The 72089-nt window shown below is 48.0% G+C and overlaps 1 pseudogene; it reads left to right on the top strand.

Annotated features, from left to right (window-relative positions):
• The first annotated feature begins 18600 nt into the window (after positions 1–18600).
• Positions 18601–44439, top strand: LOC147105430 (uncharacterized; annotated as a pseudogene).
• The last annotated feature ends 27650 nt before the right edge of the window (positions 44440–72089 follow it).

The following is a 72089-nucleotide window of genomic DNA, read 5'->3' as shown; positions in this document are numbered from 1 at the left end:
GCGCTAGTCCCGCCCCTCGGGCTCCCCGATTGGTTGGAGGACCCGCCGCCGGCGCGCTCCTCCAGCCCCGCCCACTGGGTGCCGCAAGCCCCGCCCCTCGGGCTCCCCGATTGGTTGGAGGACACACCGCCGGCGCGCTCCTCCAGCCCCGCCCACTGGGTGCCGCAAGCCCCGCCCCTCGGGCTCCCCGATTGGTTGGAGGACCCGCCGCCGGCGCGCTCCTCCAGCCCCGCCCACTGGGTGCCGCAAGCCACGCCCCTCGGGCTCCCCGATTGGTTGGAGGACCCGCCGCCGGCTCGCTCCTCCAGCCCCGCCCCGCTCGCTCCCTATTGGTCGGAAGCTCCGGTCAATCAGGCCGTAGGCCCGGATCACGTGCCCCAGATGCGATGACGTCACTGAGGCCCGGGTCACGTGTCTCTGAGGAAGTCTGACCCGCTCCGCGAGGCTGAATCCGCTCCGTTCGATTCCCGGGACCCTCGGACTCCCTGGTTTGTGTTTACCGTCAGTTATTTCCCCGTCCCTCTCCGCTCGTCCGTCCAGCTGAAAAAACTCGCTTTCGGCCGGTAATTCCCACTGTTCAACCGTTAACGACCGTCACCCAGAGTGTCGCCCCTGAGCATGCGCACTAGCAGCTGGTCCTGGGACTCTGCCCCTGAGCATGCGCACTAGCAGCTGGTCCTGGGACACTGCCCCTGAGCATGCGCACTAGCAGCTGGTCCTGGGACTCTGCCCCTGAGCATGCGCACTAGCAGCTGGTCCTGAGCATGCCCACTAGCAGCTGGTCCTGGGACTCTGCCCCTGAGCATGCCCACTAGCAGCTGGTCCTGGGACTCCGCTGCCCCTGCGCGTTCTAAACCCCAACAAGCATGCTGACATTGAGGTGCCCAGAGAGGAATCTGTCATTTGCCTTTGATCAATAACCCTCATGGTCTTGAGGACCTCCATCAGGCTGGCCCTCATCCTTCGCTGCTTCAGTGCAAAGAAAAGCCCCAAACTTCTCCAATCTCTGTTACTAACTGCTCTTTGGAACAGAGGAGACTGAGGGAGACTTGATTGAGGTGTATAAAATTATGAGGGGCCTGGATAGAGTGGGTAGGAAGGACCTATTTTCCTTAGCAGCGAGGTCAATAACCAGGGGCCATAGATTTAAAGTAATTGGTAGAAGGATTACAGGGGAGTTGAGGAGAACTTTTTTTACTCAGAGCGTGGTCGGGGTCTGGAACTTTCTGCCTGAAAGGGTGTGATGCGCTATCAATTCTAATGAGAGGCTGAGCAGAGTTCAGAACGACAGGCTTTTATTAACTGCTGAATTGCACTTCAGACAGATCAGGACTATGCCTCTAGTGGACGACCGAATGCCTGGAGCTGCCATGCGGCCGTCCTTATACTCGGTAGCCGAGGGCGGAGTCAGCTGAGGCATAGTCAGACATAACAGTTAAACAAGAGTGAACGACAACAACAACAACAACAACAAGTGAACACAGTGAACTACAGTGGTTTACCACATTCACCCCTCGTTTAAAATTAAGTCCGGCGGGGTGAAGTGTATCAAAAGTTCGAGTAGGCGAGTCTGTCGGGCGGCCTCGTTTGCCGTCGAGATCTTCGTGGCGACGGTTGCGATGTTACAGCTTCCAACGACGTGTCTTGAGCGGGGTCGGGCACCGGTGTATCGTCCCCTTTGGTGTTGGGTGGGCGAGTGGACTCCGGCTGGTCCTGGGGTCGCGGCATGCCGTCTACTGGGGTGGAATGGATAGGGGTGAGAATTTGGTCTACTGAATTTTGGGCCGTGTCGAAGGGGGTCGTGGTGGAGGGCAATGGTGACGGGTCAGTGGACCCCGAGGGTGCCAGATCTCTAATGGAGACTGTATCCTCCCGCCCGTCCGAGTATGCCACGTAGGCGTACTGGGGGTTGGCATGGAGGAGGTGAACCTTCTCTACCAGGGGAGCCGTTTTGTGGGACCTTACATGCTTCCTCAGCAGGACGGGCCCTGGGGACGTCAGCCAGTGTGGTAGTGAGGTACCGGATGTGGACCTCCGGGGAAAAACGAACATTCGCTCATGGGGGGTGGCGTTGGTGGCCGTACACAGCAGTGACCGGATGGAGTGGAGCGCATCAGGTAGGACATCCTGCCAACGGGAGGTCGGAAGGCCCCTAGATTTTAAGGCTAGGAGGGCCGCCTTCCAAACCGTCGCGTTTTCTCTTTCAACCTGTCCGTTCCCCCGGGGGTTGTAGCTGGTGGTCCGGCTTGAGGCAATGCCTCTCATGAGCAGGTACTGACGGAGTTCGTCGCTCATGAAGGACGAGCCCCGGTCGCTATGAATATAGCTGGGAAAACCGAACAGAGCAAAGAGGTTGTGCAGGCATTTAATGACCGTAGCGGTGGTCGTGTCCGGGCAGGGGATGGCGAAAGGGAAACGGGAGTACTCATCAACTATGTTGAGGAAGTACACATTACGGTCAGAGGAGGGGAGGGGCCCTTTAAAGTCGACACTCAGGCGCTCAAAAGGGCGGGTGGCCTTGATCAGGTTTGCTCTGTCAGGCGTATAGAAGCGCGGCTTGCACTCTGCACAGACTGGGCAGCTCCTGGTCATGGTCCTGACCTCCTCGATGGAGTAAGGCAGGTTGCGGCCTTTAATGAAATGGAAGAACCTGGTGACCCCCGGGTGGCAGAGGTCGTTGTGGAGGCCCCATAGTCTATCGATCTGCGCGGTGGCGCATGTGCCTCGCGATAGAGCATCTGAGGGTTCGTTGAGTTTCCCGGGCCGGTACAAGATGTCGTAATTGTAGGTGGAAAGTTCAATTCTCCACCTCAAAATCTTGTCATTTTTGATTTTGCCCCTCTGCTTGTTGTTGAACATGAAAGCGACTGAACGTTGGTCAGTAAGCAGGGTAAATCGTTTTCCAGCCAGGTAGTGCCGCCAGTGGCGCACCGCCTCCACAATGGCCTGGGCCTCCTTTTCCACAGAGGAGTGTCTGAGTTCGGAGCCCTGGAGAGTTCGTGAAAAGAAGGCCACGGGTCTTCCCGCCTGGTTAAGGGTAGCGGCCAGGGCAAAGTCGGATGCATCGCTCTCCACCTGGAAGGGGATGGACTCGTCTACCGAGTGCATGGTGGCCTTGGCAATGTCGTCTTTTATACGGTGAAAGGCTGAGCGGGCCTCCGCCGTCAGGGGGAAGGAAGTGGACTTGATAAGTGGACGGGCTTTGTCCGCATAATGAGGGACCCACTGGGCGTAATAGGAAAAGAAGCCCAGGCACCTTTTGAGGGCCTTGAGACAGTGGGGCAGGGGAAGTTCCATCAATGGGCGCATCCGGTCAGGGTCAGGGCCGATGACTCCGTGTTCCACCACGCAACCAAGGATAGCGAGGCGGGCTGTGCGGAATATGCACTTTTCCTTGTACGTGAGGTTTAGGAGTTGGGCCGTGCGAAGGAACTTATCAAGATTGGCGTCATGGTCCTGCAGGTCATGGCCGCAGATGGTCACGTTGTCCAGGTAGGGAAACGTGGCCTGTAACGCATTCTCGTCGACCATCCGGTCCATCTCCCTCTGGAAGACGGAGACACCGTTGGTGACGCCGAAAGGAACCCTGAGGAAGTGAAAAAGACGGCCGTTTGCCTCGAAAGCTGTGTACTGGCGGTCCTCAGGGCGGATAGGGATTTGGTGGTATGCTGCCTTGAGGTCAATGGTCGAGAAAACGCGATATTGCGCTATCTTATTAACCATGTCGGCTATGCGGGGGAGAGGGTATGCGTCCAACTGGGTGTACTTGTTGATAGTCTGGCTGTAGTCAATGACCAGGCGCTGCTTGTTGCCAGTCTTAACGACTACCACCTGAGCTCGCCAGGGGCTGGTACTATCCTCAATAATCCCCTCTTTCAGGAGCCGCGTCACCTCAGATCTTATGAAGGATCTGTCCCCGGTGCTGTATCACCTGCTCTTTGTGGCGATAGGCTTGCAGTCGCGGGTGAGGTTGGCGAACAGGGGGGGGGTGTGATTTTGAGGGTGGAGAGACTACAGGTGGGGCGCGGCGGGCAATTTAAAAACTGCTGGTTGCAGACAGTGAGCGGCGGAAGAGGTCCACCGTATGTCAAGGTGACGCTCTTAAAGTGACAATGAAAGTCCAACCCCAGCAGAACGGCAGCGCAGAGATGTGGCAGGACGAATAGCTTTACATTTTTATAAACGGAGCCCTTCACCGAGAGGGTCACTACGCAGTAGCCGCCGACGTCTGCTGAGTGAGATTTTGAGGCCATGGAGATCCGATGGCGCGTTGGCCGGACCGAGAGGGAGTAATGCCGTACCGTATCAGGGTGTATGAAGCTCTCCGTGCTCCCGGAATCAAAAAGGCAAGTTGTGGCGCGGCCATTTACCTGGATGTCCATCGTGGACCTGGCTAGCTGATGGGGTCTGGATTGATCCAGCGTAATGGAGGCCGCTGTGGAGTCGGGAGCGTCGCTGTAGAACCCCGGTGAGGCAGCGGTGGGTGAGTCGGGGGCCCGTTGGCAAAATGGCGGCGTCGGAGAAGAAGGACAAAATGGCGGCGCCCATGACGATCCCGATCCCCACGAGGCTGGAGGGAGGCAAGATGGCCGCTCCCACGAATCGCACGCGGCGCTGCTGGAGGTAGGGGTCTTCTGACTTCTGCAGACGCCAGCGTAGTGTCCCTTCTTACCGCAGGCAGAGCAGACCGCGTTTTTCGCCGGGCAGCGCGCCCTGGGGTGTTTGGTTTGGCCACAGAAATAAAATTTCTGGCTCGGGCGGGACATCGCTGCAGCAGTTGAGGCCGGGGCCCGTGGCGGCGCCGCGTCCCAAGATGGCGGCGGCTGCGGCATCCATGAGGTGGCCGCGCGGTCCGGGGAGTAGGCCTCCATGTTCCGGTGGGCTACGTCCAACGAAAGGGTGAGTGAAATCGCCTTCTTCAGGTCGAGCTTGCTACTTTCCAGCAGTCGCTGCCGTGTGTGAGTGGACCTGAGGCCCGCAACGAGGGCGTCACGGATGAGCTCCTCCGTATGTTCCGTGGCTGATACTTGCTTGCATTCGCAGGCTCGGCCGAGTTCCTTCAGCGCCCGTATGTATGCTTCTGTGGGTTCCCCGGGCTGTTGTTTGCGGGATCCCAGGAGATGTCTTGCGTAAACATAGTTGACTGGGCGTGCGTATTGCTCCTTCAAAATGTCGATAGCCCCCTGGTAGCTCGTAGCATCCCGGATAAGGGCAAAAGCTCGGTGGTTTACTTTAGAATTCAGCACCCTGAGCTTGTCGGCATCGGCGGCGACGGTCTCGCCGGATGCAGCCAGAAAGGACTCAAAACAGTTCAGCCAGTGTGAGAACTTAGCAGTCGAGTCCGGTTCTTGCGGGTCGAGTTCCAGGCACTTGATCTTAAGTATCTGCAGCATCGTTATTATTATTATTATTTTTTTTTTTTTTCAGTAGTTAATAAAATTGATGCGCTATCAATTCTAATGAGAGGCTGAGCAGAGTTCAGAACGACAGGCTTTTATTAACTACTGAATTGCACTTCAGACAGATCAGGACTATGCCTCTAGTGGATGACCGAATGCCTGGAGCTGCCATGCGGCCGTCCTTATACTCGGTAGCCGAGGGCGGAGTCAGCTGAGGCATAGTCAGACATAACAGTTAAACAAGAGTGAACGACAACAACAACAACAACAACAAGTGAACACAGTGAACTACAGTGGTTTACCACAGGGTGGTCGAGGCAGAAACCCTCATCTCAGTTAAAAAGTACTTGGATATGCACATGAAGTGCTGTCACCTGCAGGGCTACGGACCAAGAGCTGGAAAGTGAGATTAGGCTGGAGAGCTGTTTTTTGGCCGGCTCAGGCACGATGGGCCGAATGGTCTCCTTCTGTGCCCTAAATTTCTGTGATTCTATGATAACCCCTCCATTGCTCGACAGTCTGGGTCAAAATGGAGTGAAAAAGAAAAACAAAGAACTTAAAGAAAGAAAAGAAAGACGTGCATTTATATAGCACCTTTCACGTCCATCGCACGTCCCAAAGCGCTTTACAGCCAATGAAGTGGAGTCACTGTTGTAATGTAGGAAAAGCGGCAGCCAATTAGCGCACAGCAAGCTCCCACAAACAGCAATTCCAAAATTCTATAGATTATGGAACAGTTCCTGCAGATTGGAGGGTGGCAAATGTAACCCCGCTATTAGCCTAACATCAGTAGTAGGGAAAGTGCTAGACTCGATTATAAAGGATGTGATAACACGACACTTAGAAAATATCAGCGGGATTAGACCGAGTCAACATGGATTGATGAAAGGGAAATCGAGTTTGACAAACCGACTGGAGTTTTTTGAGGATGTAACTGGTAGAATAGATAAGGGAGAACCAGTGGATGTGGTGTATTTGGATTTTCAGAAGGCCTTTGATTAAAGTCCCACATCAGAGGTTAGTGTGCAAAATTAAAGCTCATGGGATTGGGGGTAATATACTGGCATGGATTAAAAATTGGTTAACAGACAGGAAACAGAGAATAGGAATAAATGGGTCTTTTTCTGGGTGGCAGGTGGTGACTAGTGGGGTACCGCAGGGATCAGTGCTTGGGCCCCAGCTATTCACAATATAGATCAATGATTTGGATGAGAGAACCAAATGTAATATTTCCAAGTTTGCTGACGACACGAAACTAGGTGGGATTGTGAGTTGTGAGGAGGATGCAAAGAGGCTTCAAGGCGATTTAGACAAGTTGAGTGAGCGGGCAAATACATGGCAGATGCAGTATAACGTGGATAAATGTGAAGTTATCCACTTCGGTAGAAAAAACAGAAAGGCAGAGTATTATTTAAATGGTGATAGATTGGGAAATGTTGGTGTACAAAGGGACCTGGGTGTCCTTGTGCACCAGTCACTGAAAGCACACATGCAGGTGCAGCAAGCAGTTAGGAAGGCAAATGGTATGCTGGCCTTCATTGCAAGAGGATTTGAGTACAGGAGCAAGGATGTCTTACTGCAGTTATACAGGGCCTTGGTGAGACCACACCTGGAGTACTGTGTGCAGTTTTGGTCTCCTTACCTAAGAAAGGATATACTTGCCATAGAGGGAGTGCAGCGAAGGTTCACCAGACTGATTCCTGGGATGGCAGGGCTGTCGTATGAGGAGAGATTGGGTCGACTAGGCCTGTATTCGCTAGAGTTTAGAAGAATGAGAGGGGATCTCATTGAAACGTATAAAATTCTGACAGGGCTAGTCTGGGTGCAGGGAGGATGTTTTCCCTGGCTGGGGGTTTAGAACGAGGGGTCACAGTCTCAGGATATGGGGTCGGCTATTTAGGACTGAGATGAGGAGAAATTTCTTCACTCAGAGGGTGGTGAACCTGTGGAATTCTCTACCACAGCAGGCTGTGGCGGCCAAGTCACTGAACATATTTAAGAAGGTAGATAGATAGATTTCTAGACACAAAAGGCATCAAGGGGTATGGGGAGAGAGCGGGAATATGGTATTGAGATAGAGGATCAGCCATGATCATATTGAATGGTGGAGCAGGCTCAAAGGGCCGAATGGCCTACTCCTGCTCCTATTTTTCTATGTTTCTATGCAACGTAATAATGACTAGATAATCTGTTTATTTTTAGTGATGTTGCTATTGGCCAGGACACCGGGGATAATTCCCCTAATCTTCTTCGAAATAGTGCCCTGGGATCATTTACGTCCACCCGAGAGAGCAGACGACGCCTCGGTTTAACGTCTGATCTGAAAGACGGCACCTCCGACAGTGCCGCACTCCCTCAGCACTGCACTGGAGTGTCAGCCTGGATTTTTGGGCTCAAGTCTCTGGAGTGGGACTTGAACCCACAACCTCTGACTCAGAGGTGAGGGTGCATTTACTCGCCGCCCTTCACGACCCCAGGATGCCCATAACACTTCAGGGCCAATTCATTGAGTTTGAATTGCTGTCGCTGTTGTAATGTAGGGAAAGGTGCCAGCCAATTTATACTCGGGGACCCTCCGTTATTCCTTCCCCTGGCTTCCCTCAGAATCCTCGGATGGAAACCATCATGTCCCTGGGATTTGTCCCCCCTCCGTTTGAGGAATGTCTTCAGTCCTGTATCTTGTAGCTTTTAAAAGCTCTTTAGAATAATTTGTCCGTGACGACACTGTTGTGGAGTATTTTAAACCAACACTCGACACAAGGTTTTAGATCGATTGTCAAGTTGTCTTTATTGCAATGGTGGGGAAACAGTCTGCTCTGTCTTAGCCAGACCTTTCCAAATTGGTACAGCAAACACTACATTTTTATACATTACAATACACATGTCAAAATTCATTCCTGCCACCCGATTGGACCTTGGCCCGCATGCACCTTCACTGATTGGTTGCCTATGCTGCGTTACATTAAAGCACCACCTTTATTATCGGCCGTTATCCCACAAGCTGTTGTTGCACCCATGACCTTTGTTTATGCCAGATGGGTCTCATCAACATTGTACTTCTGACTCATTGTCCTCCTTTCCTGCCTCTCTCGGCCTCTTTCATTGGTTTACTTCCCTGCCAGAACAGAACTTACATCCTCTTAGGTCTCTTATGGTTTCCACATCCGACTATATTATCAACTTAGAAAAAGCTTACTACTGCAAAAGGCCCATTAGATTACGCCATTCAGTGAAACTGCCAGTGATGTCAGTTTAACTCTTTCCCCACTGCAATCCCCCCTTTTGGTACTTGGCCCTTGCCCAAGTTAAGCCACATGTAGAAGCATCGCTGTGCCTCCTGCTCCATGCGGTGATCAGGCGCTGGTTCGGGAGGCCCTGCATACCCATCATGTTTAGAGCAATCTTGTGTTTTCTGACTCGATTTAGCTCTTTGTTTGGTCCATTTCTTTTTACAAGCGGCGCATGCTGCTATTCCCCATCCTATAGCCATGACTAACTGTACTATCACTAATGTATGAGAAATGATGCGGATCCATGGGTGTATGTTGACATTCACTCCCCAATCCCACAGCTTCTCATACCATGGGACGTCCTGTAGCTCTACCTCAATGTCTCTTTTGTCGAAATCTCGACTCTCAGTGGGACTCTGAAACGATCAGCTCCGGTAGATGTTCTTTTTTAATAAATTTTGACTTGTCGCAAGGAGAGCGTCCCGCTCAGTCAAAGGCTAGCAGAGACTCTCCAGAATTACAGATTAACAACACATTTATACAGTAAAGTAAACAGGTTATGGTTTCTTCATGTGTCTTTCAAGTCAGACAAAGGGACAAAGAGTTCTTCAATCCTTAACTAAGTTTCTACATATTTCTAAAATCTGGCGTAGCGAAAGACTATTGATAATACAATGGGTAGTTATTTATTCTAGACTATTTAATTAAGACCATCAGTATTGAATGGAATGTAGATACTTCATACAGTATGTTTCTTCTGTTATCTGGTGGTCAAGCCTCTGGCCAGGTGGCTTGCGTAAGGTTCCCTTTACTCATGTAAATGGTCTTTGTTTGCAACGCAGATAAGCAACAGTTTACAGTGTTTAGTCAAGGTTAATATGTTTAAGGAAGGAATAGAGGACATTTCTGCAGAGGCTTCTGGGAGGACCGGGACTCCATTTTGTTTGTCAAAAAGGGGCACATGTAACTATATTCAGCTTTAAAAGGTACATTGCCACACTTTCTAACTCCCCAAGATCCCTTTGCAGCACTATGTACTGTTTCACCATCTTACTTAAATCCTCTTTCATTTCTTGCAGATCCTCTTGCAGGCGGGGTATTGGGGCCCTGACTGGATCTTCATAATTAACCAACTCGTCCTTTAGACTATCTGGCACATTTCGTTTTATCTCCTCCCTTGAATGTACATACACCAATCTGGTGTGTCCAATTGTCACAGGGACCTTTGGCGTAAAGCAAAAGTTAGGCATTGTGATTGCACATACAAGGTTACTATATTGGTACTCGGTCTCTGTGGTGGCTATACAATACTCCCCTTCGCCTCTATATCTCGAGCGGGTGTGATGGTGATCAACGTGATAATTCCAACACACATCCCTCTGTCTTATTATAGCCGCACTCATCCTTACGGCCTTCTCCTGCCGGATGTGGGCATATCGTAAGCGTGCCTTTCCCGTGACATCCGTTTAGGGAGACTCCTCTCATAGTACCATTCTTCCTGATGGCATAGGTATCAATTGGATAGTATTGGAGGTATGTCTCACCCCTCACTGTGCCTATGTTTGTTACCTGGTACTGTGGGTATGGAGTCATGTCTAGTCCCACCACTGGTATCAGGAGTACCATGCCTATCATTGCTGTCACTTCTGCTTTACATTTTTGTATCACTGGATATACTCTGGTTATCCCTTTGAGGGTACAAGCACCCCGGGGGCCTGGATTATGGCTCAGGCCATAGAGCTGTGTGCTGTTAATCCAGTCTGGTACCTCGCCTCGCTGTATCTGTGCCAGATTATGTTTTAACTGTCCGGTGATCCATTGGCCATAGGCATGACACAAGCCTCTCCCTACCCCGTCTTTTGCCTGTTCCTCGTCTCTATGGTTTAGTTTGTTGATAATGCTAGCATGGTCTTGATTCCCTCGAGTAATTTCCTTATCGTATGTCCTCCCAACTCTGATCCTTGTCTAACCAAACCAGTTTCCGTCTCTAAAATCTGTTGTATTACCTTTTGTAGTCGTTCCACATGGCTCTGGACTCCTTGTATATCTAGGGCATTAATGAATGATGTCCCCGTGTTTATTCCCGTGAGTATATCGGTTCCTAAGCTCCTCTTAATCCTTTGGTGGAATGCAGCATGTCCCCTGAAACTAGTGGCCCCTGTCGCATCATCAGCTTGGTTAATTACATTCTCCATCATATATGCTTACAATTCTCTAATTTTAGTAAACCTTTCACAATATCCTGGCCATTGTAACATGGTTAAGTTCATTAGTACCGGTACAATTTTGTGTCTCCCGTTACCATACAATTGTTCTCCCTCGGTAAATAATACTAGTCCATTCATGGGTCCAGGTTTCATATCTGGACATTGTAGCATCCTCGGTTCGCTTGTCTCTTCTTTCTGTGTATTGGGAGCCGTGGATGAGACTCCGAATGTGATTGTTCCATTAAAACATGGTGCTTCTTCATCATGTACTTGTCGTGTAATGTGGGATGTCCCTTTGCTTATTTCGTGTCCCAGCAGTAATCCCACCTTCATGGTGAAGTTTCCCTGTAAATTAAGCAGAAGCCTGGTCGTCACCAGAGGTTAGTTTATCTCCGGTGTTTATTCCATTGTTCCTGTGGGATTTAAGATCAGATGGGTTATTGCTTTATCGTTTTAATTGGGTCCAATGTTTCCATCTACCCTTTCCCCTCATATCTATACATGCGCACGTATCGCCGGTCATGATAACCTCATGGTCCGGTCCATCTAGGTGAGAATCCCGATCTCTCTGGCAATATTTTAACAAATACCTGCTCGCCCACCTTGGGTAGGGGCTCCGAGGCCCCCTGCTTTTGTGTATTTTTATCTCTGATGTCTTGTTGTTCTTTAACTTCTTGGTTCAGCTCCTTCAATTGATTATCCAATGTTTGTACGTATTTCCTAATTTTATCTTTTAAGGGTCCTAGTCCCTCGCTACCAGATGCTACTCCTTCCGGCAGACACATTGCTCGTCCAGTCCTGAGTTCAGATGGTGTCAGTCCGGTCACCCCGTGATCCTTTTTCCATATTCCATCTCTACCTCTGGCTGCGCCTCTCTTTGTCCACTGCTCCTGCTCCTCCATTTCAGTCTCCTCTTGGATTCTTTTAATGTTCACTTCCTCTGCTGTTATTCTACCTGCTGCTCTTGCTGCCTGATCAGCTAGCATATTTCCTTTTTGTTGCTCGCTCACTATCTTGCGGTGTGCCTTTATTTTAATCACTGCTACCTCTTCTCCTTTTACCACTTCTACTAGGTCTCTCACTACCTCCTCATGCTGTATTTGTCCTCCTCCGGAGGTTACATATCCTCTCCTATTCCACGCTATCATATAAACATGCACTACCCCAAACGCATACCCACTATCGGTGTATATATTTACTCGTTTTCCCTTTGCCAATTTCAATGCTTCTGTGAGAGCCACTAGTTCTGCTACCTGCGCTGAGGTTCCCCCTTCAAGCCCTCCCTTAGCGACTGTTCCTCCGTTCTCAGATACTACTGCCCAACCGTGTGTGGCTCCCCATTTATATATCGGCGCGATCCGTCTACATAAAAGGTGTTTTGGGGATTTTCAAGGGGCGATTCTGATACGGTTCCTCTGACGACTTCTTTGATTACTAACTGACACTCGTGTGCCTCACCCTCTGTGGGGTTGACTCTGTGTTCCCTTATGATCTGGACTGATCTGTCCTTGGGTATCAATACTGCTTCCCAAGCTGCCCTCCTTCTGTCTGATACAGCCTTCATTTTGCCTGTGTTTAGCAGGTCCACACTGTGTTGCATGTGTAATATCAGCTGTCCTGACATAGTGACAGACTCGCATATCCGCACCGCCCATACGGCGCAGTCGAGGGCCGCCACACATCTCGCCATTCCTTTAGCCACGGGGGTTTGTTGGGTGGAGTAATAGGCAATTGGCCTCATATCTCCCCGTACTCTTGGGTGACTACAGCATTATAGAAGTTCCCGTCTATATATATAATATATATGGAATGGTTTGACTATATTTGGCAATCCTAGTGCAGGTGCGGATGTCAGGGCTGCTTTTAAATTTGCATAAGCCTTGTCATGCTCCGATTCCCATTCTATCTTATCAGTGGTGGGTCTCCCCCTTTAACTAACCGTTAAATCGGCTCTGCTTTCCCTGCAAAGTCTGATATAAAATTCCTGCAGTAGTTAAACAGTCCCAACACTTTCCTTACTCCCCGGACGGTCACTGGCCTTGCCATGTCTTTTATGGCTGCCTTTTGTTCCTGTGGGAGTGCCTTATACCCCTGGCTAATTTCGTGCCCTAGATACTTTACTTTGGACAGTCCAACCTTTGCCTTTTTTTGGGGGGTTCAGTTTAAAGCCAGCTTTCTTAAGTGTCTGGAGGGTTGCTAGTAATGCTCCCATGAATCCTTTGGCATCCTCTGATGCAATCATTATGTCATCGACATATTGGAGTAGGGCGCTCTGGTACTTTGATAGGTCTAACCCGTCTAAGGCTTGACTCAGTACACGGTGGAATATATTTGGACTGTTGTGGAACCCCTGCGGGACCCTGGTCCATGTATACTGTCTATCCCCACACAGGTTCGAATCCTGTTTGTGACGCCAATTGTTGTGGACTCGACACAAGGTTTTAGATCGATAGTCAAGTTGTCTTTATTGCCCCGGTGGGGAGACAGTCTGCTCTGTCTTAGCCAGACCTTTCCAAATTGCCACAGCAAACACTACATTTTTATACATTACAATACACATGGCCATCTCATGCACAATTCATTCCTGCCACCCGATTGGACCATGGCCCGCATGCATCTTCACTGATTGGTTGCCTATGCCGCATTACATTAAAGTACCGCCTTATTATCGGAAAAGTATATGTGAAGCTGTTGCACCTCTGTTGGTTCCATGTCTGGCTATGTTATCTCCACTGCCAATTCAGCAACTTAGAAAAAGCTTATTACTGCAAAGTATGGTCTTTATTACACCATTCAGTGAAACTGCCAGCGATGTCTGTTTAACTCTTTCCCCACTGCAACACTCCTCCTCCTTGATTGCAATGTCTACATCGTCCCTCTCTTTTGAGAAAACAGACGCAAAGTATTCATTAAGAACCATATTCATGTCTTCCGCTTCCACGCACAGGTTACCTTTATAGTCCCTAATAGGCTCCACTTGTTTTCCTTGCCAATATTTTTTCATGCCCTCTCTCTGCTTTTCTTCTTTCAAACAGTGCCATGGGATCTTTGATGTCCACCTGAGAGAGCAGACGGGGCCTCGGTTTAACGTCTACTCCAAAAATCGGCACCTCCAACAGTGCCGCACTCCCTCAGCACTGCACTGGAGTGTCAGCCTAGATTTTTGTGCTCAAGTCTCTGGAGTGGGACTTGAACCCACAACTTTCTGACTCAGAGGCAAGAGTGCTATCAACTGAGCCACTGGCTGACACTAAAGAACAAGCAGTTCTGACGGGTCAGAGCGATCATAATATGATCGAATTCTTCATTAAGATGGAGAATGAAGTAGTTGACTCAGAGACTAGGGTCCTGAATTTAAATAAAGGAAACTACGATGGTATGAGGCGCGAGTTGGGTAGGATTGATTGGGGAATGTCACTCAAAGGGTTGACGGTGGATAGGCAATGGCAAACATTCAAAGATTGCATGGATGAACTATAGAATTTGTTCATCCCTGTTTGGCATAAAAATAAAACAAAGAAGGTGACTCAACTGTGGCTAACAAGGGAAATTAGGGATAGCCCTGACAACATTCCGGCAATAGTACTGAAGACTTGTGCTCCAGAACTAGCTGTGCCCCTAGCCAAGCTGTTCCAGTACAGCTACAACACTGGCATCTACCCGGCAATGTGGAAAATTGCCCAAGTATGTCCTGTCTACAAAAAGCAGGACAAATCCGACCCGGCCAATTACCGTCCCATCAGTCTACTCTCAATCACCAGCAAAGTGATGGAAGGTGTCGTCGACAGTGCTATCAAGCAGCACTTACTCAGCAATAACCTGCTAACTGACGCCCAGTTTGGGTTCCGCCAGGGCCACTCAGCTCCTGACCTCATTACAGCCTTGATCCAAACATGGACAAAAGAGCTGAACTCAAGAGGTGAGGTGAGAGTGACTGCCCTTGACATCAAGGTAGCATTTGATCGAGTGTGGCATCAAGGAGCCCTAGCAAAACTGAAGTCAATGGGAATCAAGGGGAAAACTCTCCATTGGTTGGAATCATACCTAGCACAAAGGAAATTGGCTGTGGTTGTTGGAGGTCATTCATCTCAATCACATGACATCACTGCAGGAGTTCCTCAGGGCAGTGTCCTAGGCCCAACCATCTTCAGCTGTTTCATCAATGACCTTCCCTCCATCATAAGGTCAGAAGTGGGGATGTTCGCTGATGATTGCACACTGTTCAGCACCATTCGAGACTCATCAGATAATGATGCAGTCCGTGTCCATATGCAGCAAGACCTGGACAACATTCAGACTTGGGCTGACAAGTGGCAAGTAACATTCGCACCACACAAGTGCCAGGCAATGACCATCTCCAACAAGCGAGACTCTAACCATCTCCCCTTGACATTCAATGGCATTACCATCGCTGAATCCCCCACTATCAACATCCTGGGGGTTACCATTGATCAGAAACTGAACTGGACCAGCCATATAAATACTGTGGCTACAAGAGCAGGCCAGAGGCTGGGAATTCTGCAGCGAGTGTCTCACCTCCTGACTCCCCAAAGCCTTTCCACCATCTACAAGGCACAAGTCAGGAGTGTGATGGGATACTCTCCACTTGCCTGGATGAGTGCAGCTCCAACAACACTCAAGAAGCTCGACACCATTCAGGACAAAGCAGCCTGCTTGATTGGCACTCCATCCACCACCTTCAACATTCACTCCCTCCACCACTGGCGCACTGTGGCTGCAGTGTGTACCATCTACAAGATGCACTGCAGCAACTCGCCAAAGCTCCTTCAACAGCACCTTCCAAACCCGCGACCTCTACCACTTAGAAGGACAAGGGCAGCAGACGCATGGGAACATCACCACCTACAAGTTCCCCTCCAAGCCACACACCATCCTGACTTGGACCTGTATCACCGTTCCTTCACTGTCACTGGGCCAAAATCCTGGAACTCCCTTCCTAACCGCATTGTGGGTGTACCTACACCGTATGGACTGCAGCGGTTCAAGAAGGCGGCTCACCACCATCTTCTCAAGGGCAATTAGGGATGGGCACTAAATGCAGGCCTAGCCAGCGACGCCCACATCCCATCAATGAATTTTTAAAACGCATAAGATCCAAGGAGAGGACATATAAATTGGCCAGAAAAAGCAGTAAACCGGAGGATTGGGAGCAGTTTAGGATTCAGCAAAGGAGGACAAAGGGATTAATTAAGAGGGGGAAAATAGAGTATGAGAGTAAGCTTTGAGGGAACATAAAAACTGACTGTAAAAGCTTTTATAGATATGTGAAGAGAAAAAGATTGGTGAAGTCAAGCGTAGGTCCCTTGCAGTCAGAATCAGGGGAATTTATAATGGGGAACAAAGAAATGGCTGACCAATTAAATACATATTTTGGTTCTGTCTTCACAAAGGAGGACACAAATAACTTCCCAGAGAGGTCGGGGAACATAGGGTCTAATGAGAGGGAGGAACTGAATGAAATCAGTATTTGTAGGGAAATGGTGTTAGGAAAATTGATGGGATTGAAGGCCGATAAATCCCCAGGGCCTGATAATCTACATACAGGGTACTTAAGGAAGTGGCCCTAGAATTAGTAGATGCATTGCTGGTCATCTTCCAAAATTCAATAGACTCTGGAACAGTATCCATGGATTGAAGGGTAGCTAATGTTACCCCACTATTCAAAAAAGGTGGTAGAGAGAAAACGGGGAATTACAGACCGGTAAGCCTGACATCGGTAGTGGGGAAAATGCTAGAGTCCATTACAAAAGATGTAATAGCAAAGCACTTGGTAAACAGTGACAGGATCGGACAAAGTCAACATGGATTTACAAAAGGTAAAACGTGCTTGACTAATCTGGAATTTTTTGAGGCTGTAACTGGTAAAATAGATAAGGGAAAAACAGTGGATGTGGTGTATTTGGATTTTCAGAAGGCTTTCGATAAGGTCCCGCATAAGAGATTAGCGTGTAAAGTTAAGGCACATGGGATTGGGGGCAAGGTATTGTCTTGGATAGAGAACTGGTTGGCAGACAGAAAGCAAAGAGTTGGAATAAACGGGTCTTTTTCCGAGTGGCAGGCAGTGACTCGTGGGGTTCCGCAGGGATCGGTCCTAGGACCCCAGCTATTCACAATATATATTAATGATCTATATGAGGGAACTAAATGTAATATCTGCAGGTTTGCAGATGACACAAAGCTGGGTGGGCGTGTGTGCTGTGAGGAGGATGCCGAGAAACTCTAGTATGATTTGGACAGGTTGGGTGATTGGACAGAAGCATGGTAGATGCAATATAATGTGGATAAATGCGAGGTTATCCACTTTGGTGTCAAAAACAGGAAGGCAGATTATTATCTGAATGGCAATAGATTGGGAGAAGGGGAAGTGCAACGAGACCTGGGTGTCCTTGTGCACCAGTTGCTGAAGGTAAGCATGCAGGTGCAGCAGGTGGTTAAGGCAAATGGTATGTTGGCCTTTGTAGCGAGAGTGTTCGAGTATAGGAACAAGGATATCTTGCTGCAGTTGTACAGGGCCTTGGTGAGACCACATCTTGAGCATTGTGTGCAGTTTTGGTCACCTTATCTGAGGAAGGATGTTCTTGCCATGGAGGGAGTGCAGCGAAGATTCACCAACCTGATACTTGGGATGGCAGGAATGACGTATGAGGAGAGATTGGGTCGATTGGGCTTATACTTGCTGGAGTTTAGAAGATTGAGAGGGGATCTCATTGAAACTTATAAAATTCTAACAGGACTAGACAGACTAGATGCAGGAAGGATGTTCCCGATGGTGGGGGAGTCCAGAACCAGGGGTCACAGTCTGAGGATAAGGGGTAAGCCATTTAGGACAGAGATGAGGAGGAATTTCTTCTCCCAGAGAGTGGTGAACCTGTGGAATTCTCTACCGCAGAAGGCAATAGAGGCCAATTCATTAAATATATTCAAGAAGAAGTTCGATATGTTTCTTAAGGCTAAAGGGATCAAGGGATATGGAGAGAAAGCAGGGACAGGGTAGTGAATTTGGATGATCAGCCATGATCACATTGAATGGCGGAGAAGGCTCGAGGGGCTGAATGGCCTACTCCTGCTCCTATCTTCTATGTTTCTATGTTTATGACGAAGGGTGATCGACCTGAAACATTAACTCTGTTTCTGTCTCCACAGGTGCTGCCTGACCTGAGTATTTCCAGCAGTTTCTGTTTTTATTAAAGAAATGAAGGAGTGTTTGCTGACAGGAAGAATGTTGGGTCGTCCTGCGCATGCGCACCTCCCTGACGGCTGAGGCGAAACACCAACTCGCCCCCACCTGAGCCGCGCACGCGTACCAGATGTTATGGCTCCACATGCGCGCCCGATGTTCCAACCGCGGGGTTTTGTGCGCTGAGCATGCGCATTGCGGACCGATTGGGACGGGCGATTGTAGAGCAGAAGGGAGAGCGCGGGGGCCATGAGCACATGCGCGGGACTTGGCGTCAGCAGAGCACTTCCTGGAGCGTCGGGGCTTGTGGGTATTACAGCCGCCATTACTGCTGATCCTTTCAACCAACCTGTGCAGCAGCTGGGGCCTGAAAATCGGCTTCACTGCCGCTAGGTTCGGAAAGGGGAAAATTAAACAACAGTTTGCCTCTGATCCTTTTCTGAACTTAATTTACAGGGTTATAGAAGTGGCGCAGTTACAGGCGGGAAGCTCATAACCAAACATCACGTCAAGCTCTCACAGAGTCACTCGATTCATCAGGACCTGAATATCATCGGCCTTTGCACATGGAAGGAGAAAGCAGTGATCGCAGCGAGGACGAACTGCACATGTGTTCGGTGTGTGGACGCGGATTCAGCCGATCGCCTGACCTGGCGAGACACGTGCACCGTCACACCGGGGAGAAACCGGGTAAAGGTGGGGACGGCGGGAAGGGATTCAGTTCCCCATCTGCATTGGAAGTTCAACGGCGCAGTCACACCAGGGACAGTTCGTTCACCTGCTCCGTGTGTGGAAAGGGATTTGTTTGTTCAACCCACCTGCAAACACACCAGCGAGTTCACACTGATGAGAGACCATTTCAATGTTCTGACTGTGGGAAGAGCTTTAAAAGCCCCGGGGAACTAAAGCAACACCAACTTGTCCACACTGAGGAGAGACCATTTCAATGTTCTGACTGTGGGAAGAGCTTTAAAAGCCCCGGGGAACTGAAGCGACACCAGCGAGTTCACACTGGGGAGAGACCATTTCAGTGTTCTGACTGTGGGAAGAGCTTTAAAAGCTCTTGGGAGCTGAAGAGACACCAAAACTTACACACTGGGGAGAGACCATTCACATGCTCCGTGTGTGGAAAGGGATTTGTTTGTTCAACCCACCTGCAAACACACCAGCGAGTTCACACTGATGAGAGACCATTTCAGTGTCCTAACTGTGGGAAGAGCTTTAAAAGCTCCAGGGAGCTGCAGGGACACCAGCAAGTTCACACCGATGAGAGACCGTTTCAGTGTCCTAACTGTGAGAAGAGCTTTAAAAGCTCCGAGGAACTGAAGGGACACCAGCGAGTTCACACTGATGAGAGACCATTTCAGTGTCCTAACTGTGAGAAGAGCTTTAAAAGCTCCGAGGAACTGAAGGGACACCAGCGAGTTCACACTGATGAGAGACCATTTCAGTGTCCTAACTGTGAGAAGAGCTTTAAAAGCCCCCAGGATCTGAAGGGACACCAGCGAGTTCACACTGATGAGAGACCATTTCCGTGTTCTAACTGTGAGAAGAGCTTTAAAAGCCCCCAGGAACTGAAGCGACACCAGCGAGTTCACACTGATGAGAGACCATTTCAGTGTCCTAACTGTGAGAAGAGCTTTAAAAGTTCTGAAGAACTGAAGGGACACCAGCGAGCTCACACTGATGAGAGACCATTTCAGTGTCCTAACTGTGAGAAGAGCTTTAAAAGCCCCCAGGATCTGAAGGGACACCAGCGAGCTCACACTGATGAGAGACCCTTTGAATGTTCTGACTGTGGGAAGAGCTTTAAAAGCTCGAAGAGCCTTAAGGGACACCAGCGTCTTCACACTGATCATAGAATCTAACAGCACAGAAGGAGGTGATTCGGCCCATCGTGTCTGTGCCGGCTCTTTGAAAGAGCTGTCCAATTTAGTCCCAAACCCCAGCTTTATCCCCAGAACTCTGCAAACTAGTCCTCTTCAAGGACTCGTCCAATTACCGTTTGAAAGTTCCTGTGGAACCTGATTCCAGCATCCTTTCAGATGGTGCATTCCAGATCTTACCAACCCTCTGTGTGAAAACAATTCTCATTTCCCCTCTAGTTCTTTTAGCAACTATTTTAAATCTGTGACCTTTGGTTACCGACCCACTTGCCAGAGTGAACAGTTTCTCCCTACTTGCTCGATCAAAACCACTCTGTTGTGGCGAAATTAAATAATTAAGTCTGCACACTGTAAATGGTAAAGAGCCAAGCAGTTTATTTAAAACACAAAACAATTCAACAGTACAATACAAACAGTCCGCGGAGGTAACTAAAGGCTGATCAGGGAGTACAGCTAGAGCTCCTTTAGCTCATTCCTCGCTGTCTCCTCGATTGACTTCAATTTCTATTATTTAAGTGTACAAAAGCCGTGGATACCTCGCGCACATTGTTCTAATTGGCTTAAAGCCCACATGCACAATTCGTTACATTGTTTTAATTGGCTTGAAGCACGCATGCACAATTGTTGATTGTCACATGATCTTTACGATCTGATCTGTTGTTCCCCAAGTGCTTTTACTTCCCTAGTTCCTGGCTGGTGCTTCTGTCTCCGCTCTCATCCTGTGTGCAAGCTGCACTGTTAACCCCTTAAGTCCTGAAGGGCACCTATGTTACCCTTCACTAAAAATCCACATCGGACCCCCCTTTGGTCCTTGGCTACCCCAGCCCATGAGACCACACTAAACTAAGTTATGCCAATTTGTCCCGCCCCCTGTTTGGTGATCAGCCGATGGGTTAGGGAGGAATATGTTCGTGATGTCAGCGGTTAAATTCCACTTCTCATCAGATGCTTCCTTTCCTCAAGTACCTTTACTATCTGCTGGGTGTGGCGTCTTCTGCAGGATGAGCAAAACATGAAAGCATAACCAAGAACTAAGACTAATTGTGTTGCCACCAATATGTGTGATATGATACGTATCCACGGGTGGATATTAACATTTAGTCCCCAATTCCACGCCTTCATATACCACGGAATGTAGCGAAGGTCTGTCTCAATGTCCTTGCCCAGCTGGCGCAGCTCCTTCTTGAGAACGTGGTATCTCTTATTCTTGGGCAGCTGGGGTATTGGTGCAGCCTATTCACTCTCCTACTGGTACAAATCATATTTCAAATCATCTGTTACATTCAGGATAGTGGTTTGCTGCACATATATGTATGTCATTCGCGCTTGTCCGATCGTGACCGGTAGCCTCGGGGTCAAACAGAAATTAGGATTAGTAATGTTACATTCCAGACCATCATAGCCATATGTTCACTGATTTGTGACTACGCAGTATTCCCCCTTTCCGCGGTAGGCTGAGTATGTGCGTTCGCACTCTGATGGGCTTATTTCAAGGGCACAACCGATTGGTTGAATCCGCACCCATCCTCACTTCCCCAGCCTACTGGATGTGGACATATAGTTAGGCTTCCTACCCTGCGGCACCCTGTTTATGAGACCCCTCTCATGGTTCTGTTCCGTTTGATCCCATAGGGTAGTACCGCATGTAGTCCTCGCCCCGGATGAGTCCCAAGTTCTCTACCTCAACCTGGAGATATGGTCCCGATTCTCCCCTTGCCATCACCGGAATCATTAGGACCATTCTCACCAGGGCCGAATGTGAGTCTGTGCACGCACCTGTCACGGGAAAGACCCGAGTCATTCCCTTCAAGGTGCATGCGTCTAGCGACCCTGGGTGTTGTGCTAGGTGGAACAGGTGGGTACTGTTTATCCAATCTGGGACTTCGCCTCGGTGTATTTGGTCGAGGTTCAACCATCCATCCCCCGTAAGCATGGCAGAGATCCCTTTGGACCTCCGTTCTTTCAGAATCAAATTCTCGATCGATTAGGCGATTAATGGTGGCAGCATGGCCCTCCAGGACTATAATCCCTTTGGCTAAGCTCCCTGCTGCCCCATCACCTTCCTGCACAGCTCCTTTGTGTCTGCCTGCCCCTGCAGCAGCTTTCTGACTGTGTCTCTAAGAATGTCCGCCCGTACAGATTATCCATTTCCCCATGTCTGTCTTCTCCTCCTGACCCCATTGGCCATGTATCGGGGAGAGGATGTCATCCCGGTATTCAGATGTTTGGACTCGGTAGTGTCCTTCCACGGCCATGCTGGGTTTGAACTTTACTCGCCCCCCTGTTGAGATGCGTCGCTTCTGTTTTTTTTTTCATGGGGGTTGCTCTGCAAAGTATTAGGATCACAAGTCTTCCGCATAGTTCCTTCATTCTGTTAATTCGATATAGGCCGCCGAATGGGGTGTGTTAGATTCGTTTCAGTTGGGACCAGTGTTTCCATCGTCCCACACCATTCATATCCACACATGCACACGTATCACCACTGATCAATAGCTGTTTCATGGTCGGGGCCCCAGTCCACCAGCTCCTGGGATGGTTTCCCCCCTTTGATCAGATCTTGTATAGGCTGGGCCATTTCTGCATATTCTGGGATAAAGTTCTGGCAATAATTAAATAGCCCTAGTACCTGCTTGACCCCTCCCCTCTCTGGCGTGGTCCCTTCCTTCTAGCTTTCCTCTTGGTCCTAGTGCCCCTCCCATCTGTCTTCAGGCATTTGTCTCTTCCCTTGTGTTATTATGTATCCTAGGTAGATTACTTTGTCCTTCCCTACCTGTACCTTTCTAGGGTTTACCTTTAGTCCCGCATTCTGTAGGGCTCCCAGTACCGTAGTCAATTAAATATTGTAGAGGGACCTGTCACTATTGGATGTTCTTGCGGAGCAGAGTTATCTTATTCAATTCGGACTACACCAATTTACACCAACCAGAATTTCACCATGGCCACAATGGAACTCTGGTTTTAGTCGATTAATTAACCTCATAACTCCAATTTAATCCAGATCAATTTCTTTTAAACTAACTTGGAAAACAAAGCAAGAAGCCACATTAACAAAGAAACAATTTTCTTCCAAGCACATTGGCAACTGTAACTTCAAGGCTGAAGCTTATCTTTTGTAAAACAGTGAACAGATAAAACAAAACAAAATAGCACATTCTTGCAGAAAACAGTAAATTACGTCGTATTATTGTCCTTCAGATATCTTTCCAAAATACTGTAAAAACATTGAATATAACGAGAAAAATTAATTTTTCACATTTAAACAAATCAAACCAAACTGCTTTGGAAGAGTTCACCATAGCAACCGCGACTCCAAGGTTAAATCTTAGACTGAAACTTAATCTTTTGTTAAACAAACTTTAAGAACATAAGAAATAGGAGCAGGAGTAGGTCAATCGGCCCCTCGAGCCTGCTCCGCCATTCAATAAGACCATGGCTGATCTGATCCTAACCTCAAATCTACTTCCGCTCTCCATCCCACCCGAACCCATGTGATCTCCCAGGAGAGGCGAAAAACCAGATAAAAAACCCAATGGTCAATTTGGGAGAAAAAATCTGGGAAATTCCTCTCCGACCCATCTAGGCGATCGAAACTCGTCCAGGAGATCACTCTGTCCCTGTATTTCCTGCAGTACTTACCTTCTGTAAAAGGTGATCTCCAGCCCAGCCAGGAACAGGCCCAATTTACTCTTGAAGGACTCCTAGCTGGCAGCCTGTTCCCGAGGTCTCCACTAATCCCTGTGAATAGAACCATCTCCTGAAATCTAACACAGAATTAGAACACAAGAAGTAGGAGCAGGACCAGGCTACACGGCCCCTGGGCCCGCTCCGCCACCCACAGGGCCATGACCATTCCGAACCTAGACTCATGTCCGATTTCCTGCCCACTCCCCGTAACCCCTTTACTTCTAGGAAACTGTCTATTTCTGTTTTAAATTTATTTAATGATGTAGCTTCCACAGCTCTCTGGGGCAGCAAATTCCACAGACCTACCACCCTCTGAGTGAAGAAGTTTCTCCTCATCTCAGTTTTAAAAGAGCAGCCCCTTAATCTAAGATTATGCCCCTAGTTCTAGCTTCACCCATCATTGGGAACATCCTCACCGCATCCACCTGATCAAGCCCTTCACAATCTTATATGTTTCAATAAGATCGCCTCTCATTCTTCTGAACTCCAATGAGTAGAGTCCCAATCTACTCAACCTCTCCTCATATGTCCCCCCCCCTCATCCCCGGGATTAACCGAGTGAACCTTCTTTGTACTGCCTCGAGAGCAAGTATGTCTTTTCTTAAGTATGGACACCAAAACTGTACGCAGTATTTCTGTTGGTCTTCAGTTTTTACTCACCAGCTTAACTTAAATTAGTTCAAAGTTTTTTAAATCAATTCTGGGGGCACAATCTTATTCGCACATTCTTAAAACTTCCAAAATCCAAGACGACAAAAGGCTTAAATGCTTTTTTAACACAGAGAAGTGAGTGGAGCTAAAACAAACATGACAGAATCTTTCTTTTAAAGACAGACTTTCAGACAAAAGAAATACTGTAATTCTTAAACATTCATAGTCAGGGAAAGTTTCACACTTTAACACACATTCTCATACAAACTGAAATTCCAGCATATTTTTAAGGTTCCTTTCACTCAGCAAATCTTGTGTTTTATTTGTCTGGGCACAGATGTTAACTTCCATGTTGGTAAAGCTTTAAGTTTCACTTTTTTTCTTTTTAAATCGGTGACTCAGCAGCTTTTCCTGGCTTTCCAAATCCCTTTTTTCCCTCCTTTGCTGAGTTTTCAGATTGGTTCGCCTGCAAATTCGATCTTTTTCCTTCTTTATCTCTCCCTTCTGTTTCAATTCCTTACATTGTTTCTGGTAACAAGCTAAGATTACCATTCCCCCTTTTCCCTCTTTATCTTTGGTTTGCCCCTCCACCAAGCCCTGTGGATCGATTAACGCTCCCAATTGTTCGAGAATGTCGATTCCTAATATTGTACCTGTGGTGTATGTACCTTTAAGAGGAACTATGTTTTTTTGAGGCCCCTGTGTACTGTAGTACTGGTAGTGACCACTCGGGTATATAAGCCTGTATAGCGTCTTGTATAGTTTAGTTCACCTCCAGACTTTGTTCAGTAAACACTTGTTAAATCAACTCCTGCTTTCCGGGTCTTCATTAACACACGGATACAACAGTGGCGACGAGGTAGAAACGAACTTACCTGCAATTCGGCAGCACCTCAAGGAGATCGATTCTTCAGACGAAGGTCAGAAGAACAGAAGAACATAAGAAATAGGAGCAGGAGTAGGCCAATCGGCCCCTCGAGCCTACTCCACCATTCAATAAGATCATGGCTGATCTGATCCTAACCGCCAATCTACTATCACAGAACCATCTCCTGAATCTAACAGAATTAGACACATGAACTAGGAGCAGGATCAGGCTACACAGCCCCTGGGCCCGCTCCGCTACCCACAGGGCCATGACCGATCCGAACCTAGACTCATGTCCAAATTCCTGCCCGCTCCCCGTAACCCTTAATTCCCTTTAATTCTAGGAAACTGTCTATTTCTGTTTTAAATTTATGTAATGATGTTGCTTCTATAGCTTTTTGGGGCAGCATATTCCATGGACCTACCACCCTCTGAGTGAAGTAGTTCCTCCTCATCTCAGTTTTGAAAGAGCAGCCCCTTATTCTAAGACTATGCCCCCTAGTTCTAGTTTCACCCATCATCGGGAACATCCTCCCCGCATCCACCCGATCCAACCCCTTCACAATCTTATATGTTTCAATAAGATCGCCTCTCATTCTTCTGCACTCCAATGAGTAGAGTCCCAATCTACTCAACCTCTCCTCATACGTCCATCCCCTCATCCCCGGGATTAACCGAGTGAACCTTCTTTGTACTGACTCGAGCGCAAGTATGTCTTCTGAAGTATGGACACCAAAACTGTACGCAGTATTCCAGGTGCGGTCTCACCAATACCTTGTACAACTGAAGCAATACCTCCCTATTTTTATATTCTATCCCCCTAGCAATGAAAGCCAACATTCCATTGGCCTTCTTAATCACTTGCTGCACCTGCATACTAACCTTTTGAGTTTCGTGCACCAGGACCCCCAGATCCCTTTGTACTTCAGTACTTTCCAGTTTCTTGCCATTAAGATAATAACTTGCTCTGCGATTTTTCCTGCCAAAGTGCATAACCTCACACTTTCCAGTATTGTATTCCATCTGCCAAATCTCTGCCCACTTACTTAGCCTGTCTATGTCCCCTTGCAGGTTTTTTATGTCCTCACTCACTACTTTCCCTCCCATCTTAGTATCATCTGCAAACTTTGATATGTTGCACTCGGTCCCCTCCTCCAAATCGTCAATATAGATTGTAAAGAGTTGGGGCCCAGCACTGACCCCTGCGGAACACCACTAGTTACTGATTGCCAGTCTGAGAATGAACCATTTATCCCAACTCTCTGCCTTCTGTTAGATAGCCAATCCTCTATCCATGCCAGAATATTACCCCCAATCCCGTGATTTTTTATCTTAAGCAATAATCTTTTGTGTGGCACCTTGTCAAATGCCTTTTGGAAGTCTAAATACACTACGTTCACTGGTTCCCCTTTATACACCCTATATGTTACTTCCTCAAAGAACTCCAGCAAATTTGTCAAACGACTTCCCCTTCATAAAACCATGCTGACTTTGTCCTATTAAATTATGATTATCCAAATGTCCTGTTACTGTCTCCTTAATAATGGACTCCAAAATTTTACCTACCACAGATGTTAGGTCTATAGTTTCCAGCCTTCTGTCTACTGCCCTTTTTAAATAAGGGTGTTACATTAGCAGCTTTCCAGTCTGCCGGGACCTTTGCCGAGTCCAGGTAGTTTTGGAAAATTATTACCAATGCATCCACAATCCCTACCGCCACTTCCCTCAAGACCCTAGGATGTAAGCCATCCGGTCCAGGTGATTTATCTGCCTTGAGTGCTATTATTTTACCGAGTACCACTTCCTTAGTGATTTTGATCGTGTTTAGCTCCTCCCCCCCTGTAGCCCCCTGTTTGTGCAGTGTTGGGATATTCTTAGTGTCCTCTACTGTAAAGACTGATACAAAATATTCATTCAGTGTTTTTGCCATCTCCATATTTCCCACCATTAATTTCCCTGTCTCATCCTCTAAGGGACCAACATTTACTTTAGCCACCCTTTTTCTTTTTATATAACTATAAAAACTCTTACTATCTGTTTTTATATTTTTTGCTAATTTACTTTCATAATCTATCTTCCCTTTCTTAATCAATCTTTTTGTTATTTTTTGCTGTCTTTTAAAGTTTTCCCAATCCTCTATCCTCCCACTAGATTTGGCTACCTTATATGCCCTTGTTTTTAGTCGAATACTATCCTTAATTTCTTTACTTAGCCATGGATGGCTGTCTTTTCTTTTACACCCTTTTCTTCTCAGTGGAATATATTTTTTTTGGAAGTTGTAAAATAACTCCTTAAATGTACACCACTGATCATGTATCGTCTTACCCTTTAATCTATTTTCCCAATCCACTCTACTCAATTCCACTCTCATACCTTCATAGTCTCCTTTATTCAAGCTTAGCACGCTTGTTTGAGATCCAACCTTCTCACCCTCTAATTGAATATGGAATTCAACCATGTTATGGTCACTCATTCCAAGGGGATCCTTTTCTAGGACATTTTTAATTAATCCTGTCTCGTTACACAGGAGCAGATCTAAGGTTGCTTGCCCCCTGGTCGGTTCAGCTACATACTGCTCAAGAAACCCATCCCTAATACACTCAATGAACTCATCCTCAAGGCAGCCCTGCCCAATTTGATTTGTCCAATTAATATGATAGTTAAAATCCCCCATAATTATAGATGTTCCCTTATTACAAGCCTCAACTATTTCCTGATTGATACTCCGTCCAACAGAGTTGCAACTGTTCGGAGGCCTATAGACTACACCCACTAGTGTTTTTTCCCCCTTATTATTCCTTATCTCCACCCAAACTGTTTCATTATCCTGATCTTTTGACCCAATATCATTTCTCTGTATTACAGTGATTCCTTTCTTTATTAACATAGCCACCCCACCTCCCCTTCCTTCCTGCCTGTCCTTCCTGATCGTTAAATAACCTGGTATGTTTAATTCCCAGGCATTGTCACCCTGCAGCCATGTTTCTGTAATGGCCACAAGATCATACCCATATGTAGTTATTTGTGCCATTAACTCGTCTACTTTGTTACGAATGCTACGTGCATTCAGATAGAGAACTTTCAAGTATGTTTTGTGACACTTAGTTCCTGCTTTTGCCCTTTTTATTACTTTACCTTTTACTCCATACCTTCTGCCCCTTCCTGACATGCGCTGGTTTTTAATTTCCCCACTGCTACCTTCTCTGTTGTCATTTTTATTATTTGCTCTCCAGGAACCTCCCCCCGCCACTAGTTAGTTTAAAGCCCTCTCTACAGCCCTAGTTATATGATCTGCCAGGACTCTAGTCCCAGCACTGGCCAAGTGAAGCCCGTCCCAACAGAACAGCTCCCTCCTGCCCCAGTACTGGTGCCAGTGTCCCAGGAAGCAAAACCCATTTCTCCCACACCAGTCTTTGAGCCACGCATTTAGCTCTCTAATTTTATTTGTCCTAGCCAAATTCGCTCGTGGCTCAGGTAATAATCCAGAGATTATTACCCTTGAGGTTTGTGGTGATTATTCTTGTTTTATAAGAAGCATTGTAATTGGTTGCCTGTTTTCCTGCCTTGAGATATATGCTGTAAACTTATTGGTTAGTTGATTCCATGTGACCTGTGGTGGCCATCTTAAATTCAATTCTCTACAGTTTGGTTGAGACTGGGTGCTCAACATGTACTTGCTGGTTTTTTAAGGTTAATGAAGCCTCGCTTTTGAAAGGCAATCTACTCTTTATTTCAATTTATTAAGCCTCAACGAGCTCATCTTATAAAGGCTACTTCTCCCTTTGAACGCCTGAGCGTTGATTTTAAGGGGCCTCTTCCTTCAACGACTCAGAATCGATATATATTTACTGTTGTGGATGAGTTTTCAAGGTTCCCTTTTGCTTTTCCTTGTGCAGATGTATCAGCTGCTACAGTTATTAAATGTCTGACTCAACTTTTTGTCATCTTTGGGATGCCTGCATATATCCATTCGGATCAGGGAAGTTCTTTTATGTCTTCCCAGTTGAAGGAATACCTCCAGAGTCGGGGAATTTCTTCTAGCAGAACTACCCCGTATAATCCCCAGGGTAATGGACAGTGCGAACGATACAATGGGGTGATCTGGAAGGCAGTTATGTTGGCTTTGACATCCCAGAACCTTAAGAATACACAGTGGGAAATGGTACTGCCTGATGCCCTGCATTCCATTAGATCATTGCTTTCAACGGCTACTAATGTGACCCCCCATGAAAGGCTCTTCAACTATCCGCGGAGATCCACTACGGGATATTCGGTACCTTCATGGCTTACTATGCAGGGACCTGTGCTGCTCCGACGCCATGTTAGACTGTCAAAGTATGATCCTTTAGTGGAGGAGGTGGAGCTATTGGAGGCAAATTCCCAATATGCTCACATTCGATTCCAAGATGGGAAAGAAAGTACGGTTTCAGTTAAAGACTTAGCTCCTTGTGGTGGCCAGCCCTCTCCTGAAGACATTAACAATAGCCATAATTCAGATAATGTTGATGTCGTCACAGATACTACGAACATTTCCAATCCTATTGCAGACACTTACAATTCTCTTAGTCTGCCCCCGATGGATGTTCATGACCCTCCCAGTCTACCTTCTAATGGGACTTCCAATCCGGAAACCGTTGATAATCGGGATATTGATAGCCTCCCTGCAGAAGATATTTCTGTGTCTCCTGGTGTGGGAGGGCAAGGAACTCCACCAAGGCGAAGAAGGTCGACACGAACAAGATATCCGGTCGACCGATTAAAAATGGACTTTTAAAATAATTAATAATTTAATCGTAAAATTTTAAAATTGTTGAAGGCATTATACGTGTATTGCTCTAGTCATAAATAACTAATTGTAAACTGTAAAGGCTACCTCGGTTGAAGTAAATTTTAAAAGGAGGGGTGAATGTGGTGATTATTCTTGTTTTATAAGAAGCATTGTAATTGGTTGCCTGTTTTCCTGCCTTGAGATATATGCTGTAAACTTATTGGTTAGTTGATTCCATGTGACCTGTGGTGGCCATCTTAAATTCAGTTCTCTACAGTTTGGTTGAGACTGGGTGCTCAACATGTACTTGCTGGTTTTTTAAGGTTAATAAAGCCTAGCTTTTGAAAGGCAATCTACTCTTTATTTCAAGGTTCTGTTTTTTAATTTGACCCCTAGCTGCTCATACTCCTTTAACAGAACCGGCTTCCTAGTCCTATCTACGTCGTTTGTACCAACATGGACCACGACAACTGGATCCACCCCCTCCCACTGCAAGTTTCTTTCCAGCCCAGAGGAGATGTCCTTAACCCTGGCACCGGGTAGGCAACACAGCCTTCGGGACTCTCGCTCTTGGCTGCAGAGATCTCTATCTATCCCCCTAATAATACTATCCCCTACCACTACAACATTTCTATTTACTCCTCCCTCTTGAATGGCCCCCCGTTCCATGGTGCTGTGGCCAGGTTGCTCATCCTCCCTGCAGTCCCTGCTCCTGTCCCCACAGGGAGTAAGAACCTTGAACCTGTTGGTTAAGAGCAAGGGCTGCGGCTCCTCCAGCTCTACCTCCTGGATCCCCGTACCTGCCTCACTCGTAGTCACACTGTCCTGTCCCTGACCATGGGCTACATCTGAATTACTTAACTTCATAGGTGTGACCACCTCCTGATACACAGAGTCCAGGTACTTCTCCCCCTCCCTGATGTGTCGCAGTGTCTGAAGTTGGAGCTGGAGTTCCTGTAGCAGCAGACACTTGTCACAGACGTAATCACCGTGAGCCTCAATGGGGTTCACCAGCTCCCACATCTCGCAACAGTAGCACATCACCTGCTCCATTCTATGTAATTAATTAAATGTTTTATTGTTAGTTATGGACACCCTCTGCCCGATTTTAGATGCTAGTATCCCCTTTAATTAATTGGATTTAAATTAAATCAATCCCTCTAGTTGCACCAGTTAAATGGTTTACCAACAGTCACTCTGCACCAGAAAGGCCTTATTAACTACAACCCACAGAGTTAAAGTTTGAAAAGAGCACCTAACACCCCACTTACCCTAACTCACAGCACTCTCTGCTGACCTCGCACTCAGTGCTTGCTTGCACTAGGACTGGTCTTTTTATACTGTTTGTTTGTTTACAGCCAAATGAGTCACCCCTGCTGATTGGTTAGAAAACTGGTTTTCACTGCCTGCTGTGCCAATTTACTCCTACTGCAGTGTAACCTTGTTTACTCTTAAACCAACAGAATCCCAAATACTTAACTTTTCCCCTTTACTTAAACTGCTCAAGTAATCTTATCAAGAATGATTTAAAGAGAAATAACAATTAAAGAACTCTCACACTTACCCAAACTCAGGTCGAAGAAAAAAAACCTGTGGTTTCACCAGCTAAATGGGCTGGTGGCAGGTACTGCACTAATCCTTCCTGGGCGGCGGGCTGCGGCTCGATCGGGTAGCTCTGCAGTGGGGCCGGTCAGCGAGTCGTAAGGCAGAAGCAAACAGAGACAGAGGGTGGGGCACTCAGGACACGGCCGGCGCTGCAAAGCAGGTCAGCGTTCGGACCAAGCAAAGGGAGGGGAAAGTCCCAGAGAGTCCGACGGAGTGACGGAGAAACTGTTTAAAAATATATATGTAATTAAAAACCGCGGAGAACAGCATGGGCAGCAGCGGCGGAAAGCGCGGGAGGCGCCATCTTGACTTGACAGGGAAGAAGAGAAAGCGCGGGAGGCGCCATTTTTGATTTTCAGGATGCCTAAGACTGGCAATATTACTGCTTTCAATAGTGATATAGAGGATTGGACCACATATGTGGAAAGAGTGGAGGTATATTGCAAGGCGAATAAAGTAGCGGATGATAAAAAGGCATCGGTACTTCTAAATCTGATGGGCGCAAGGACATACGGGCTATTACAAAACTTGATCACTCCAGCCAAACCGATGGACAAGAATTTTAAGGAGATTGTTGATACCCTACAGGAGCACTTAAACCCAACACCGCTGCTGATAGCAGAACGATTCAAATTCTTTAGGAGGAATCAGCACAAGAATGAAAGTAACGCTGACTACCTCACCGAATTACGGAAGCTGTCTAAGCACTGCCAATTCGGGGCAGGACTGGCAGATTCTCTACGACACAAATTCGTCTGTGTTCTCCTAAGTGAAGGAACACAGAAAAGATTACTTTCTGAGAAAGATTTGACACTGGACAAGGCTTTCAGTGTGGCTGTATCATACGAAGCAGCAGCAAGAGGAGCTGCAGAGATACAGCAAAAGCCACAGGACTTCGGCACCCGTGAAATGACACGGGGTTTCGAGAGATGTTATCGCTGCGGCAGATCCACCCATGACCAGAGGGACTGCTGGTTCAAGGACAAAGCATGCAGGCAATGCGGAAAGATGGGACACATTGCACGTGTATGCCGATCTGGAAAAAAATCCACTGACAGTAAAAAGGTCAATAAGGAAAAGTACAGGAAGGTACAAATGATGACGGACAGTAGCTCCGAAGACCAGAAGAGCGATAGCGACTCCGGAAACAAGAGACTAAGCTGTCTCAAATTACATAATGTAATTGCCAAAGAAGATTACCAGACCATTTGGGTTACCCTCACAATAGCAGGGTCCCCAGTTAAAATGGAGCTAGATACAGGATCAGCTCTGACCGTCATAAGTCGACGGGATTACGAGCGGCTATTTCCGCATATACCTTTGAAAGACACATCCATTATCTTGAAGACATATACGGGGCAGAAAGTATACCCCAGAGGGAAAATAAGAGTGCCTGTTGTATACAACGGCAAGGAAATACAGAAGTTGTATTTATACGTTCTGCAAGATGGTGGTCCACCATTGTTGGGACGTGAATGGATCAGAAAGATATGTTTCGACTGGCACTCCATTCAGGCACTGACGGTGACCAGTAAGAAAAAAAATGATGATGACATCATCCCTGGACGATTAAAAGAAATCTTGGCTAACGCCAAAGAAGTGTTTCAACAGGAACTAGGAACCCTGAAAAGCGCCACCACCTCAACAAAAGTAGAAGATGCGGCAATTCCCAAGTTTTTTAAGGCAAGGCCAGTGCCATACGCAATTCGTCCAGCAGTCGAGGCAGAGCTGAAGAATTTGGAAAAAGCAGGCGTGTTATCCAAGGTAGATTGGAGCGAGTGGGCAACACCCATCGTCCCGGTCATGAAGAAAACGTTGAATAATGATAAACCTGAAGAACAGAGAAAAATTCGCATCTGTGGGGACTTCAAGGTGACTGTAAACCCGGTTCTTCATACGGTACAGTATCCTCTTCCGAGGATAGAAGATATTTTTGCCTCACTATCCGGAGGGAAACGTTTCACCAAAATTGACTTGGCACAGGCATATCTACAGTTGGAGGTTGAGGAGATCTCTAAAAAGTATCTCACGATAAACACACACAAAGGCCTGTACCAGTACAGTCGGCTAGTTTTCGGAGTAGCATCAGCTCCAGCTATCTGGCAAAGAGCTATGGAGCAAGTACTGCAAGGGATTCCAGGGACTCAATGCTACCTAGGCGACATCCTTGTAACAGGAGAAAATGACAACGAGCACCTTGCCAATTTGGAGCAGGTGCTCACGAGGCTGAGAGAACGGGGCCTACGAGCAATGTGCGAATTTTTCCAGAAACAAATATCATATTGTGGCCATGTCATTAAAGAAGAAGGGTTGCATAAATCACCTGAAAAAATTGAAGCGGTCGTAAAAGCCCCAGCGCCTGAAAATGTCTCACAATTAAGGTCGTTCCTGGGATTAATAAATTACTATCATAAATTTTTACCGAACTTGTCAACGGTTCTGCACCCTCTTAATGCACTGCTACAAATGGGAGTAATTTGGAAATGGAGCGAAGACTGTAAACGTGCCTTCCATAAATGCAAAGGCTTGATCACGTCCAAGGAAGTGTTGGCTCATTACAACCCATCACTGTCAATCAGACTGGCGTGCGATGCATCCCCTTACAGCGTGGGAGCGGTATTATCGCATAAATTCCCTGATGGCTCGGAGCGGCTGATAGCTTTTGTGTCACGCTCATTGAACTCAGCTGAGCATAACTATGCCCAGATCGACAGGGAGGCACTCAGCCTGGTGTGGGGGGTGAAGAAATTCAACCATTACATACACGGACAAAAATTTACCTTGTTGACTGACCATCAACCCCTCATCTCCATATTCAACCCTAAAAAGGGCGTTCCCATTATGACAGCGCAAAGGCTACAGAGGTGGTCCCTTTTCCTAGGGGCACACCAATATGACATAGAATACAAAGGAACAAAACAGCATGGGAATGCTGATGGTTTATCGCACCTACCATTGCCAACGGTAGAAGAGGCACCTACAGTGGACCCAGTGGAGATGTTCCACTCGACCATAGTTGAATGTCTACCAGTGACAAATTCTACCATTGAAAAGGAAATGAGAAATGACCCGACTCTCTCACGAGTCTACGATTTAACGGTGAAGGGATGGCCAGCACATGGCGAACCACTGTTACCAGCATTCTCGCAAAGAAGAGAACAGCTGTCAGTGTGCCGAGGAACCTTGATGTGTGGATCCAGAGTGGTGATTCCACCCAAACTCCAGGATAAAGTGCTAAAGGAGCTTCACGAGGGGTATCTGGGTGGAGTGAAAATGAAGAACTTAGCCAGAGCATTTGTGTGGTGGCCAGGTATCGATGGAGACATCGAAGAAATGAGCAAGAGCTGTATAGGATGCCAGAAGGTCCAAAACGCCCCACCACAAGCCCCTCTACATCCATGGGAGTGGCCCTCATCTCCCTGGCAAAGGTGCATATCGACTTTGCTGGTCCATTTATGGACTCAATGTACTTAATCATGGTTGATGCACACTCCAAGTGGCTGGAGGTAATAAAGATGTCCTCCACCACCGCGGAAAAAACCATCACAGTATTAAGGACCATATTCGCCAGGAATGGGCTGCCTGAACAGATCTGTTCTGATAATGGACCGCAATTTGTATCCGAAGAATTCAGGAAGTTCTGAAAAAACAATGGGGTTAAGCACTACACGTCCGCCCCATACCATCCCGCCACCAATGGATTAGCTGAAAGGTTTGTCCAGACCTTCAAGAAGGCCATAAAGGCCATGGGTAATGAAGACATAAATCTACAACATAAGGTAGATAACTTCTTGTTTGCGTACAGGAATGCAACACATGTGGTTACAAACCAAACCCCCGCCATGATGTTTTTCAATAGAAGACTAAGATGCCGGCTGGATTTGATCAAGCCAAACATCAGAAGGGACGTAGAGAACTGACAATTTCAAGGCATGAATGAAAGGCCAACTAGAACCTTCCAGATAGGTCAACAAGTTTTGGCCCGGGACTACCGTACCGAGAAATGGCAGCCTGGAACTATTTGCACACGACTAGGACCGCTGATGTATACCATGGACATTGGAGAAAGCATAATAAGGCGCCATGCTGACCAGATCATAGAGTCATCCGAAAAGGGACAACCTACACCACAACTCTATACGCCTAATGATGAAGCAGAGATACCCATAGTATCTACCTCCGATCCGGTGATACTGGAACCAGATGAACCCGACACTGGCATTCAAGCTGAATCGACCTTGCCAAAAGAACCTACTACACCACCGAAACCTACTACACCACCGAGGCGTTATCTGGACCGAGTCAGGAAGCCTCCAGAGAGACTGAATTTGTAATTGATTAACTTCAGCAAATGTGTAGATTATTGTTCTTGTAAAAATGTTAATTAATGATTACTTAAAATTATGTACTATTTATCTAAAAGGGGATGAATTGTGGTGTATGTACCTTTAAGAGGAACTATGTTTTTTTGAGGCCCCTGTGTACTGTAGTACCGGTAGTGACCACTCGGGTATATAAGCCTGTATAGCGTCTTGTATAGTTTAGTTCACCTCCAGATTTTGTTCAGTAAACACTTGTTAAATCAACTCCTGCTTTCCGGGTCTTCATTAACACACAGATACAACAGTACCCTCCTTATTGGGACAAATATAAAATTGTGCAGGGGTTAGAATCCCTGCCACCTCCAATAATATTACTTCACTTAAATGCATTCTTTTGGCAGATCCCCCAACCCCGGTGATCAAAACTGCCCATTTATTTGCTGCCTGTGCTTCTTGTGTCACTGTCAAAGGTGCAACGGCAAGGCCTTCTCCCTCCTCACTATCAGCATCATCTCCTTCCTCTGTTTTATTATACGGAGGAGGTGGTGGAGCGGTAGGTGTACATGATCGGGGACCAAAGAGCTCCCTTTCACTCTGACTCTCCTGAATTTCTCTCAGTTGTTTTATATTTCTGCTCTGGCTGCTTTTAATTCCTCTATTTTTGGTTTCAGTTTAAGGGGGTACATTGTAAAAGCTGTTGTACTATTATTACACCGGCCTTTTGGGTATGTTTAGTTTTCTCTTTTTGCCACCAAGTCTTTTGAATGATGGGGTCCTGACTAGGATCCCATCTGTCTCTTAACATTTTGTCGATTAAGCCCTTCCGGTCCTCTGCATAGAATCTAGTACGGGTTCCTTCCACACCCCAGTCTAATACTTTCCCTGACGCCATTTTGTGGTCTGACCTTCCCCGGCTTTACATACAACTTCTACTTGCGTTTATGTCCATTCGGCCTCTCCACGCGACTTAAATCCTATCCCAAAATGTATTTACACAATAATATACGTAGTAAAAGACTCGATGTCAACACTCGTGCATTTCCCTTTCACTCTGACTGGCCTTTATCGCAATGACAATGTCTCTTCCAATACTTTGTCTAATGTTTACGCGTAATATATCAAGATTATACTCACTACACGTCCAAACGCGTCCGCCGTTTTACCGCTTTATAGACTCGTCACGATTTGGATACTCGTTCCGCAGACAGATGGGTGACCACCTGGATCTGGTAATTTTTCCAGGTGGTGTCTCAAATCTACTCACCCCCTTGTGTCCTCGTGGCCGTTGTCCGTCTACATTCCGACATATCCTGCCGACTACGCCAAATGTTGTGGCGAAATTAAATAATTAAGCCCGCACACTAGTCTGTAAAGAGCCAAGCAGTTTATTTAAAACACAAAACTATTCAACAGTACAATACAAACAGTCCACGGAGGTAGCTAAAGGCTGATCAGGGAGTACAGCTAGAGCTCCTTTAGCTCGTTCCTGGCTGTCTCCTTGATTGACTTCAATTTCTATTATTTAAGTTTACAAAAGCCGTGGATATCTCGTGCACAGCTCATGACATTGTTCTAATTGGCTTGAAGCCCACATGTACAATTCGTTACATTGTTTTAATTGGCTTGAAGCACGCATGCACAATTGCTGATTGTCACATGATCTTTACGACCTTATCTGTTGTTCCCCATGTGGTTTTACTTCCCCAGTTCATGGCTGGTGCTTCGGTCTCCGCTGTCATCCTGTGTGCAAGCTACACTATTAACCCCTTAAGTCCTGAAGGGCACCTATGTTACCCTTCACTAAAAATCCACTTCACCCTCATCATTTTGAACACCTCTATTAGGTCTCCTCTTAACTTTTTCTGCTCTAAGGGGAACAATCCCAGCTTCTCCAATTTCTCCACATAACTGAAGTCCCTCATCCCTGGTACCATCCTGGTCAACCTCCTCTGCACCCTCTCCAAGGCCTTGACATCCTTCCTAAAGTGTGGTGCCCAGAACTGTACACAAGACTCCAGCTGAGGCCAAAACCCTGCAGCTGTACAAAACCCTGGTTAGACCACACCTGGAGCACTGTGAGCAGTTCTGGGCACCACATCTTAGGAAGGATATATTGGCCTTGGAGGGAGTGCAGCATAGGTTTACCAGAATGATACCCGGACTTCAAGGGTTAAGTTACAAGGAGAGATTACACAAATTAGGGTTGTATTCCCTGGAATTTAGATAGTTAAGGGGTGATCTGATCGAAGTTTTCAGGATATTAAGGGGAACAGATAGGGTAGATAGAGAGAAACTATTTCCGCTGGTTGGGGATTCTAGGACTGCGGGCAGAGTCTAAAAATTAGAGCCAGACCTTTCAGGAGTGAAATTAGGAAACACTTCTACACAAAGGGTGGTAGAAGTTTGGAACTCTCTTCCGCAAACAACAATTGATGCTCGATCAATTGTTAATTTTAAATCTGAGATTGATAGGTTTTTGTTAACCAAAGGTATTAAGGGATATGGGCCAAAGGCGGGTGTATGGAGTTAGGTTGCAGATCAGCCATGATCTCATTGAATGGCGGAACAGGCTCGAGGGGCTGAATGGCCTCCTCCTGTCCTATGTTCCTAACTAGTGATTTGTAAAGGTTTAGTGTAACTTCCTTGTTTTTGTATTCAATGGCCCTATTTACAAAGCCAAGTATCCCATACGCTTCCTGAACCGCCTCACCAACTTACCGTGGCACTTTCAAAGACTTGTGAATATGGACCCCCAGGTCCCTCTGCTCTTGCACCCCCTCAAAATAGTCCCATTTAGATTATACGGCCTCTCCCTGTTGTTTCTCCCAAAGTGCATCACTTCACACTTATCCTCATTTAATGTCATCTGCCTTGTGTCTGCTCATTTCACAGTCTGTCTCTGTCCTTCTGAAGTCTGCTACTACTACACTCACAAAACTTGGCAACATAGTAAATAGTATCATCCGTAAACTTTGAAATTGTTCACCTGTACCCAAGTCCAGGTCATTTATATCTAACAAGAAAAGCAATGGTCCTAATTCCGACCCCTGGGGGAGCCCACTGCATACCTCCCTCCAGTCAGAAAAACATACCTCAGCACTGCTCACTGCCTCCTCTCCCTTAGCCAATTATATACCCAAATTACCATCAGCCCTTTAATTCCCTCTGCTTCTATTTTCAGAGTAAGTCTCTTACGTGGTACTTTATCAAATGTCTTTTGAAAGTCCATATATACAACATCTGCTGCACTACCTTCATCAACCCTCTGTTACTTCATCAGAGAACTCAATCAGGTTAATCAGACACGATTTACCTTTAACAAATCCATACTGGCTGTCCCTTATTAACCCATGCTTCTCCAAGTGAGAATTAATTTTGTCCTTGACAATGGTCTCTAGTCGTTCACCCACACTGACATTAGACTGATTGGCCTGTTTATTCCTCTCCCTTTTTTTAAACAGGGTGTAACATTTGCAATCCTCCAGTCCTCTGTCACCACTCCCATATATCTGAGGGAGATTGGAAGATTGTGGTCGGAGCTTCTGCTATCTCCACCCTAGCTTCCCTCTGCAATCTAGGATGCATCCACCTGGACTGGGTGACTTGTTAACTTTGAGTGATGACAACCTATTTAGCACCTCCTTTCTATCCATTTTTATCCAATTTCTCTACTCCCCTCTCCTCTACTGCGACATGAACTTCATCCTCTTCTTTTGTGGAGACAGATGCTAATTACTCATTCAGTACCTCAGCCATGCCCTCTGCCTCTGTATGATGAGCTCCTATTTGGTCCCTAATCGGCCCTACCATTCCTTTAACTATCCTTTTACTTTTCATATGTTTATAGAAGATTTTTGGGTTCTCTTTTATGTTACCCGCTAATCTTTTCTCATATTCTCTCTTTGCCCTTATATCCTGTTTCAATTTCCCCCGCACTCTCTGTATTCTCCTGATTTTTGACTGTATTCTGTACCTGACATTTGTCGTAAACCTCCTTTTTCTGTTTTATTCTAACCTCAATGTCCTTTGTCATCAGGAGCTCTAGCTTTGGATGGCCCATCTTCCCTCCTTATGGGAATATGTTTGGTTTGTACCCGAACTATCTCAGCCTTGAAGACCTGCCATTGGTCATTCACTGTTTTCCTGGACAATCTTTGTTTCCAGTCCACCTGTGCTCGATCCCTTCTCAAATCACTGAAATTGGCTCTCTTCCAGCTGGGTATTTTCACCATTGATTCTTCTTTGTCCCTTTCCATAACTACTTTAAACCTAATGATATTGTGATCACTGTTAACCAGATCCCTCCTGTCCCAGAACCGATGAGAGACCCTTTAAATGTTCTGACTGTGCAAAGAGGTTTCAGAGTTCATCCAACCTGCTGAGTCACCAGCGAGTTCATACAGATCCTCAAAGAAAGGAACATGTTTTAGAAAGGCTGGCGACACTAAAGATTCGTAGTCATCTCAGAGTAGTGTCCCTTTAATTACAATCTCGCAGAACAAGAAGAATTCACCAGGCTGATGCCTGGGATGGAAGGAATGACGTATGAGGAGAGATTGGGTCAACTGAGCTTATACTCGCTGGAGTTTAGAAGAATGAGAGGGGATCTCATTGAAACTTATAAAATTCTAACAGGACTAGACAGACTAGATGCAGGAAGGATGTTCCCGATGGTGGGGGAGTCCAGAACCAGGGGTCACAGTCTAAGGATAAGGGGTAAGCCATTTAGGTCTGAGAGGAGGAGGAATTTCTTCACCCAGAGAGTGGTGAACCTGTGGAATTCTCTACCACAGAAGGCAGTTGAGGTCATTTGATTAAATATATTCAAGAAGGAGTTCGATATATTTCTTCAGGCTAAAGGGATCAAGGGATATGGGGAGAAAGCAGGGACAGGGTACTGAGTTTGGATGATCAGCCATGATCTCGTTGAATGGCGGAGCAGGCTCAAGGGCCGAATGGTCTACTCCTGCTCCTATCTTCTATGTTTCTATGTAATCACTGTCCCTTTATCTACCACAAATCCCTGTGTGGAGGAGAGGGGAGATACAGTCTGTCCCAGTAACTGTCACAGAACAGAATTAGCAACCCTGTCCCATAAGGGCTTGACCCTCCCCCACTCACTGCTTTTCCTCAAGTGTCTCATTCTTAAATTTCTCATCCTTGTTTTCAAATCCCTCCATGGCCTCGGCCCTCCCTATCTCTGTAATCTCTTCCAGCCTCTACAACCTCCGAGATATTTGCGCTCCTCTAATTCCGGCCTCTTGTGCATCCCTGATTTTAATCGCTCCAGCATTGGTGGCCGTGCCTTCAGTTGCCTGGGCCCTGAGCTCTGGAATTCCCTCCCTAAACCTTTCCATCTCTCTACCTCTCTCTCCTTTAAGATGCTTCTTAAAACCTATTTCTTTGACCAAGCTTTTGGTCATCTGCCCGAATAGCTCCTTATGTGGCTCGGTGTCAAATTTAGTTTTATAACGCTCCTGTGAAGAGCCTTGGGATGTTTTACTACATTAAAGGCGCTTTATAAATACAAGTGGTTGTTGTTGTTTCCTGAAACTAATAATAAATTCCCCAGAGGGAAAAAAACTTGTACTTTTACTCCCAAATATTAAAAAGTTTGTTCCACAGAAGCACGGGGTTTATCTGCTTTTATTGATGAATTTAAAAAGTCTGCAGTAAAACCTGAGCCAGTGTGTTGTGAGACAAAGAGCCTTGTGCCCAATGTGGGGAATAAAGGCCCACAGCCTCCCCGGGCCCCCATCAAGGGACTGGAGAAACTCGCTGCCCTGCGGAACAGACAATCAGCCAGCGCTAGTCCCGCCCCTCGGGCTCCCTGATTGGTTGGAGGACCCGCCGCCGGCTCACTCCTCCAGCCCCGCCCACTGGGTGCCGCTAGTCCCGCCCCTCAGGCTCCCCGATTGGTTGGAGGACCCGCCGCCGGCTCGCTCCTCCAGCCCTGCCCACTGGGTGCCGCTAGTCCAGCCCCTCGGGCTCCCCGATTGGTTGGAGGACCCGCCGCCGTCTCGCTCCTCCAGTCCCGTCCACTGGGTGCCGCAAGCCCCGCCCCTTGGGCTCCCGGATTGGTTGGAGGACCCGCTGCCGGCTCGCTCCTCCAGCCCCGCCCCACTCACTCCCTATTGGTTGGAAGCTCCCGTCAATCAGGCCGTGGGCCCAGGTCAAGTGTCCCTCAATGACTTTACAAAGAAAGCCTCACGCGGTCGCCGGGCGGAGCTGCAGGTCGGCGGGAGCGGGGTCGGGAGATTAATAAAGTGCCAATAGGCCGTGCCGCAGGGTTTATAAAGTTGGAGAACGGCCTCAGGCTCAAATGAGATCCAGTGGCCCGGTCTGTGATCTGCCGGACGGCAGCGGTGAGGCTTTTTCTCGGTGACAGGCCCAGGTTAGGCGCCGCCATCTTCGTGGAGGAAAGACAGACCGGTTCCACCTGCAGCACGGCGCATGCGCGGCCATCTTGGTACAGTAACAGTGAGTGGGCGGGGCTTCAGGGTCCCAGTGACCAGGAGAGACAATCATTGACTCATTGACTCATTGATTTTATTCTCACTCACACAGTGGGTGTAGAACTGAACTCAACCAGAGTAGAGGGAGGTGGAAAACTAGGAGTGGAGGAAAGAAATGTTGGAGATGGTGCGATGGGTTTGGATTTCAGCACAGGGAGGAGGGAGAGTGTGTGGGATGGGGATTTACAGCTTTGGGGAAACAAGAGAGGAAAAAATGTTCCGCAGAAACTAGAATTGTCTGTTCTGAATTTCTATCCTGTACTTACAGTGATGACTTTTGTAAACTCCTGTAATGAAATCTGTTTGTCTTGATCCTGTATTCGTTTTGCACGCATGTATATTACCCTCCCCCACTGTGTATAGTTTCACTTCCTCTTTCCCGACTAACCTGGGAGGTTCCGGGTCTTGGCTCTTGGCTCCGCCCCTGACTTCTCTTACATAAAGATCCCAGGATCTGTATGACTCATTCCTGTGAACCAGTCGGCGTGTTGAGATGTTAGCTCTGATCTTAGTGATTAAAAGCCAACTTGTTTAAGTCTATAACTTCTAGTTTTGTGGTTATTGAAGGCCCATCAACTCCTTTTGCAGGCTGTTAGAAGGGGAGGATTTACAGATGGGAAACTCAAACCAAACATCACATCAAGATCTAACAGTCACTCCATTCATCAGGACCTGGCTATCATCAGCCTTTGAATGTGAAAGGAGGAATGTTTGTCTGTTCTCTCTGTGGGGAAAGATTTCAAAGCGCTTTAACCAGTTACACAGCCTGAAAAAACATCGTACCGTTCAGTGGGGAGAGAGAGAAAGGGAGCGAGAGAGAAAGGGAGCAAGAGAGAGGGAGAGAAAGGGAGCGAGAAAGAGCGATAGAGAGAAAGGGAGCGAGAGAGAGAAAGAGAGCGAGATAGAGAGAGAGAGAGAAAGGGAGCCAGAGAGAGAGAGAGTGTTCCATGTGTGGACGAGGCTTCAACTGATCATCCTACCTGGAGAGACACAAGGACACCCGCACCACAGAGAAACCCTGGAAATGTGGGGACTGTGGGGAGGGATTCAATTATCCATCCAAGCTGGAAACGCATCAGCGCACTCACACCGGGGAGAGGGCGTTCACCTGCTCCGTGTGTGGGAAGGGATTTGCAGAGTTATCCAAGCTCCAGATACACCAGCGAGTACACACCGGGGAGAGGCCGCTCACCTGCTCCGTGTGTGGGAAGGGATTTGCAGAGTTATCCAAGCTCCAGATACACCAGCGAGTTCACACCGGGGAGGGGCACTCACCTGCTCCGTGTGTGGGAAGGGATTTGCAGAGTTATCCAAGCTCCAGATACACCAGCGAGTTCACACTGGGGAGAGGCCGTTCACGTGTATCGAATGTGGGAAGGGATTCACTCAGTCATCCAGCCTCCATAGACACCAGTGAGTTCACACTGGGGAGAAACCGTTCCCCTGCTCCGTGTGTGGGAAGGGATTTGCAGAGTTATCCAAGCACCTGATACACCAGGGAGTTCACTCTGGCGAGAGGCCGTTCACGTGTATTGAATGTGGAAAGGGATTCAGTCAGTTATACCATCTCCAGATACACCAGCGAGTTCACACTGGGGAAAGGCCATTCATCAGCTCTATGTGTCGGAAGGGATTCACTCAATCATCCCATCTTCTGACACACCAACTTGTTCACACTGTTAAAAGACCATTTAGATGTTCTGACTGTGAGAAGAGCTTTGAAAGCACAAGCGACCTGCTGACCCACCAATGCACTCACACTGGGGAGAGGCCATTCACCTACTCCATGTGTGGGAAGGGATTCACTCAGTCATGCACTTTGCTGAGACACCAGCGAGTTCACCAGTGATTGAAGAGGTTGGATTCTGCTGTTAATCACATCCAGGACTGAACCATGTTCACTCTGACAATTGGGCTTTGTTTCTGCTGATGTTAATAGCTAGAATAACTGGGCTTGAGATTAATATTCTGAACCAATATTAAATAAATCAGCTTTGTTTCAAACACACAGTGTGTGTGATATTTGATTTCTCCATAATAAGAGGAGACTAATTGGTGTTCTGTTACTGACTGTTTCTTACTCTGGATTATTTCAGCTCTCATCTAACTCGCCTTCTACCACATCAAATCCCAAGCTTGTTCCATTTGTGTACACGGCTTGTGGGTGTCATAGACTGAACTGTACTTTCTCACTTTACACTCATCTGAAATTCCTTTGAACCACCCCTTTACATAGAAACATAGAAGGTAGGAGCAAGAGTAGGCCATTCGGCCCTTCGAGCCTGCTCCGCCATTCAATGAGATCATGGCTGATCATCCAAATTCAGTACCCTGTCCCTGCCTTCTCCCCATATCCCTTTAGCCTTAAGAAATATATCCAACTCTTTTTTGAATATATTTAATGAACTGGCCTCCACCGCCCTCTGTGGCAGAGAATTCTACAGGTTCACCACTCTCTGGGTGAAGAAATTCCTCCTCATTTCAGTCCTAAATGGCTTACCCCTTATCCTTAGCCTATGACCCCTGGTTCTGGACTCCCCGGCCATCATAAACATCCTTCCTGCATCTAGCCTGTCCAGGCCTGACAGAATTTTATAAGTTTCGATGAGATCCCCTCTCAATCTTCTAAACTCCAGTGAGTATAAGCCCAATCGACACAATCTCTCCTCATACGTCATTCCTGCCATCCCAGGTATCAGCCTGGTGAATCTTCGCTGCACTCCTTCCATGGCAAGAACGTCCTTCCTCAGGTAAGGCGACCAAAACTGCACACAATACTCAAGGTGTGGTCTCACCAAGGCCCTGTACAACTGCAGCAAGACACCCTTGTTTCTATACTCGAACCCTCTTGCTACGAAGGCCAACATACCATTTGCCTTCTTAACCGCCTGCTGCACCTGCATGCTTACCTTCAGCGACTGGTGTACAAGAACACCCAGGTCTCTTTGCACTTCCCCTCCTCCCAATCTATTGCCATTCAAATAATAATCTGCCTTCCTGTTTTTGCCACCAAAGTGGATAACCTCACATTTATCCACATTATAGTGCATTTGCCATGTTTCTGCCCAATCACCCAATCTGTCCAAATCGTACTGGAGTTTCACGACATCCTCCTCACAGCTTACCCTCCCACCCAGCTTTGTGTCGTCTGCAAATTTGGAGATATTACATCCAATTCCCTCGTCTAGATCATTAATATATATTGTGAACAGCTGGGGTCCTAGGACCGATCCTTGTGGTACCCCACTAGTCACTGCCTGCCACTCGGAAAATGACCCGTTTATTCCAACACTTTTCTTTCTGTCCGCCAACCAGTTCTCTATCCAAGTCAATACCTTGCCCCCAATCCCATGTGCCTTAATTGTGCATGCTAATCTCTTATGTGGGACCTAATCGAAAGCCTTCTGAAAGTCCAAATACACCACATCCACTGGTTCTCCCTTATCTATTTTACCAGTTACATCCTCAAAAAATTCCAGTAGATTAGTCAAGCATGATTTACCTTTTGTAAATCCATGTTGACTTTGTCCGATCCTGTCACTGCTTACCAAGTGCTCTGCTATTACATCTTTTATAATAGATTCTAGCATTTTCCTCACTACCGATGTCAGGCTTACCAGTCTATAATTCCCCGCTTTTTCTCGACCACCTTTTTTGAATAGTGGGGTAACATTAGCTACCCTCCAATCCATGGGTACTGTTCCAGAGTCTATCGAGTTCTGGAAGATGACCAGCAATGCATCTACTATTTCTAGGGCCACTTCCTTAAGTACCCTGGGATGTAGATTATCAGGCCCTGGGGATTTATCGGCCTTTAGTCCCATCAATTTTCCTATCACCATTTCCAACACCATTCCTAACACCAAGTTAGTTCTTGCATAAGATTTGAAATCTGTTATTTTCTGTATCATTTAACATCTCTTGGATCCGATTTAAAAAAAAACTCCACACATACTGCATGTGACAGCCTCAGAAATGTTCTGATCTTTGTCATTGTCATTGCTGATTTTGATGGTCCCGTCAATTAGTCTCGTTACTAACATACCTTGCACTATTTCTTTAATCGAGATAATTGATTCAAATACTTATCAGATCTTTAGCTCCTCCATTGATCCCTGTCAATAATCCTTGGTCAGGGGCTGGGGTTAGGGTGTAGGCTTAGGGGTTAATGGTTGGGGTTCGTGGTTATTGGTTAGGATTGGGGCTAGTGGTTATTGGTCAGGATTGGGGCTAGTGGTTGGGGGTAGCTGATAGGATATTAGGCTTAGGAGATAGTGATTAAGGTTACAAACCACTATTGACAACACCAGTGTCACTAGATGCGTCCTTTTTCATTTCATGTTTTTGAACCTCACACAGACGAGTCACGAAACAGCCTCATGAATTGTTCATTCATGGAACCTTCTTTCTGGCCCGAGCCTGATTTCCTCCCTTCTTTCACATCTCTACAATTCTCACAGAAACAGACATCAGGGACATTAGACTTTGTGATTTGGGACAAGAACAGGTGGATCCAGGTATTGTGCAGATTACAGCCAATCATCGGCCTGCCTGAAAAGGGCTTCTGACAATAACCTGTCACCAGGCCCCACCAGTCCCCATCTGATTCCACCGTCATCTTCCTCCATTACCCGCCTTTCACCCTCACTAGAGCTGGTTTCACCACCATGACCATTCCCCATACCGAGTCGCTCTGATTCCCATTTATAATCACCTGGATTTGGTGTCTCAGTGTAAGTGGTCCCTGGATTTGGTGCCACAGTGTAAATGGTACCTCGATTTGGTCTCAAAGTGTAAATGGTCACAGGATTTGGTGTCACAGGCAACAACAATAACTTGCATTTATATAGTGCCTTTAACTAATAAAACATCCCATGTTGCTTCACAGGAAAGTTTTCAAACAAAATTTGACAGTGAGTCATATAGGGAGATACAGGAAACTCGTTTAAACAGCACCGAAATATCCGGAATTCGCTATTAACCAGCAAAATTCATACTCCGAAAACAACACCTCAATAACCGGAAATGTTGCCGAGTCCGAGTCTCCTGCAGTGGCCGAGTTAGTCAGTGGGGGTAGTTCTCCAAACTGCCACTATTCGGCCTCTTGGCGCTATCGGAAGTCGGAACACCTCAATAACAGGAGTCTGGCTCTCCCACGCTGCCGGTAGTCTCTTTCAATCTGCCATTTTTCTGTTTACTGTATAAGTTTTGTTTTACTGTTAAGTAACTAAAGAGTTATGGATTACCCTCAATTGGCAGTACTGCACTAAATCAAGCATCTTCTACCATCCATTTAACACAACATTCTGTAGGTGAGTAGCCAATTACTGTATACTGCACATTTCTTGATTTTTTTTATTTTTGTTTGTTAAAAATAGACTTGGTAGATAACTCTCTCCGTCATCCGGAATTTTTAATCAACCGGCACCATCCCGGTCCCGTCGGTGCCGGATACCTAAGAGTTTCCTGTATTAGGGCAGGTCACCAAAACCTTGGTCAAAGAGGTAGATTTTAAGGGACATCTTAAAGTAGGAAAGAGAGATGGAGAGGTTTAGGGAGGGAATTCCAGAGCTTGGCAATATAGTAACAGGATGTTAATAACACCATTCAGCCCCTCGAGCCTGCACACAGTTCCAGCATTCGCCGTTCTTCCTGACTCTAAACACAGTTGTAAAGGAACCTTCTGCTCCGTGCCTAGGAGCTCTGAACCATGGCAGAGAGCGACTGGGACACATTTCTTACACATCTCAAGATTAACCCACACGGCGACTTTGCTGTCAGTGAAGAGAGATGAGAAAGTCCAAAGTGCCGTTTGCCCCTCTCAGTGTGGCCCTGAAGGACTGTGTCCAGGCTGGAGTTCTGTTCCCGCCGTACAATCCTCCCCCAGATTGTCCTTTCTGAGCTCCAGCCAGGTGATGCTAAACACTCAGGTGGGAAAGACAAAAATCTACAAAAATGCATTGAAAACAAAGCTGATTTATTTGACACATATCCAGAATATTAAACTCCAGCCCAGTTATAGGGGCCATTAACCTCATCAGAAATAAACCCCAACTGTCAGAATGAACATGGTTCAGTCCTGGATGTGATTAACAGCAGCAACAACAGCAGAATCCAACCCCTGCAGTCACTTGTGAACTCGCTGGTGTCTCAGCAGAGTGAATGACTGAGTGAATCCCTTCCCACACTCGGAGCAGGTGAATGGCCTCTCCCCAGTGTGAGTGCGCTGGTGTGTCAGCAGGTTGGATGAATCAGTGAATCCCATCCCACACTCGGAGCAGGTGAACGACCTCTCCCCAGTGTGACTGCGTCGATGAGTTTCCAGGTGGGATGGGCAACGGAATCCCTTTCCACAGTCCCCACATTTCTACGGTTTCTCTGTGGTGTGGGAGTCCTTGTGTCCCTCCAGGTTGGACAATCGGTTGAAGCCTCGTCCACACACAGAACATGTGTACGGTTTCTCCCCGCTGTGAATGGTGTGATGTTTTTTCAGGCCGTGTAACTGGTTAAAGCTCTTTCCACAGTCAGTGCACTGGAACACTCTCACTCGGGTGTGTGTGTCTTGGTGCTTTTCCAGTCACACTGATGTTTGAAATCTTTTCCCACAGACAGAACAGAGAAAAAGGCCGATGATATTCAGGTCCTGATGAATTGAGTGACTGTCAGATCTTGTTGTGATGTGTGGTTTGAGTTTCCCGTTTGTAAATCCTCCTCTTCTAACACCCTGTAAAAGGAGTTTAAAAAAGTCATCACTGTAAGATGAGTTAATGGCACAAATAGCTACATATGGGTATGATCTTGTGGCCATTACAGAAACATGGCTGCAGGGTGACAATGCCTGGGAATTAAACATACCAGGTTATTTAACGATCAGGAAGGACAGGCAGGAAGGAAGGGGAGGTGGGGTGGCTATGTTAATAAAGGAAGGAATCACTGTAATACAGAGAAATGATATTGGGTCAAAAGATCAGGATAATGAAACAGTTTGGGTGGAGATAAGGAATAATAAGGGGAAAAAAACACTAGTGGGCGTAGTCTATAGGCCTCCGAACAGTTGCAACTCGGTTGGACGGAGTATCAATCAGGAAATAGTTGAGGCTTGTAATAAGGGAACATCTATAATTATGGGGGATTTTAACTATCATATTAACTGGACAAATCAAATTGGGCAGGGCTGCCTTGAGGATGAGTTCATTGAGTGTATTAGGGATGGGTTTCTTGAGCAGTATGTAACTGAACCGACCAGGGGGTAAGCAACCTTAGATCTGGTCCTGTGTAACGAGACAGGATTAATTAAAAATGTCCTAGAAAAGGATCCCCTTGGAATGAGTGACCATAACATGGTTGAATTCCATGTTCAATTCGAGGGTGAGGAGGTTGTATCTCAAACAAGCGTGCTAAGCTTGAATAAAGGAGACTATGAAGGTATGAGAGCAGAATTGAGCAAAGTGGATTGGGAAAATAGATTAAAGGGTAAGACGATACATGATCAGTGGTGTACATTTAAGGAGTTATTTTACAACTTCCAAAAAAAGTATATTCCACTGAGAAGAAAAGGGTGTAAAAGAAAAGACAGCCATCCGTGGCTAAGTAAAGAAACTAAGGATAGTATTCGACTAAAAACAAGGGCATATAAGGTAGCCAAATCTAGTGGGAGGATAGAGGATTGGGAAAACTTTAAAAGACAGCAAAAAATAACAAAAAGATTGATTAGGAAAGGGAAGATAGATTATGAAAGTAAATTAGCAAAAAATATAAAAACAGATAGTAAGAGTTTTTATAGTTATATAAAAAGAAAAAGGGTGGCTAAAGTAAATGTTGGTCCCTTAGAGGATGAGACCGGGAAATTAATGGTGGGAAAGATGGAGATGGCAAAAACACTGAATGAATATTTTGTATCAGTCTTTACAGTAGAGGACACCAAGAATATCCCAACACTGGACAAGCAGGGGGCTATAGGGGGGGAGGAGATAAACACGATCAAAATCACTAAGGAAGTGGTACTCGGTAAAATAATGGGACTCAAGGCGGATAAATCGCCTGGACCTGATGGCTTACATCCAAGGGTCTTGAGGGAAGTGGCGGTAGGGATTGTGGATGCATTGGTAATAATCTTCCAAAACTCCCTGGACTCGGCAAAGGTCCCAACAGACTGGAAAACTGCTAATGTAACACCCTTATTTAAAAAGGGCAGTAGACAGAAGGCTGGAAGCTATAGATCGGTTAGCCTAACATCTGTGGTAGGTAAAATTTTGGAGTCCATTATTAAGGAGACAGTAACAGGACATTTGGATAATCATAGTTTAATAAGACAAAGTCAGCATGGTTTTATGAAGGGGAAGTCATGTTTGACAAATTTGCTGGAGTTCTTTGAGGAAGTAACATACAGGGTGGATAAAGGTGAACCAGTGGACGTAGTGTATTTAGACTTCCAAAAGGCATTTGACAAGGTGCCACACAAAAGATTATTGCTTAAGATAAAATATCACGGGATTGGGGGTAATATTCTGGCATGGATAGAGGATTGGCTATCTAACAGAAGGCAGAGAGTTGGGATAAAGGGTTCATTCTCAGACTGGCAATCAGTAACCAGTCGTGTTCCGCAGGGGTCAGTGCTGGGTCCCCAACTCTTTACAATCTATATTAACGATTTGGAGGAGGGGACCGAGTGTAACATATCAAAGTTTGCAGATGATACTAAGATGGGAGGGAAAGTAGTGAGAGAAGAGGACATAAAAAACCTGCAAGGGGACATAGACAGGCTAAGTAAGTGGGCAGAGACTTGGCAGATGGAATACAATACTGGAAAGTGTGAGGTTATGCACTTTGGCAGGAAAAATCGTAGAGCAAGTTATTATCTTAATGGCAAGAAACTGGAAAGTACTGAAGTACAAAGGGATCTGGGGGTCCTGGTGCACGAAACTCAAAAGGTTAGTATGCAGGTGCAGCAAGTGATTAAGAAGGCCAATGGAATGTTGGCTTTCATTGCTAGGGGGATAGAATATAAAAATAGGGAGGTATTGCTTCAGTTGTACAAGGTATTGGTGAGACCGCACCTGGAATACTGCATACAGTTTTGGTGTCCATACTTAAGAAAAGACATACTTGCTCTCGAGTCAGTACAAAGAAGGTTCACTCGGTTAATCCCGGGGATGAGGGGATGGACATATGAGGAGAGGTTGAGTAGATTGGGACTCTACTCATTGGAGTTCAGAAGAATGAGAGGCGATCTTATTGAAACATATAAGATTGTGAAGGGGTTGGATCGGGTGGATGCGGGGAGGATGTTCCAGATGATGGGTGAAACTAGAACTAGGGGGCATAGTCTTAGAATAAGGGGCTGCTCTTTCAAAACTGAGATGAGGAGGAACTACTTCACTCAGAGGGTGGTAGGTCCATGGAATATGCTGCCCCAAAAAGCTGTCGAAGCTACATCATTACATAAATTTAAAACAGAAATAGACAGTTTCCTAGAAGTAAAGGGAATTAAGGGTTACGGGGAGCGGGCAGGAATTTGGACATGAGTTTAGGTGCGGATCGGTCATGGCCCTGTGGGTAGCGGAGCGGGCCCAGGGGCCGTGTAGCCTGATCCTGCTCCTGTTTCGTGTGTCTAATTCTGTTAGATTCAGGAGATAGTCCTGTCATAGTGGATTGGCGGTTAGGATCAGATCAGCCATGATCTTATTGAATGGCGGAGCAGGCTCGAGGGGCCAATTGGCCTACTCCTGCTCCTATTTCTTATGTTCTTATGTAACGCGCTGCAGGCCACCTTCCCCTACCTAGACAACGTCACCATCTGCAGCCATGACCGGCAGGACCATGACGCCAACCTCGAAAAATTCCTCCGTATGGCCCAACGGCTGAATCTGACATACAACAGAGAAAAATGTATGTTCCGCACCGCGCGCCTCGCTATTCTTGGTTGCGTGGTGGAAAACGGAGTCATCGGCCCCGACCCCGACCGAATGCGCCCCCTCCTGGAACTACCCCCCCCCCCACTGCCTAAAAGCCCTGAAGAGATGCCTAGGGTTCTTCTCTTACTACGCCCAGTGGGTGCCCAACTATGCGGACAAAGCCCGGCCCCTCATCAAGTCAACCTCCTTCCCCCTGACAGCAGAGGCCCGTGCGGCCTTCACCCTCATAACAGAGGACATTGCGAAGGCCACAATGCACGCAGTGGATGAGTCCATCCCTTTCCAAGTGGAGAGCGATGCATCCGACTTCGCCCTAGCCGCAACCCTTAACCAGGCGGGGAGACCCGTGGCCTTCTTTTCACAGACCCTCCAGGGCCCCGAAATTCGACACTCCTCAGTCGAGAAGGAGGCCCAGGCGATAGTGGAGGCTGTACGGCACTGGAGGCATTACCTGGCCGGTAAACGTTTCACCCTGCTCACTGACCAATGGTCAGTAGCATTTATGTTTAACAACAGACAAAGGGGGAAAATCAAAAATGATAAGATATTGCGGTGGAGGATCGAGTTATCCACCTACAACTACGATATCTTATACCGGCCCAGGAAACTTAATGAGCCCCCAGACGCCCAATCCCGTGGGACATGTGCCAATGCACAAGTCGATAGTCTACGGACCCTCCACAATGATCTCTGCCACCCGGGGTTCACCAGGTTCTTCCACTTTATTAAAGCTCGCAACCTGCCTTACTCCATCGAGGAGGTCAGGACCATGACCATGAACTGCCAGGTCTGCGCCGAATGCAAACCGCATTTTTATAGGCCAGACAGGGCACACCTGATTAAAGCCACCCGCCCCTTCGAACGTCTCAGCGTCGATTTCAAGGGGCCCCTTCCCTACTCTGACCGCAACACGTACTTCCTCAATATTATTGACGAGTACTCCTGTTTCCCCTTCGCCATCCCCTGCCCAGACATGACCAGCGCCACAGTCATCAGGTGCCTCCACGACCTGTTCGCCATATTTGGCTTCCCCAATTACATCCACAGCGACAAGGGCTCGTCGTTCATGAGCGACGAGCTGCGCCAGTACCTGCTCGAGAAGGGCATAGCCACGAGCAGGACTATCAGCTACAACCCCCAGGGTAACGGACAGGTAGAGAGGGAGAACGCAACGATGTGGAAGACCGCCATGCTCGCCCTAAAATCCAAGGGCCTCCCAATCTCCCGCTGGCAAGATGTCCTCCCCGATGCGCTCCACTCCATACGATCGCTGCTCTGTATTGCCACAAACGCCACCCCTCACGAGAAGATGTTCGTCTTCCCCAGGAAATCCACCTCGGGGACATCACTACCGCCATGGCTGATGTCTCCGGGACCCGTCCTGCTCAGGAAACACGCGAGGAGCCATAAGACGGTCCCCCTGGTCGAAAAGGTTCACCTCCTCCACGCCAACCCACAGTACGCCTACGTGGCGTATCCTGACGGGCGGGAGGACACAGTCTCAATTCGAGACCTCGCACCCTCAGGTACCACCCGAAACACCATCGATCACCATCCACTACCTCCACCCACCACCACTACCCACGACGCACCACCGGGGTGTCTACCACGAACTGACGACATGCCGGTGCCATCCCTACCCCGAGAGGACGACGCGCCAGTGCTCCGTCCCATGCGAGAAGTGGTCGCGGGCAAAGAACCGCCGCAACCGGCACCACAAAGATCATTACGGCAGACTAGACCCCCGGAGAGACTTTCGTATACGAACTTTTGAAACACTTCACCCCGCCGGACTCTTTTTTAAACGAGGGGTGAATGTGGTAAACCACTGTTAACCCTGTACAAGTCCAGGCATGTCTCAGCCCCTGGCTCCACCCCTAAGCCCAGGTATAAAGGTGACTCACCACCCTTCCCCCAGGAGCTCTTAGGATGGATTCACTAGCAGAGGCATGCTCTAGTTCTTAGTCAATAAAAGCCTACTTCATATAAGTCCATCTCGTAGTCTTTGGTATTGTTGATAGCGCATCAAGGCCGTGCAGCTGGCGGAAGAAATACGTCGCCAATGCACACCATCGAAGAGGATTCTTGATGTACAGGTATCTCTGCAGTGTCCGAAGATGGAAAGTCGCCGCCCGGGTGCGAAGGCACACCAGCGCCTGACCGCCCTCCCGAAGCGGGAGACTCAGAATCATGGCAGAGACACAGTGCTTCCCTTTGTCCCAGAAGAAGTCAATGAGCTTCTTCTGCATCTTGGCGACAAACGCAGGGGGCGGGATCAAAGTGACCAACCGGTACCACAACATGGCGGCCACCAGCTGGTTTATGACCAGTGCTCGACTCCTGTAGGACAACACTCGGAGCAGTCCTGTCCAGCGTCCTAGGCGAGTGGTGACTTTGGCATCCAGCTCCTGCCAGTTCACCGGCCAGGCGTCCTCGGCGGGGCTGAGGTAGACTCCCAAGTAGAGGAGGTGCATGGTGCTCCAGGCGAAGGGCCTGAACTCCTCCGGCAGGGAGTCCACCCGCCACTGACCCACCAGGAGTCCGGAACATTTCTCCCAGTTGATCCTGGCGGAGGATGCGTCCGAGTAAATCTGCTGGCATTCTCGCATCCTCCGCAAGTCAGCGGGATCCGTGACCATGAGGAGCATTTCATCGGTGTAAGCCGAGAGGACGACTTCCACACCTGGCCCTTGCAGAGCCAGTCCCATCAACCTCTTCCGCAAGAGGCGCAGGAAAGGCTCCATGCAGACGGCGTATAACTGACTGGACATGGGGCATCCCTGACGCACCCCCCTCCCGAAACAAAGGGGCGCCGTCAAAGACCCGTTAACTTTTATCAGACACTCCGCGGCGGCGTACAGAAGTCGGATCCGGGCGATGAAATGCATCCCAAACCCAAATGCGTGCAGAGTTCTGAAGAGATACTCATGATCCACCCTGTCGAAGGCCTTCTCCTGATCCAGGGAAAGGAAGGCGACCGACAGACAAGCCCTCTGCGAATGGTGGACCAGGTCCCAGACCAGATGGATGTTATTGTGGATAGTCCGGCCCAGGACTGTGTAGGACTGGCCGGGGTGGATCATGTGGGCCAGCACAGTGCCAAGGCGGGCAGGCATGGCCCTGGCAAAAAATTTATAATCTGTGCTGAGAAGGGAGACCGGGCACCAGTTTTTTAAAAGGCGGAGATCGACCCTCTTAGGCAGCAGGACAATGACCACCCTGCGCCAAGAGAGGGGCATCTCCCCGGTCGCCAGACTTTCCCCCAGGACCCGCACATAGTCGCCCCCCAGGACGTCCCAGAACGCCCTGTGGAACTCCACGGTCAGCCCATCCAGCCCCGGGGACATTCCCCTCGAGAGCTGGCTGAGGGCGCCGGTTAGCTCTGCCACGCTTAGCAGAGTGTCCAATTTTTTGGGGCCCTCCGGGCCGACCTTCAGCAGATCCATCCACAAAACTCTGCACACATCCTCGCTGGATGGATCCGGAGAGAACAGAGCCCCGTAATAGGCTCGGGTCTCCACGCTGATCCCCTCCGGATCCGAGACCAGAGATCCATCATCGGCCAGCAGCCCTAAGAGCTGCTTACAGATCCCCCGTCTTTTTTCCAGCGAGTAGAAGAAGAGGGAGCCGCATTCCAGGTCCCGGAGGGTCTGGATCCACGACCTCACCTACGCGCCTCGGAACCCGACCAACTGCAGGTCCTTCAGTGTGCCCTTCTTCTCATCGTACACCTTCCGCAGGGCATGGTCATCGACGACTTGACCGAGACGGGACTCCAGGTCGAGCACCTCCCTCTCCAACTGCCTGACCCAGGCCTCCCGCCTCTTGGTCGACCCCTTCGCATACTCCTGACAGAAGAGATGGACGTGAGCCTTGGCCACGTCCCACGATAGCCTCAAGGAGGGGAAGCCCCCCCGCTTCCTTCTCCAGTTGGCCCAGAACCGACGAAACGAGTCCCGGAACCGCTCGTCCTCCAGCAGCAGGTTGTTAAAATGCCAGTACGCGGACCCCCCCGACGCGCGCAATGGAGCGAGCTCCGCCCACATCAGGTGGTGGTCCGTGCACGGCACTGGCCGCATGGAAGCCGCCGGGACGCAGGAGACGTACGCCCGGGAAATGTAAAGGCGGTCGATTCTGGACCTTCCTCCTCCAGACCACACGTAAGTGAAGGCACTGGAGTCGGGATGGATATTTCGCCAGACGTCCACCAAGTCGAAGGACCCAACCAGGTCCCTCAACTTCTCCACCGATGCCAGGCTGTGCGGGGGACCCGAACGGTCCCTCGCCTCAAGGGTGCAATTAAAATCTCCCCCGAGGATGACGCACTCGCCGATGTCGATGGAGCCCAGAGGAGCGGACACTTCTTCAAAGAAGCACACTTGCTGCGCACCGGCCACAGTGACCTGAAGCAAGTGGCCCGGCACATGCTCCTTGACCCACAAGATAACCGGCTGAAAATGCAGGGCCAGCAAGAAAGCCACCCCACTGGAATAGTTGGAGAGGTGACTCATGCTGACCCCTCCTTGCCACTCCAGGAGCCACGTGGCCTCGTCCTCCAGAACGGTGTGGGTTTCTTGCAGGAAGCACACTGCATACCTCCCGTCCCGGAGGACCAAGAAGTTATTAAATCTACGGCGAGCATCTCTGCTGCCGTTGATTTTGAGGCTGGCTAAGGTTATCTTCATGACAAGAGCATAGTGCAACCTCTACTTAACCTAATGGGAGGAGGGAGAGCGGCCGCTATTCGACCGCCACTCCCTCAGCAGCCCAGCGAGGAACTTGTTGATCTGACGCTGCTCCCGTGGCCCCGCACCCTCGTCCGCGCCCATGGATTTGACAGCGGCACATACGGAGCCGACGAGCAGCACCAGATCCGACCATCTGTCTAGGGCCTTGGAGGCAGGGCAGTTCTTTCATACATGCCCCACCTCCTTACAGGTGTGGCACTGCACACCGGCCGACGTCCAAAAGACGTGGTGGGCAGCCCCCTCATGGCACACGATAAAAGTGCCCTCAGTGTCCTCCTCCTGGGCCAGCTGAACAAAAAGCTGGTGCTGGAAGGAGAAGACATGCCGGAGGCTGGCCTCCCTGCATCCGAGCGGGATGGGTGTGATCCCCGACCTCATCTCCCCCAGTTGACGTAGGTGGGGGGAAGAGGAAGTCAGCCAAAACAAAGGGCGGGACGTTTGACAAGAGGATCCTTTGCGCGGTGGCCTCGAGAGGATCCACCGGCAGGAAGGTCCCACCCACGGTGAGCCCCTTGGTTACAGCCAGGGACACCGCCTGCTCCGATGCCAGGAAGAACACCACCTTGCCGTACATTTTCGAGGCGGCGATGATGGCTGAAGGGCCGACAACCCCAGCCATGGCCTTCACGCACGCCTCGATAGTCATGTTGGGGTGAGTGTAGCTCTTCACCCCGTGTTTTTTAGTGATGAGGCGGAATGGAGACGGGGCAGCAGAAGCAGCGGGAGCAGCTGTGGCTGCCACACTTGCGTATGACCTTGCTGGCCCCGTCACCAGCGATGATGTGGTCGCCATCGTGGGGCGCTTATTATAAAGGGCTACACCCACCCAAGTCACAGGCCAGGTGATGTTAATGGCCTCAGTGGTTGTTTTCCCTGAGCAGAGGGAGCTTTAAACGTGAAGGCACACCTCTCCCCTTGTTGATTAAGTTGGGAGAGGGGCCTTCTCTCCTCTGCTCAATGGGCAATTAATGGATATGAGGTGCCTCTTTAGAGAGAGACAAAGAGAGAGAGAAAGGGGGGTGGGAAGGAGGGAGGCCGCAGGGGCTGGGTCTCCACTCAAGATGGTGGGTGGGTGCTCGCAGGGGTGCACTCTCTGAAAAATAAGTCTCTTCTTGTGGGGGGAGAAGATGTCTTCACCTGGGAAAATAAAGCTGGAGCTGCCCAGGCTCAGTCCACCACCAGGTCTTAATGATGTGATAATTAAATGATGACTTCGCCTGGGCAGCTCCAGCTGTCCCAGGTCAAGCAATAGGGAGGGGTGTTTGCTAGTGGTGTGTGTGGCCTAGTTTTTACAAGAGCCACACACACTCACACACACTCCTAGATGTTTTCTTCTCCTTCTTCTTTCCCCCCCCACTTAAATACAAAGTCTTTATGAGAGTGCACCATGAAACACCCACGTGTAGAAGTTTTCCAATGGCTCTCTCTCCTTCTGAACAGATGTAGGATGTTCGTTTTTCTCACCTCTCTCCCTCTCCTGTAATGGAGACCAGTTGGGGAAACAGTGATGGAATGGCTTCCCTTTGTTGTTTGCTCTGGTCTGGTCTCCTGGTCTCTCCTCTCCTCTCCTCTGGCACCCCAATAGTAGCTGCAGCAGCAACAGATGTGGTCTCTCCTCCTGGACAGAGAGAGAGAGAAAGACCTCACCTGTCCTGTCCTCTCCTCTCCTCTCTTCTGGCACAGCAGCAGCACCAGATTCCTGGCTGGCTATCAGGGATCCCGGGGTTCATTTTTTCTCTTTTATTTAAACCTGGTAGTACTTGTTACAACTCATCAATTACATGATAAATCCATTACATTCATTAACCACAATAAGGCTAAGCCTTAAAAAACAGCTTTAAGATTAACAGTACAAATACAATAATACATTTTTCCAGACAAAACCAATGTCAACAATACAGGTACCCGTAGTAAAAAACAATACATACCAGTCCTACTGGCAATCTAGTAACTCGTCATTTTTGCTTGGTATAACCTGTTGTCCTTTTCAAAATTTTAACATTCAAGTACAACAGTACTTATACAACTCATCAGTTACATAGTAAATCCATTACATTCATTGACCAATTATGGTCAACAATATAAATACAACAATAAATTTTACAGGTAAATCAATAATATTTACAGTACAAACTGCAACTATTTAATAAACCAAGAATCCGTACACACCGTCCAACTGGCATCATTCAATCATTCATTCCTCCATTCGTTTGCTCAAGCGTAAGTTCCATTGTGCATGACTGCATACATGTGTGTCATTTCTATCTGCGTGCATGCGTGCGTTCGTTCATCCGTCCGGCAGGCTTCACGCTCACCAAGCGGGCCTTCATCCTGGGGAGCGGGGGCCCTTCATTCGACCGAAAGTAAGTTCCATTGTGTATGTGTGCGTATCATTTGTCTACCTGTGTGCATGCGTGCGTTCGTTCATCCGTCCGGCAGGCCTCACACTCACCAAGTGACCTCCGTCCTGGGGAGCGGGCCCTTCATTCAACCGAACGTAAGTTCCATTGTGTATGTGTGTGTATCATTTGTCTACCTGTGTGCATGCGTGCATTCGTTCATCCATCCGGCAGGCCTCACACTCACCGAGTGACCCCCGTCCTGGGGAGCGGGCCCTTCATTCAGTCGAACATAAGTTCCATTGTGTATGCGTGCATATCATTTATCTACCTGTGTGCATGCGTGCATTCGTTCATCCATCCGGCAAACCTCACGCTCACCGAGTGACCCCCATCCTGGGGAGCGGGCCCTTCATTCGGTCGAACGTAAATTCCACTGTGTATGCGTGTGTGCGTGCATATATTTGTATCCGCATGCGTGCGTTCACTAGAGCGTTCGTTCGTTCGTTCGATTAAGGAAGGCTTTAACACTAAATAACACCACAATATACAAAATCCTACAACCATATCAAAAAATCACTTAAGACTTCAAGTAAACTACTTTTAACCAGAACCCGAAACTTCTTCAAAAAACAAGTAATACCAGTTCAACGCCAGTCCTATTGGCACTCTAATAACTCCTTGTCTTCACTTGATGTTATCCAACCATATAATGTCATAATCCTTATCCACAGTCTTCAACCTTTCCACAGAAAAGAAGCCGACCACTTTCTCAAATCCCGTAAAAGAGGAAAACGAGTACTCAAATTTCCTTCTTCTTGCTGTAATCACTCACAGGACCCACCCATCAAGACATTGGTTATTCCTTGCCGATATACCTTGTTTTGTCTTTTATTTTCCTTTTTCACTTTTATCCCGTTCTCTTTTCCCATCTTACGGCTGTTCAAGCACCAGACTATAGATAGGAACAGTCTGTCTTTCCTCCACCAAAATGGCAGCGCACAAACCCGATCCCATCACCGAAACAAAGCTTCACAGCTGCCACCAGACAAAGCACAGGCGGGGCCGCTGGAACTCATTCGGGCCGGAGACCGTTCTTCAACTTTAGAAACCGTGCAGCATGCTCACCCACAGCATCTCCCGGCTCCGCTTCTGTCGACCAGCCGCTCAGCCCTGGGCCCCCCGCCTGGGGTCCTCCGTGCAGGGCCTCCCGCCTGGGGTCCTCTGTGCTGGGCCCCCCGCCTGGGGTCCTCCGCCCTGGGCCCCCCACCTGGGGTCCTCCGCCCTGGGCTCCCCGCCTGGGGCCCTTCGTGCTGGGCCCCCCGCCTGGGGCCCTCCGTGCTGGGCCCCCCGCCTGGGGTCCTCCGTGCTGGGCCCCCTGTCTGGGGTCCTCCGTGCTGGGCCTCCCGCCTAGGACACTCTCCTCTGGGTCTTCCACCCTGGGCTTTCTGCACTGGGCCCTCCGCACTGACATTCCCCGTGAGCAGCCGGGGTGTGGAGCAGCCCGTTCACACAGCACCGAACAGAGCTGAGCTGCTGAGAATCTCGCAGCCTCCCCTGGGGTTCAATAACTTGCTCCCTGAGCTCTCTCACCTGATGTGTCAGCGGCAGCTGCCAAGGTCTGCGCATGCTCAGCTCACACTGCCCGGGTGATTGACGGGAGCTTCCGACCAATAGGGAGCGAGCGGGGCGGGGCTGGAGGAGCGAGCCGGCGGAGGGTCTTCCAACCAATCGGGGAGCCCGAGGGCGGGACTAGCGTCGGCTGATTGTCTGATCCGCAGGGCAGCGAGTTTCTCCAGTCCCTTGTTCAGGGCCCGGGGCCCGGGGAGCCTGTGGGCCTTTATTCCCCGCATTGGACACAAGGCTCTTTGTCTCACAACACACTGGCTCAGGTTTTAATAGAGACTTTTAAAATTCATCAATAAAAGCAGATAAATCTCGTGGAACAAAATATTTAATATTTGGGAGTAAAAATACTGTTATTTTTCCTCTGTGGAATTTGTTAGTTTCAGACAATAACAACGATTTGTATTTATAGAACGTATTTAATGTAGTAAAATGTCCCAACGTGCTTCACGGGAGCGTTATAAAACAAAATTTGACACCAGGTACAAACCAAGCACATTCCCATAAGGAGGAAAGATGGGGCGTCTAAAGCTCAAGCTCCCTGGATGACAAAGGATATCGAGGTTAGAATAAAACAGAAAAAGGAGGCTTACGACAAATGTCAGGTACAGAATGCAGTCAAAAACCAGGAGAATAGAGAGAGTGGGGGGAAATTGAAAAAGGATATATGAAAGAAAGACTTGCATTGATATAGCGCCTTTCACGACCACCAGACATCTCAAAGCTCTTTACAGCCAATGAAGTACTTTTGAAGTGGCGTCATTGTTGTAATGTGGGAAACACGGCAGCCAATTTGTGCTCAGCAAGCTCCCACAAACAGCATTGTGATAATAACCAGGTAATCTGTTTTTGTTATGTTGGTTGAGGGATAAATATTGGCCAGGACACTGGGGATAACTCCCCTACTCTTCTTCAAAAGACTGCCATGGGATCTTTTACATCCACCTGAGAGCAGACGGGGCCTCAGTTTAAAGTCTCATCAGAAACAGTGCAGCACTCCCTCAGCACTGCACTGGAGTGTCAGCCTCGCTTTATGTGCTCAAGTCCCTGGAGTGAGACTAGAACCCACAACCTTCATGACTCAGAGAGCAAGTGTGCTACCCACTGAGCCACAGCTGGCACAAGGGAGAGAATACAAGAAAAGATTAGTGGGTAATGTAAAAGGGAACCGAAAAATCTTTTACAAACGTATGAATAGTAAAAGGATAGTTAAAGGGATTGTGGGGGCGATTAGGGACCAAATAGGAGCTCATCATACGGAGGCAGAGGGTGTGGCTGAGGTACTGAATGAGTACTTAGCATCTGTCTTCAAAAAAGAGGATGAAGTTAATGTCGCAGTAGAGGAGGGGGGAGTAGAGAAATTGGATAAAAATGTATAGAAAGGAGGTGCTAAATAGGTTGTCATCACTCAAAGTTAACAAGTCACCCAGTCCAGATGGATGCATCCTAGGTTGCAGAGGGAAGCTAGGGTGGAGATAGCAGAAGCTCCGACCACAATCTTTCAATCTCCCTCAGATATATGGGAGTGGTGCCAGAGGACTGGAGGATTGCAAATGTTACACCCCTGTTTAAAAAAAGGGAAGAGGGATAAACCTGGTAACTACAGGCCAATCAGTCTAATGTCAGTGGTGTAGCTGAGCATCCTTTACCTGGTTTACGGTAATTTACCTGGTCAGGCAGCCTTTGCCACTGCACTGTGACCAATTCCAATCAGCGGTTTTGAATCGCTAAACCACCGCCCCCCCCCGTCCAGTTCTGACTTGAGGAACTTATAATTAATGATATATTAAAAACGGACAAATGGTCTGGATGCAAGAAAGTGAAATTTTATTAAAACTAAAGAAACTACACCACACGATCAAAGTAATCACGGTAAAATTGCTTAACAGGGGAAGGCAGACGGCAAAAACGAGGGATAAATGGCTACAATGTTAACCTTACAATCTTGGCAACATTTCCCTTAAATTACCACCCCTTTACTTCTCACTAGATTGTCTTGCTAGTGGGTCAAAACCTTGCTCACCTGCAGTCCAAAGAGTAAGAGACAAAAAAGGGGGCAGAGGACTTCCTGGGCTTAATCTTTATACCCTGAGAGTCCCTGCTGTTTTCGCGCCGAAAAGGTCTGTGCGCAATTTCATGCCGAAAAGTCCGAATACACAAGAGAAGGGCTTTTAACTTCCTCCATTCATACATGGAGACATCACGTAGTAGAGTCAATTTCAGTGAATGGATGTGTGTAAACAACCCATTGTGCTTGCTGTCCGATGATTGGCTGATTCAAACGGGCTACTCCCCAGTGTAAACAAGCAGCTTGTAGGTTACCGGACCCGCCCAATATCACAGGGTGACTGACAGCTCGGGCTCCATTCAAACTTACTACAGGGCAGCGCTGAGCTTTTCATATGCTAACAGCCTGTCTGTCCTTTTCTGCTGCCTTTTAAAATTCTGTTTCCATGAGGTCTGTTCAGCCATTTTTATGCCCTGGGCAATTTAAACAGTCCAAAACTCAAGAGTACATCTTCTAATAAAATGTACAATCTTTAAGTGTGCAATTTTCACAAAGTTCTTTGATTCCAGTGTCCAAGTGCTGCCGAGCTTACGAGCTTTTTAACGCAGCCTTTTCCGGTTCTGGGTCTGTTTTAAAACATTGTCCAACCCAGAGACAATTTAAATCACACAAGTCTTCATCGACGATGTGGATTAATATTTCCCAATCTTCGGGGGCTGAGGCGATTTTGCGACCACTACAGTGGTGGGTGAACGGCTAGAGACCATTGTCAAGGACAAAATTAATTCTCACTTGGACAAGCATGGGTTAATAAGGGGCAGCCAGGATGGATTTGTTAAAGGTAAATCGTGTCTGATTAACCTGATTGAGTTCTCTGATGAAGTAACAGAGGGTTGATGAAGGTAGTGCATCAGATGTTGTATATATGGACTTACAAAAGGCATTTGATAAAATACCACAAGAGACTTACTCTGAAAATAGAGGCAGAGGGAATTAAAGGGCTGATGGTAATTTGGGTATATAATTGACTAAGGGAGAGGAGGCAGTGAGCAGTGCTGAGGGATGTTTTTCTGACTGGAGGGAAGTATGCAGTGGGCTCCCCCAGGGGTCGGTATTAGGACCATTGCTTTTCTTGTTATATATAACTGACCTGGACTTGGGTATAGGTGAACAATTTCAAAGTTTACGGATGATACGATTTACTATGTTGCCAAGTTTTGTGAGTGTAGTAGTTGCAGACTTCAGAAGGACAGAGACAGACTGTGAAATGAGCAGACACAAGGCAGATGACATTAAATGAGGATAAGTGTGAAGTGATGCACTTTGGGAGAAACAACAGGGAGAGGCCGTATAATCTAAATGGGACTAGTTTGAGGGGGTGCAAGAGCAGAGGGACCTGGGGGTGCATATTCACAAGTCTTTGAAAGTGCCACGGCAAGTTGGTGAGGCGGTTCAGAAAGCGTATGGGATACTTGGCTTTGTAAATAGGGCCATTGAATACAAAAACAAGGAAGTTACACTAAACCGTTACAAATCACTAGTTAGGAACATAGGACAGAAGGAGGCCATTCAGCCCCTCGAGCCTGTTCCGCCATTCAATGAGATCATGGCTGATCTGTGACCTAACTCCATACGCCCGCCTTTGGCCCATATCCCTTAATACCTTTGGTTAACAAAAACCTATCAATCTCAGATTGAAAATTAACAATTGATCGAGCATCAATTGCTGTTTGCGGAAGAGAGTTCCAAACCTCTACCACCCTTTGTGTATAGAAGTGTTTCCTAATTTCACTCCTGAAAGGTCTGGCTCTAATTTTTAGACTCTGCCCCCAGTCCTAGAATCCCCAACCTGCGGAAATAGTTTCTCTCTATCTACCCTATCTGTTCCCCTTAATATCCTGAAAACTTCGATCAGATCACCCCTTAACTTTCTAAATTCCAGGGAATACAACCCTAATTTGTGTAATCCCTCCTCGTAACTTAACCCTTGAAGTCCAGGTATCATTCTGGTAAACCTACGCTGCACTCCCTCCAAGGCCAATATATCCTTCCTAAGGTGTGATGCCCAGAACTGCTCACAGTGCTCCAGGTGTGGTCTAACCCGGGTTTTGTACAGCTGCAGGGTTTTGGCCTCAGCTGGAGTCTTGTGTACAGTTCTGGGCACCACACTTTAGGAAGGATGTCAAGGCCTTGGAGAGGGTGCAGAGGAGGTTGACCAGGATGGTACCAGGGATGAGGGACTTCAGTTATGTGGAGAGATTGGAGAAGCTGGGATTGTTCCCCTTAGAGCAGAGAAGGTTAAGAGGAGACCTAATAGAGATGTTCAAAATGATGAGGGATTTGATCGAGCAAGTGGGGAGAAACTGTTCACTTTGGCAAGTGGGTCGGTAACCAAAGGTCACAGATTTAAAATAGTTGCTAAAAGAACTAGAGGGGAAATGAGGAGAATTGTTTTCATACAGAGGGTTGTTAAGATCTGGAACGCATCATCTGAAAGGATGCTGGAATCAGGTTCCACAGGAACTTTCAAACAGTAATTGGACGAGTCCTTGAAGAGGACTAGTTTGCAGAGTTCTGGGGATAAAGCTGGGGTGTGGGACTAAATTGGACAGCTCTTTCAAAGACACGATGGGCCAAATCAGCTCCTTCTGTGCTGTTAGATTCTATGATCAGTGTGAAGTCGCTGGTGTCTCTTCAACTTCCCGGAGCTTTTAAAGCTCTTCCCACAGTCAGAACATTTAAAGGGCCTCTCGTCAGTGTGAACTCGCCGATGTGCCAGCAGGTTGGATGACTGAGTGAATCCCTTTCCACACACGGAGCAGCTGAACGGGCTCTCCCCAGTGTGTAGGTGTTGGTGTTGCTTGAGCTCCCCGGAGCTTTTAAAACTCTTCCCACACTCAGAACATTTAAAGGGTCTCTCGTTAGTGTGAACTCGCTGGTGCCCCTTCAGCTCCCTGGAGCTTTTAAAGCTCTTCCCACAGTCAGAACATTTAAAAAGGCCTCTCGTCAGTGTGAACTCGCTGATGTGTCAGCAGGTTGGATGACTGAGTGAATCCCTTCCCACACACGGAGCAGGTGAACGGTTTCTCCCCAGTGTGAACTCGCTGGTGTACCAGCAGGCAGGATGATAGAGTGAATCCCTTCCCACACACAGAGCAGGTGAATGGTCTCTCCCCAGTGTGAACTCGCTGATGTACCAGCAGGGTGGATGACTGGGTGAATCCCTTCCCACACATGGAGCAGGTAAACGGCCTCTCCCCAGTGTGTAGGTGTTGGTGTTTCTTGAGCTCCTCGGAGCTTTTAAAACTCTTCCCACACTCAGAACATTTAAAGGGTCTCTCGTTAGTGTGAACTCGCTGGTGCCCCTTCAGCTCCCCAGAGCTTTTAAAGCTCTTCCCACAGTCAGAACATTGAAAGGGTCTCTCGTCAGTGTGAACTCGCTGGTGTTTCAGCAGGCTGGAGGGCCGAGCGAATCCCTTCCCACACACGGAGCAGGTGAACGGTCTCTCCCCAGTGTGAACTTGCTGATGTACCATCAGGTGGAATGACTGAATGAATCCCTTCCCACACACGGAGCAGGTGAATGGCCTCTCCCCAGTGTGTAGGTGTTGGTGTCTCTTCAACTCCCCGGAGCTTTTAAAGCTCATCCCACAGTCAGAACATTTAAAGGGCCTCTCGTCAGTGTGAACTCGCTGATGTACCAGCAGGTGGGATGAATCAGTGAATCCCTTCCCACACACGGAGCAGGTAAACGGCCTCTCCCCAGTTTGTAGGAGCCAGTGTCCCTTAAGCTTCTGGGGGCTTTTAAAGCTCTTCCCACAGTCAGAACATTTAAAGGGTCTCTCGTCAGTGTGAATAATTTGGTGTCGCTTTAGTTCCCCGGGGCTTTTAAAGCTCTTCCCACAGTTAGGACACTGAAATGGTCTCCCATCAGTGTGAACTCCCTGGTGTCCCTTCAGATACCGAGCGCTTTTAAAGCTCTTCCCACAGTCAGAACATTGAAATGGTCTCTCCTCAGTGTGAACTCGCTGGTGTGTTTGCAGGTGGGATGAACAAACAAATCCCTTTCTACACACGGAGCAGGTGAACAGACTGTCCCTGGTGTGACTGCCCCATTGAACTTCCAATGCAGACGGGGAACTGAAGCCCTTCCCGCCGTCCCCACCTTTACCCGGTTTCTCCCTGCTGTGACGGTGCACGTGTCTCACCAGGTCAGGCGATCGGCTGAATCCGCGTCCACACACCGAACACGTGTGCGGTTTGTCTGCGTTGCGATCCCTGCTCTCTCCTTCCATGTGCAAAGGCCGATGATATTCAGGTCCTGATGAATCCAGCGACTCTGTCAGATCTTGACGTGATGTTTGGTCTGAGCTTCCCGCCTGTAACTGCTCCACTTCTATAACCCTGTAAATTGAGATCAGAAAAGGATCAGAGGCAAACTGTTGTTTAATTTTCGGATGAGATGTTAAATTGAGGCCCTGTTTGCTCTCTCAGGTGGATGTAAAAGATCCCATGGCATTATTTCAGGAAAGAAAGACTTGCATTTATATAGTGCCACCAGATATCCTAAAGTGCTTTACAGCCAATGAAGTACTACAATGAAGTAGTCACTGTTGTAATGTGGGAAAGAGCAGGGGAATTATCCCCAGTGTCCGAGCCAATGTTTATCCCTCAATCAACATAAAAAATGATAGATTATCTGGTCATTATCACAGTGCTGTTTGTGGGAGCTTGCTGTGCACTAACTGACTGCCGCATTTCCTACATTACAACAGTGACTACACTGCAAAAGTACTTCATTGGCTGTAAAGCACTTTGGGACGTCCGGTGGTGGTGAAAGGCGCTATATAAATGCAAGTCTTTCTTTCTTCACTGGTCTCACCAGCGACCTCTTCTGGCAGTTGGTTGATTGACAGACGACAGGCCGCGCATGCGCACAGGGAGCGGCGGTTTGGGCCGAGTCCGGCACAGCGACCCCTCCCGGTCACCAAGGGTAATGACCGCGCATGCCCAGAGGAGACCAACCCCCCTCCCCCACTCGGAGCTGCGCCTGCGCACTCGGATCCTGCCGGACGGAGTCGGCGCGGGGCCATTCCGGGGAAAGGCCTTGGTGTCGGTTCCAGCGTCGCGATCGGTGACGTGAAGTGAGTTTTCTCCGCTCCGATTGGGTGGATCGGGAGAGAATCGAGAGAAATAGAAAAACCTCAGAGTCCGCGAGGCCCCGGACCGAGCGGCGGCACTTGGACGGTGCACGTGATCTCCTCGGGGACACGTCACTCAGGTCCGCGGCCTGATTGACGGCAGCTTCCGACCAATAGGGAGCGAGCGGGGCGGGGCTGGAGGAGCGAGCCGGCGGCGGGTCCTCCAACCAATCGGGGAGCCCGAGGTGTGGGACTATCAGCACCCAGTGGGCGGGGCTGGAGGAGCGAGCCGGCGGCGGGCCCTCCAACCAATCGGGGAGCCCGAGGGGCGGGACTAGCGGCACCCAGTGGGCGGGGCTGGAGGAGTGAGCCAGTGGCGGGTCCTCCAACCAATCGGGGAGCCCGAGGGGCGGGGCTTGCGGCACCCAGTGGGCGGGGCTGGAGGAGCGAGCCGGCGGCGGGTCCTCCAACCAATCGGGGAGCCTGAGGGGCGGGACTATCACGAGCTGATTGTCTGATCCGCAGGGCAGCGAGTTTCTCCAGTCCCTTGTTCAGGGCCCGGGGCCAGGGGAGGCTGTGGGCCTTTATTCCCCGCATTGGACACAAGGCTCTTTATCTCAGGCACAGGGTGACGTCGCACTGAAACTTTCCACCCTCCTTTACAAAGATGGCTCTTTGTCTCAGGCATAGGGTGACGTCGCACTGAAACTTTCCGTCCTCCTTTACAAAGATGGCTGCCGTTAACCTGGGCCTGTAAGGGGAAGAAATCCACGCAACTGCAAACACGGGATCTTCAGGTTATTATTCGGGGCTTGCCTCCTGCACGAGTTGTTTATGAAGCCTCCCCACCCACCTCGGTCCATTACTCCCCTCCGTTGCGATTTTTACCGGCTGCACCATCTCGCTCCCGGCTTCAGCCCCTCTCCATCTCCAGTAACGCACTGCGCATGCTCAATATACTGACCCCTCCCGCGCCTGCGCGCTGGGCTCTTGTAGTCTGGGTGCGGCACGTGGTCCACCGCGGGGAATGCTGGGTAAAAGACCAGATTAGTGAATGGAACATGATTTACTGTGATCAGATTGAGGACTGAACCATGTTCATTCTAGTAGTCATGGTTTGTTTCTGCTGATCTTAATAACTCCTGTATCTGCGCTGGAGATTAATATTCTGTTTAAATAGTGAATAAATAAAGCTCGAGGAACAGCACCTCATCTTTCAATTAGGCACTTTACAGCCTTCTGGACTCAACATTGAGTTCAACAATTTCAAACTTTAACCCTTACTCCCATTTTTCATGCTGTATGATTTTGCCATTCCCATTTGCAACATTTTCCAAGACTCGGTTTCACAGCCACATCTCTTTCCTCAGCAACTGTCTCCGGTTCCAACTTATTCCACGTGGATTCCAACTGAACTTCCACCCTTCCTGTTTCAGATCCACCCAGGATAACTTTCCTGCCTCTTACCTTAGTAATATCTGTTACATCTCCAGCTTTTTCCAGTTCTGATGAAGGGTCCCAGACCTGAAACGTTAACTCTGTTTCTCTCTCCACGGATCCTGCCTGGCCTGCTGAGTATTTCCAGCATTTTCTGTTGTTATTTCAGGGAATAAATAAGCTTTGTTTCAAACACACAGTGTGTCAAATATTTGATTTCTCCATGATAAGAGAAGACGAATTGATGTTCTGTTCCAGACTGTTTAATTTTTGGGCCTTTTCTTAATCGAGATTATTTCCATTCTCATCTCGTTCGCCTTCTACCACATCAAACCCCAAGCTTGCTCCGCTTGAGTACACGACTTGTGGGTGTCATAGAATGAACTGTAGTCATAGAGTTATACAGCATGGAAAGAGGCCCTTCGGCCCATCGCATCCGTGCCGGCCATCAAGCCCTGTCTAACCTAATCCCATTTTCCAGCGTTTGGTCCGTAGCCTTGTATGCTCTGGCATTTCAAGTGCTCATCCAAATGCTTCTTGAATGTTGTGAGGGTTTCTGCCTCCACCACCCTTTCAGACAGTGAGTTCCAGATTCCAACCACCCTCTGGGTGAAAAAGTTCTTCCTCAAATCCCCTCTAAACCTCCTGCCCCTTACCTTGAATCTATGCCCCCTTGTTATTGACCCCTCTACTAAGGGAAAAAGCTCCTTTCTATCTACCCTATCTATGCCCCTCATAATTTTGTACACCTCAATCAGGTCCCCCCTCAGCCTTCTCTGCTCCAAGGAAAACAAACCCAGCCTGTCCAGTCTCTCTTCATAGCTGAAGCGCTCCAGCCCGGGTAACATCCTGGTGAATCTCCTCTGCACCCTCTCCAAAGCAATCACATCCTTCCTATAGTGTGGCGACCAGAACTGCACACAGTATTCCAGCTGTGGCCTAACCAGCGTTTTATACAGCTCCATCATAACCTCCCTGCTCATAATTCTATGCCTCGGCTAATGAAGGCAAGTATCCCATATGCCTTTTTAACCACCTTATCCACCTGTTCTGCTGCCTTCAGGGATCTATGTACATGCACACCAAGGTCCCTCTGACCCTCTGCCTTACCTAGGGTCTTAACATTCATTGTGTATTCCCTTGCCTTGTTAGTCCCTCCAAAGTGCATCACCTCACACTTTTCAGGGTTAAATTCCATTTGCAACTGTTCCGCCCATCTGACCAACCCATCTATATCGTCCTGCAGACTGAGGCTACCCTCTTCGCTATTTACCACCCCACCAATTTTCGTGTCATCTGCGAACTTACTGATCATACCTTTTACATTCACATTCAAATCATTAATGTAGACCACAAACAGCAAGGGACCCAGCACCGATCCCTGCGGTACCCCACTGGACACAGGCTTCCAGTCACAAAAACAACCTTCCACCATCACCCTCTGCCTTCTGCCACTAAGCCACATCCACTGCACTACCCTCATCCACACACCTAGTCACCCCCTCAAAAAATTCAATCAAATTAGTCAGACATGATCCTCCGTTGACAAGGCCATGCTTGACTATCCCTGATTAATTCTTGCCTCTCCAAGTGGAGACTAATTTTGTCCCTCAGAATTTTTTCCAATAATTTCCCTACCACTGATGTTGGGCTCACTGGCCTGTAGTTCACTGGTTTATCCCTACTACCCTTCTTGAATAATGGTACTAGATTAGCTGTTCTCCAGTCCTCCGGCACATCCCCTGTGGCCAGAGAGGTTCTGAAAATTTGTGTTACAGCCCCTGCAATCTCCTCTTTTGCCTCACACAGCAGCCTGGGCTACATCTCATCCGGGCCTGGGGATTTATCCACTTTTAAGCCTGCTAGAACCGCCAATACCTCCTCCCTCTCGATGCTAATATGTTCGAGTATATCACAGTCCCCCTGCCCTATTTGTATGTTTACATCGTCCTTCTCCACAGTGAAAACAGATGCAAAAAATTCATTTAGAACCCCACCTACATCTTCCGGCTCCACACACAGATTGCCACTTTGGTCCCTAATGGGCCCTACTCTTTCTCTAGTTATCCTCTTACCCTTAATATACATAAAACACATTAGGATTTTCCTTGATTTTGCTCGCCAGTGTTATTTCATGGCCCCTCCTCGCTCTCCTAATTTCTTTTTTAAGTATCCCCCTGCACTTTTTATACTCCTCTAGGGCTTCCTCTGTCTTTAGTCCTTTGTGTCTGCCAAAAGTCCTCCTTTTTTTCCTAATCCATTCTCGTATATCCCTTGACATCCAAGGTTCCCTGGGGTTTTTGGACCCACCCTTGACCTTTACAGGAACATGTTGCCATTGTACGATCTCAATTTCCCTTCTGAAAGACTCCCATTGCTCCGATGCGGATTTTCCCACAAGTAGCTGATCCCAGTCCACTTTGGCCAGATCCTGCCTTATCCCATTAAAATCGACCTTCCCCCAATTTAGAACCTTTATTTCCGGTCCATCTCTGTCCTTTTCCATGACTACCTTAAATCTCACCGAATTATGGTCACTGTCAC

This window comes from Somniosus microcephalus, chromosome 17 (assembly GCF_052327205.1).
Source record: "Somniosus microcephalus isolate GS21.2 chromosome 17, FLI_Smic_1.0, whole genome shotgun sequence".
NCBI classification, from domain to species: domain Eukaryota; kingdom Metazoa; phylum Chordata; class Chondrichthyes; order Squaliformes; family Somniosidae; genus Somniosus; species Somniosus microcephalus.
Note: the sequence above shows the minus strand (reverse complement) of the source record. Positions and strands in the feature narration are given on the sequence as shown.